This window comes from Silene latifolia, chromosome 7, assembly GCF_048544455.1.
Source record: "Silene latifolia isolate original U9 population chromosome 7, ASM4854445v1, whole genome shotgun sequence".
Taxonomy (NCBI): domain Eukaryota; kingdom Viridiplantae; phylum Streptophyta; class Magnoliopsida; order Caryophyllales; family Caryophyllaceae; genus Silene; species Silene latifolia.
Window position 1 is genome coordinate 36,489,867 of NC_133532.1, and position 72,089 is coordinate 36,561,955.

At 37.5% G+C, this 72,089-nt stretch overlaps 2 non-coding genes across 2 annotated transcripts; one reads left to right on the plus strand and one right to left on the minus strand.

Annotated features, from left to right (window-relative positions):
* Window positions 1–12,312: 12,312 nt before the first annotated feature.
* LOC141593385 (small nucleolar RNA R71) lies at window positions 12,313–12,419 on the plus strand. The gene has a single exon (XR_012521473.1). It is a non-coding gene; the product is annotated as a small nucleolar RNA R71 (small nucleolar RNA).
* Window positions 12,420–23,735: 11,316 nt separating this feature from the next.
* LOC141593631 (small nucleolar RNA R71) lies at window positions 23,736–23,842 on the minus strand. The gene has a single exon (XR_012521706.1). It is a non-coding gene; the product is annotated as a small nucleolar RNA R71 (small nucleolar RNA).
* Between the last annotated feature and the right edge of the window lie 48,247 nt (window positions 23,843–72,089).

Here is a 72,089-nt window from a genome sequence, read left to right on the forward strand (position 1 = left end):
CCCTCCAAGCTTCCCTTATACCCTCCTTACTACGATTTCAAAACAAACCCGCTTTCCCCCTAAAATAGTAAGCAGCTTGATCTACTTGCAGTTCCGCAGGACATCCTAGCAACTCAAAAAGGTTATCAAACTCCCTATGCCAATCTTCTAGTAAAGATGGTTCACCTAATCCGTCATACTTCGTCGGGTTGTGTCTGGCGATGTTAGCACTCATCTTTGATGGATCCTGAACCGACCTTTTAGCCTTCAGTGCCGCAGTCAAAGCCTCATTCGTGAATATCAAATGCCTGATCTCTTCTTGGGACATGGTAGAGGCTGTAGGTGTAGATGTCTTTGGAGGCATGGTTCTAAAAAGTAAAATAAGACAATATAAGTTTTTACCCGAGGAAAGATGGATTAACATTTTTAAATATTTTATACCTACAAAACAAGGTGTGGTCATTTTTGTCCTTTCTTACCCCTCCTTAGGTCCTCCTATCATCACTCCTACCTCATAACTATCATAGGTTTGTTAGAAATCTATATCTCATTACTTAACATATTCATATATGTTTCAATTAATTTAGTCATAAAATTAATTTACAAATCTTATGCATGCAAACTTAAATTAAAAGAGAAGAAATCACTGTCCTTACTACATGATTTCGGTTTTATGGGCACCAACAAGATCTCCTTCTTGTTAGTTCTTGAGCTCTCCATATATAAGGATGATCCTCCAAAAATCCCAAAGTAGAGATTCTCCTCTTGATTGCACCCAAGACTATCCCTTATCCCCACTAAATAATATTAGCTAGATATTAGTTTAGTAGTTTACCTTAAAATTGATTACTAACACTCATATATTACATTAATAATTTTAGTAATCTTTTATGAACAATTTGAATCAAAAACTCATGTTTTTGATGAAGATTAAAGAGAGAAGAGAGAAAATACATGAACTTTTGCATGTGATATTAGAATGAATGATAAGAGACAAAATGAGAAAACTTCTCATCATCAAAAGGAAAAGGGGAACCGTGAAAGGGAGGCAATGATGCTAAAACATGGCATCTCCTTTTACTTTTACTCTTTTCTAAATATGTAGGTGTGTAAGCTAGTTTTAGGCTACTTTTAGACTCGTCCCTTCAAGCACTCAGTTATGATCCATACACCAACCTGCTAAAACTGACTGGTCACCATAGTGGATCACTATTACAACAATACATACACACCACCTCCTCCAACCAACCACATATCTCTGACTGCCCGAAGGTCCAGTCTTGCTAGTGGGGGACCGCAACCGTTCCCACCTAAGCCCCGCTCATCAATCTGAGCGATAACCCATGTTCCTTAATGTGCACATCCCTTCTGTGGCGGGTTCCACAGAAGGCGAATCAAGGGCGTGAAGCCACTCCCGCAAGTGACTCCACTCAGCCGAGGACGCACCTCGAGAACCACAGAGAAACAATCACAACCAGTTGTACAATCAACAATCACCAATTCCTATTCCAATAAAATGTTAATCAAATGACCACAACCAACCATCCAACAAAGACACTAAACAGACTGTACAATAACAATAGACCCTCTAGACAATCAACAGTACTGAGTAGAAAAACCTACCTTTAGCAAACCGCAGCGATTCCGCATCCGACCACAAGACGACAATCAACCACCAAAACCACCTATAACAACCATCATAACGATCTATTACTACTACCATATCCATAAATGAAATCAAGGAAGACGATGATGATGATGACAACATACCTATACAAAGCAATCCGCCGTCAAGACCGCTAACCGACTCAAGCATCCCATCCCTATGGTGTAACCACTCTCAAAGGCCTCAAGGAGAGGAACTATGGTGGAGGAGGAGTGAAATGACGGCATTTAGGTTTAGGAAGAAAGGTAGAGAAATGATTTGGGTTTCACGATTTACGATTTATAAATTCCCACTGTGACCCCGTTACTTGATCGAGTAGGTCACTTACTCGATCGAGTGGCCTCTACTCGATCGAGTAGCCTCCGCTAGATCGAGTAACACGCACTCAAAGGCTTACATCGTCACAAGTCATCACTCGTAAGGTTTCCGAAGGTCAAAGTAGGTGTCTAAGGTCAGTCAACGTTGGTTAACATGACTCTTAAAGGACGGGTATTACAGTCTTCCCCCCTTAAAAAGAACTTTGTCCCCGAATTTCGACTCATCCTCCCCCACGACACAAGGTCAAATAAACCAAGGCAAACTACCACTATCCATCCAACACGGGCCAACACAACCGTTCATGTATACCACTCCGATATCAATGTTCATCAACCATCATCATCATCTACCTTAGCACACATTACACAGTACCATTTCCTATCAAATCACCAACTTCCTATTAAATCACCAAGCACACATTGTATACAAGAACAACCAACTCGACTATCACTTGCACTCATCTCATATTATTACTCAAATTTAAGCAAACACGATTACCTATCTATTCCTCCATCAACTACTTGTCAACACTCAGCTATTCATCAAACACACCAAAGCAACAGGTTATCGATCACTGACACACAACAACATATCATTCATTTACGTTAATTCCTTTAAATCATTTCTATTACCCAATCACGCAACACAAATCAATTATTTAGCAACTACCACTCAATTATATAACAACTTTGTGAATAATTACTTGGAAACGAAATACAACAACATGATAAGTTATTCAACAATTGCAAACTACCACCCAATTATACAATAACCACTACTAATCACCAAAACACCCATCTAAAATACTATAAAATTGTCATAATTACGTCATTTTCCCATGCGACATTACTCTTCCCCTCTTAAAAGGAACATCGTCCCCGAAGTTCACCATCAAAACAACGGTAACTTTTACACAAGGCAATAAATTATTTTTTTATATACCACACTGACATTACGAACAACTCATGTTATACGTTGAGACTCGCGACGACCATGATACTTCCTTGACATAACTAGATATGATTCATATATATGAAAACCATCAGAATAGTGAATCACATAATTACACATTCTGTCATCCATTATCATACCTGACATCTATAAATTTTCATGTGACCGTACAAAATATGCAACAAGAATTATAATCATTATACTATATATTACTTAAGGTAAATTGATCTAGCATGCAAAAGTGTACGAATCAAACCCATATTGTATAAAGCACATCTATATATAACTTCATAAACCATTCTTGACACACGAACATGTTGTCCCAACCCAAGCAAGGGAACACGTATCCACAAAATTCGGAAGCACGAAGGCTGAAAACAAATTTAGTTCGAAATTCACATCCTACAGGGGCACTCGATCGAGCTTGTGATGTGACTCATATTTGAGCACATTTAGTCCCCGAATTAACCTCGTTCCTATGCTTTATAGCACATATTTGGGTCATTTACTATCTTTAGTTTCCCATTTTGCATATTCTTTGAGGTTTTGTCTCCTTGGTAGGAAAGGATTGCTAACCTTGCATTTATGAGGCGAAATGGAGTTAAATGGATCGCATCTAATGACCAAGCATCAAAGAGAAGACCGACACTAGATGCCTAAGTATATAAATAAAGTGAAATGGGCAATGATGAAAATATTCTGGCATCCCCAACATGATCCTCGCGGATTGTTAAGGAGCTAAACAAGAGAAGCACTCTGCCCAAGGATCCGAGCGGCCCGAGCATGATCTCAGCGTGCCACACTGCAATGATCAGAGCGGCTGGATCCCAGGACGAGCGGACTGTGCAGTAAGGATCCTGGTGTGGGTTCAAACTCGTCGTCAAAAGCTACCAACCAAAACAATATTTATAACTTTACAAACTACTCTTAGTAAAGAGGCAAGTAAAGGCCGGATCTCAAGGGACGGGTATTGATGTAGGATTCTCAATTGCAAATGGTTGTGTCTTAGGGTGTCACAATTTGGGTTGAGGTAGGAGATACACTAAACTAATCAACAAGATGAAAGTAAAGTAATGAAAACAAGCAAGGTAATTAAAAGGGGATATAAACAATTGATTAAAGCACTAGGGTGTCATGGGTTTATAGGGGATTCATTGGTGTTGATCGTACAAACATGTTCTCAATTATATGCAAGCACTTATTGTTGTGATGGGATCGAGTTGGTGTATAAGCTTCCAATCCCTAGGAAGGTTTGGGTCCCGGAGCCGAATCGATTAGATTGTACAACACCTTCAAGTCGACTTAATCCATCCTATTCAACTATATGCATGGTCTAAAGGCTCGAGTTGGTTTATATATGCTTATAAGCCTCATTGAAAAGATAGGTGATGGATCAAAAAATGAAAGAATTCATAGGCTCGCATTTCATCAAACATAACATGTGCATAAGTTGAAATCACAACAAGCAAGCAAATAACTTGTGAAAACATATTAGATTAAGCATGAATCATTCCCCATGTTGGTTTCCCCTAATTCCCCATTAACCCTAGCTAGGAGACTACTCACTCATTATCAAGTTCAACATGCTAATAAGATTGTCAATCAAACTAACAAGGCTAAACATGATGAATAACTGAAAGTAATTAACAATAATTAAAAAAAGGGTTAAGAGAATTATACCTATGAAGATGATTCCAAATAATAATGCAAAGAATATTAGAAGTACTTGATGATTGATGGAAGGTTGTCAATCTCCAAAATAAACCCAAATAATCTTCTAATTACCCAAAATAAATGATGAACAATAGAGAAATTAAAGAAAGATTAAGATGTGATTAATATTGATAAATTGTATTACAACTAAATTAAGACTAATTTGATGAGATTAAGAATGGATTAAGATATTACTAAGAGAGCATTCAAGGATGATTCTAATCTAGTTAGTAAAAAGGGGTATTTATACCAAAGATTAGGTACAAAGATTTGGGTTACTAATGGCTTAAATGACTATTAAGACCCTATGAAAATTTGAGGAAATGCTCCTCTCGAAGGAAATGAGCATATTCTCGTGCTAGTCCTCCCACGATCCGTGCATCTTGAGGTAAGGCACAGGCTCTCTGACTTAGTATCCGCTCGAATCCTGGGGAAAGACGCTCGGATCGTGCCTAATCCGCTCGGATTGCTGGGCAGACAGCTTCTCTTCTTTTCCTTCTTAACAATCCGCAAGGATCATCTCGGGGATGCAAGGATCCTTTCATCATTGCCCAATTCACTTTATTATCGACTTAAGCCTCTAGTATTGGTCTTCTCTTTGATGCTTGGTCATTATATGCGATCAATTTAGCTCCATTTCGCCATGTAAATGCAAGATTAGCCATCCTATCCTACCAAGGAGACAAAACCTCAAAGAATATGCAAAATGGGAAACTAAAGATAGTGCATGGGAACGAGGTTAATTCGGGGACTGAATGTGCTCAAATATGAGTCACATCAAATATTCCCAAACCGAACCTTTGCTCGTCCCGAGTAAATAAGTGACTACAACTAGGACCTTTATTTAAACTAACCTACTAATATAGCCGATATGAGACAATTAGCGGGTCTCACTCCGCCCCTTCAACTCAAAACAAGACAACCATGAGGTAGGATGCCTTCTTGAAAGGCAAGGTGGGGCTTGCCAAAATGGCGATACATCCAAGGATTAAGCACACAAAAGCAAGTAATGGATGCATCTACAAAAATGAATAGCCACTTTCCTTATCTAAGTGGCGGAAATTATCTAAAAGGGAAACAATCTAAGGGTACATACTCCATTATAGATACGATTTCTTCAAGCTACTAAGCCTAAGAGGATACCAATAAATCACCTCCAAGTTGTGTCAAGCTAGGGTACCTTTGTCCTCAATTGTTAAATGCTTTCGTTAAGAGTATACTCTTTATGGTGTTAGAAACACTGGAGGATCGCGGAATTCCCCTTCTTGCCTAGACAAGAAGAAGGGTCGTCCCTTCTCCACCATGCATAAATGTGGGTTCAATGGATAAAGGGATCACTATGTATTTGAGTTTCATATGGGAGTTTGCTTTTATTTTTCTTTCCCCCCCCCCCCCCAATTTCTTGTGGCATTTGATATTTGAGAACAATTTCTTTTTGCCATTTCTTTGATGTTTGGCATTTCAATACTTGATAATTTTCAACTTTTTGCGTTTTCCTTTGAACATTTTCTAAGTCACCCCAATTAGCAACAAGGGTGCCTTTTATTTCAAGCATAGGAGTTCTTATTTTTGTACTCCTCTTTTCTTTGATGCAAATTGCAAACTTTTTCATTTCTTTTCATTGCTTGAACTCAAATTTGAACTATTTTGCGCCCATTCCCTTTTGTTGACAAAAATGTGGTAGAATATGGAAGATGGTTGCATGGCTTCAAAGGTCACCTTGGAATAAACGGTAGCCAAGGAGTTATCACACCACAAGGTACTCTTGACTAGACCTTAATCCATGGGTCAAAGGATAGTAGCATGACACATCCTAGGGTGTTTTACAAACATTCTAGTCAGCAAAGTCTCAAGAAGAAAATGTATCTGCAAGGGCTTATATACACTTGTCAAGCTTCCTAAATAGATGTTTTCACAAAAATTTTCTTATAATGCAACTATATGCCATGATGCAACTATCATTCATACAACCTAATGCATATGCTTCTACCAACTAGTATGCCATATAAGCTAAATACAATTCCTATAATCACGATGGTTTATACCGCATCAATCAAAATAAAGCCAAATACTCATTAACATAAAGAGGAGAAAGGAGATTGGAAAGATCATACCATGCGGTCTTCATAATCCTCATGTCTCGGATGTGGCGCAGTCGATCAATGTGAAAAAGGATAGACAAACAAACAAACAAATATATATAAGATATACAATTCTACACTATAAAGGAATGAACATGTTTTTGTTTTTTTGAAGTTTTTAAATTTTTATGGGTTTTTGTTTATGAAATAAAAAGACATGTTTTGGTATTTCTCAAAGTTTATCAAAGTTTTTCATTTTTGTTTTAAAAGTCAAGTTAGAATTTCCCATCCCCACACTAGTATGAGCATTGTCCTCAATGGCCAATATGATTGGAAATTATGCAAGCTAATATGAGAATGCATGATTTCTATACTAAGTGCAAATTACATGATATATAAACAAGTGAATGAATTCTAAACTATACTATATGATCCATGAATTTGTTGGTTGGAGAGCACAATTTGAATTGACTCCCAATGCTTGTGCTTGAACTTCCCCAAACCAAGTAAGACACTATTGCTAGTGTAAAAATTGGGGAATTCATGCATAAGTATGCAATGCATGAAACTAGTTTGTCATTTTGGATTTTCAAAGTGGGAACAATATAAGACACCTCAATGAAACCGAGGTGGGAGTCCTCTAGGTGTTGCTAGGACTCAATACCAATGATCAAAATTGAATTAAAATGATATAAAGACAAAGCTAAAAGAAGGTGTAAGAAACTCACAATGGATTGTGGCATCCTCCAAAAGCTTGTCGAACCTCAATTGTCGCTCATGGCGACATCCTCAGCACTATCATCGTTATCTTCATCTTCATTATCATCATCATCATCATCCACCTCCATGGACTCAGACGCTTCACCATCATCTTCATATCTTGAGCTTTCCATTTATTCCTCTTCTTCCTCATGGCAAGAGTAGCTACCTTCCCCGCTCTCAACAACAATCTCCTTCCCTTTAGTAACTTCACCATCCAAGTTGGCATCTCTAGGAGAATTCGGGAAGAACACCTCCCTATCCGCCCAACTAGGCAAAGGGCATGTAGGATCAAGGAGTCCTTGCCTAGCTAGATGAAGGGGGGGGGGGGGGGGGATATTGAGCTCGCTAGGCATTGACTCGGTCTTCATAAGCTTGCTTATGCATGTGTTGCAATAATTGAGTCAAGTAGTCTTTGCCTACCTCAACATTTGTGCCACTTGGTGTGAATTCTTGATATTTAATTGGATAAGGTGGAGTCACAATAGAGGAGGAGGAGGGCTTGGCATGCGATTCCCTATGTTGCCTCATGATCATCTCGGCTTCATCGGAGACGGGGAGTAAGTAGCTTGGACTTCGGACATTAAGGCGGCATATATTGCTTAGCAAGATGAAGGACTTGGCTTCCTTAGTGAGCCACTCAAATTTGTTGTCAAGATTATCATTCTTGACCCAATGGAACTTCTTAATCATAGTGGCCAAATTAAGAAGGTTACCACCTCTAACCGGTTTGTATGTCTTGCCTTTGTTAAAATCCGGGTTAAAGTGTTTTTCTAACGATTTTACTAAGCCTCCATTAACGATAAAGGCCGCCCATCTTTCCCATGGTCAATATCAAGCCACCGGTCAATTAGGAGTTGAAGTATGTTGTATTCCTTGGTGAACTTTTTGTTGACATTCATGGTGGATTCTAAGTAGACAAAGTCGAACTCGGTGAAGTGATTAGTACCCTTTCTTACGATCAAAGTGTTACCCACAAACTTATGCCACACTCTTATGCCCGGATGGTGGACATAAAGAACATGACACTCATTGAAGGACTCAAATTTTCTCCTGGTGATTGCTTTCCATAGAGGTGCGGGATCATATTTCAAGGGCTTCTTCTCATAATGAGAGTGTTCTTCAAGACCGAACACTTTCCCAAACTCTTCCAAGGTCAACTTTCTATCCTTATTTTCAAGGCGGAATTCAACATTTTTCTGACCCAATACCTTAGTTACCTTCAAAGAACTTATAAACTCCATGGTAAGGGAGGGGTAAGTCAATTATTGCATATCAAAGAAGGTATGCAATTTCATAGAATCGAAAAAGTTCTTGGTCTTCTCAAGAACACCCAACTTATCTAAGGCATCATAGCATATGAATTTGGTAGGCAAAATAGTTTTTCTAGCAAGAGATATAAATGCTTTCCTATGAGAATCGTTAATGAAAGTTACCTCCGGATAATCTTGTAATTGTTCAATGACCGGAATAGAAGTAGCTATCACCCAAGGAGTAGCAACTTCTTGAATCTCCACCCTTTCTTGATGCACTACCAAAGCCTTTGAGGCCAAAAGCGCTTGTTGCCTTTTGGAAATATTTGAAGTTGTAGGTGCCTTGTTTCCACCTTTAGTTCTTGCCATATCTTCTCCTTTTCGAGATTGTATCAACAAAACAAAGCTTCGCTTGAATGCTTCTAGTCTCCTCAAGCTCCAATTAATCCTAATCGATTTTGGGATTTTCGAATTTGCCTTGAAACCCTAGAAAAATCGATTCAATTTTTGATGATTTTGATGTTTGGGTGGTGTTTTGTTGATGAAGGAGTAATTTGATTGTGATTTTAGGAAGTTTGGGTTTGATTTTGGTGAATTTGGGTGAGGATTTTGAGCTTTGTTGATGAGGGGATTGAGGGTTTTGAGGGAGAAAGGGGGTGTGTTTGTGTTTGAATAAGATAGAAATGATTTGGGGAAGGGGGTGTTAATTCTCGTGTTATAGCATTCAGCAGCAGGAGACGGGCGGATTTTACTGAAGACGCTCGGATTCTTAAACAGCGAGCTCAGGAATTTCTAGCCCATGTTGAGACGCGCGGATTCTTCAGGAGACGGGCGGATTTTTGCAGGAGACGAGCGTCTTCACTTGGGGACGCTCGGATTTATAGACAGTGGGAACTCTTAGTTTTTGCACAGGCCATGACGCGCAGATTGCCCTTGAGACGAGCGGATTCAGACAGAGACGAGCGTCTTGTTCGTAATCTGCCCAGATTCTAAAACAGTCCTAAATTTTTCAATGTCAGCACACCCAAGACGAGCGTCTTGAAGCCAGGACGCTCGGATTTCTCCCATGTCCACCCGTGAGGATCTTCATTTCCCATGTCATTCTTTCTTCATTCCTTTGTCCAACATTGTGGGTGCACTATGAAGGCTCGGTTAGCCTAGGCAATCGCTATCCCCACACTAAAGTAAACACTACACATCAAAACATATTAGAATCCCTCCCTCACATTCTCTCATAATGAAAATCTTGATCAAAATATGAAATTGCAATAAATCCATAATTGAAAAAAATGCAATATAAGAAGTAAAATGCAAGTTAAGGGTTAGAATATTTACAAATGGTGGTTTAGGGAGGACTCCACCAAACTCTCACTCTTGAATGAGATGTCAAGGGGGCATAGCCAAGGTGTTGTTGATGTTGTTCAACACCTTGTAGAAGTAGTCGAAGGCTTGTTCATTGTCATTATAGAGATCTTCAATAGACCATTGCACATTGTGTTCTTCATGGTGGTGACTCGAGTCAAGATGGTCGCCAAAGCCTAAGGTCATAGCATTGCCAATGTAGGGATTGACCAATCCTTCAAATTCATCATCCCATAGACCACATACTTCACTAGCTTCCTTCCCTATGGTATTATGAGTTGATGGAAACAACTTCTTTTTCTTGTTGTCATGGCCAATGAGGCCTTCTTCTTCTCTTGTCATGGTTTGTGGTGAGCTATTCAAGCTCTCATTATTGTTAGAGTTTCCTTACTCTCCGGATAGAGCATCTTGAGGATTATCCACTTTCTTCTTCCATATGGGTGGTGATTCTTTACCCATAGCTTGATCTTTGCATTGAGATGCCAACTTCTCCCTATCACTTTCTCGTCTATAGTGGTCGATCATGAAACATGGCTCATGTAGTCGGGGAGCTCGCATTGTTTTGTCAAGGTTAAAAGTGATTGTTTCATCTCCCACTTCATGTGTGAGCCCTCCATGTTTCACATCAATCACCGCTCCCGCGGTGTGTAAGAAATGACTTCCTAAAATGATAGGGATGTTGGAATCCTCCTCCATATCGACATTGACAAAGTCTACCGGGTTGAAGAATTTGCCAATTCTCACGAGCACATCCTCCCATATCCCTAGAGGTATCTTTGTTGATCGATCCTCCATTTGAAGCGTAATGTTGGTGCATTTGAGTTCTTCCATTCCTAGCCTCTTGCATACCGAGTATGGCATGACACCTACACTTGCTCCAAGGTCACATAATGCTTTGTTGATTGTCGTGGCGCCAATGGTGCATGGAATAGAGAAGCTTCCCGGATCTTTGAGTTTTGGAGGGGAACTTCCTTGTAGAATAGCACTACTCACTTTAGTGAAAGCGATAGTCTCTAGCTTCCGGATGGATTTCTTCTTGGTAAGAATATCTTTCATATATTTCGCATAGGCCGGAACTTGATTGATCAATTCCGTGAATGGGATTGAGACTTCTAAGTTCTTCACAATCTCCATGAACTTTCCAAGTTGTTCATCAAACATAGGCTTAGCTTGACGACTTGGGAATGGAAGTCTAATCACAATAGGCTCTTTCTCCTTAGCCTTCTCTTCATTCGTCTTCTTTGAAACTTCTTGGATGGTGGGTTCTTCTTCCTTAGAGTTCTCAACTCTTTGCTTGTCACTAGCATCCACAATGTCTTCATCAATTGGCTTCTTCGGCCCTTCTTACTTTGTATTACTCCTCAAATGGATGGCACTAACCGACTCATGTCTTGGGGGATTACTTTGAGGTGGTAATTGCCTCTTTTGTCTTTGAGAGCTAGAAGATGTTAATTGAGACATTTGGGTTTCTAGCATCTTGGTGTGGGCTAGTATGTTGTTGATGGTGATGTCTTTAGCTTGGCTATCTTTTTGCATTTGAGTGAAAAATTCTTGTTGGTTCTTTTGCATTTGGAGGACCGCTTTTTGAACATTAAAGCCTTGGTCTTTTGTTTGATTGTATGAAGGTTGATTTTGGTAACTTTGGCTTTGGTTGTAAAAGGGTCTTTGAGCTTGATTTATCATTGGAGGTGGGGTGTATGTTGGTTGAGGGTTTTTAACATTTTGGCTTTTGTATGAAAGATTGGGATGGAATTTGGTATTATCATTGTAATAGTTTGAATAAGGGGTGCCATTTTTATATGTTTGGAAAACATTCACTTTTTCACTTGTTCCCCTACATTCACTTTGGTCATGTCTCAAAGTTCCACAACTCTCACATTCTCCACTTGGAATTGAGGATGATGCCACCATAGCATTAACATGTTGTTTGGGTGACTTGGAAGCTTCATCAAGCTTAGCCATGGCTTTCTCAAACTTCAAATTGATGGTCTCAATGTGAGCACTTAGTTGAGCACCCAATTGTGTGATGGAATCTACCTCATGCTTTCCTCCTCTAGTAGCCTTTCGAGGTCTACTATATTGTGAATTATGAACAACCATCTCTTTGATTTTGGCCCATGTTTGATTGTCATCAACTTCGGTAAACATCCCATTTGATCCCATGTTGGGGATATTGCGGGATTCTTCATATAGACCGTTCCAAAATTGTTACACAAGGAACCACTCGCTAAGTCCATGGTGTGGACAAGAACGACAAGTGTCCTTAAATCTCTCTCATGCCTCATACAATGATTCCTCATCTCTTTGCTTGAACCCGGTGATTTGGACTCTCAACATGTTAGTCTTCTCCGGGGGATAGAATTTCTTGTAGACAGCAAGTGCCAACTTCTTCCATGAGCCAATACCAAGAGTAGCCTTATCTGGGCTCTTTAACCATTGCTTTGCGGTACCGATCAAGGAGAAAGGAAATAATACCCATCAGATTTGGTCTTGAATAACTCCGGTTTGATAAATCGCATCACAATAGTCATAAAAAGTCTCCATATGTGAATGAGGGTCTTCACTAGGCATCCCTCCAAATTGACTTCTCTCAACTAATTGTATGAATGCGGATTTGGCAATGAAATTACCGGTTAGATGTTGTGGTGTAGGAGTACCATTTGATAGGTTTTCCTCGGTTGGTACAGAATGTGATGAAAATTTAGGCATTGTGGGTTGATTTTGTGGTGGGTTTTGTATTGGGTTGTCCTCTCCTTCTCTTGCAAAAGGGTTGGTAAACTCAATGTTATTTGGTTGAATGTCCACAATTTCACCAATACGCACAACTCTTGAAGTACCTGTAGCAACTCTTCTATTGTAGGTTAAGGTCCTTTCAATTTCAAGATCAATAGGCAATAGATTACCTTGTGATCTCCTAGTCATGCAAAATATCAAACAACTCGAAAACAATTAGAAAAACCTTGAGGAGTTTTACTTCCCCAAGGTAAAGAAAGACACAACTAAAAACAATTAATGAAAATCAAATCAAGTTAATACCGTCCCCGACAACGGCGCCCTTTTTGGTGTGGGTTCAAACTCGTCGCCAAAAGCTACCAACCAAAAAGATATTTATAACTTTACAAACTACTCTTAGTAAAGAGACAAGTAAAGGTCGGATCCTAAGGGACGGGTATTGATGTAGGATTCTCAACTGCAAATGGTTGTATCTTAGGGTGTCACAATTTGGGTTGAGGTTGGAGATACACTAAACTAATCAACAAGATGAAAGTAATGTAATGAAAACAAGCAAGGTAATTAAAAGGGGATGTAAATAATTGATTAGAAGCACTAGGGTGTCATGGGTTCATAGGGGATTCATGGGAGTTGATCATACGAACATGTTCTCAATTATATGTAAGCACTTATTGTTGTGATGGGATCGAGTTGGTGTATAAGCTTACAATCCCTAGGAAGGTTTGGGTCCCGGAGACGAATCGATTAGATTGTACAACACCTACAAGTCGACTTATTCCTTCCTATTCAACTTTATGCATGGTCTAATGAGGCTCGAGTTGGTTTATATGCTTACAAGCCTCATTGAAAAGATAGGTGATGGATCAAAAAATGCAAGGATTCATAGGCTCGCATTTTATCAAACATAACATGTGCATAAGTTGACATCACAACAAGCAAGCAAATAAATTGTGAAAACATATTAGAATAAGCATGAATCATTCCCCATGTTTGTTTCCCCTAATTCCCCATTAACCCTAGCTAGGAGACTACTCACTCATTATCAAGTTCAACATGCTAATAAGATTGTCAATTAAACTAACAAGGCTAAACATGATGAATAAATAAAAGTAATTAACAATAATTAAAACAAGGGTTAAGAGAATTATACCTATGAAGATGATTCCAAATAATAATGCAAAGAATAATAGAAGTACTTGATGATGGATGGAAGGTTGTCAATCTCCCAAATAAACCCAAATAATCTTCTAATTACCCAAAATAAATGATGAACAATAGAGAAATTAAAGAAACATTAAGATGTGATTAATACTGATAAATTGTATTACAACTAAATTAAGACTAACTTGATGAGATTAAGAATGGAGTAAGATATTACTAACAGAGCATTCAAGGATGATTCTAATCTAGGTAGTACAAAGGGGTATTTATAATAAAGATTAGGTACAAAGATTAGGTTTACTAAGGGCTTAAATGACTATTAAGACCCTAAGAAAAGTTGAGGAAATGCTCCTCTCGAAGGAAATGGGCATATTCGCGTGCTAGTCCTTCCACGATCCGTGCGTCTTGAGGTAAGGCATGGGCTCTCTGACTTAGGATCGGCTCGGATCCTGGGGGAAGACGCTCAGATTGTTCGGATTGTTGGGCAGACAGCTTTTCTTCTTTTCCTCGTTAACAATCCGCAAGGGTCATCTCAGGGATGCAAGGATCCTTTCATCATTGCCTAATTCACTTTATTATCTACTTAGGCCTCTAGTATTGGTCTTCTCTTTGATGCTTGGTCATTAGATGCGATCAATTTAGCTCCATTTCGCCATGTAAATGCAAGATTAGCCATCCTTTCCTACCAAGGAGACAAAACCTCAAAGAATATGCAAAATGAGAAACTAAAGATAGTAAATTAAATGACCCAATTATGCACTATAAAGCATGGGAACGAGGTTAATTCGGGGACTAAATGTGCTCAAATATGACTTAAAAAAATCAGATCCGAGCGTCCCCTTCCTGATCCGAGCGGATCACAAGACAGAACAACCCATGTCTCAGCACGGGACGTGCGGATCGTGGCAGTACTAGCAACAAGGATCCGCGCATTTCCCTCGGGAGTAGCATTTCCTCAAGTTTTCTTAGGGTCGTAATAGTCATTTAAGCCCTTAGTAACCCTAATCCTTGTACCTAATCTTTAGTATAAATACCTCTTTGTACTACCTAGATTATCATCCAATCTTATCATCTCTAAATCCAATTTTAATCGCTCTTAATACTCTCTCAAATTAGTCTTAATTTAGTTGTAATACATTTCTCAATATTAATCACATCTTAATCTTTCCTTAATTTCTCTGTTGTTCTTCCTTTTATTTGTTTAATTAGAAGATTATTTGGGTTTATTTGGACGATTTACAACCTTCCATCAATCATCAAGTAATTCTATTATTCTTTGCTTTATTACTTGGAATCATCTTCATAGGTATAATTCCTCTTTACCCTTGTTTAATTATTGTTAATTACATTCATTTATTCATTGTGTTTTGCTTTTTTAGTATGATTGACAACCTTATTAGCAAGCTAAACTTGATCACGAGTGAGTAGTTCTTTAGCGGGGGTTAATGGGGAATTAGGGGAAACAGACATGGGGATTGATCTATGCTTAATATAATATATTTTTCATAATTAATTTGCTTGCTTGTTGTGATTTCAACTTATGCACATGTTATGTTTGATGAAATGCGAGCCTATGAATCCTTGCATTTTTTACCCATCTCTTATCTTTCATTGAGGCTTGTAAGATATAAACCAACTCGAGCCTCATTAGACCATGCATAGAGTTGAATAGGAAAGATTAAGTCGATTTGTAGGTGTTGTATAGTCTAGACGACTCGGCTCCGGGACCGAAACCTTCTTAGAGATAGTAAGATATACACTAACTCGATCCCATCACAACAATAAGTGCTTGCATCTAGTTGAGAACATGTTTGTATGAACTACTCCCATGAATCCCCTATGAACCCATGACAACTTAGTGCCTTTAGTCAATTGTTTACAAACTCCCTTTAATTGCCTTGCTTTATTTTCATTACTTTACTTTCATTTTGATTGATTAGTTTAAATTACACATCACCTCAACCCATATTATGACACCCTAAAACATAGCTTTTTACAATTGAGAATCCTAAATCAATACCCGTCCCTTGGGATCCGACCTTTACTTACCTCTTTACTAAGAGTAGTTTGTAAAGTTATAAATATTGTTTTGGTTAGTAGCTTTTGACGACGAGTTGAATTCACACCAAAAATGGCACCGTTGCTGGGGACGGTGTTAAATTGATTTGATTTTCATTAATTGTTTTTAGTTGTGTCTTTCTTTACCTTGGGGAAGTCAATCTCCTCAAGGTTGTTCTAATTGTTTTCGAGTTGTTTGATATTTTGCATGACTAGGAGATCACAAGGTAATTAATTAATTATTGATCTTGAAATTGAAAGAACCTTAACCAACAATAGAAGAGTTGCTAGAGGTACTTCAAGAGTTGTAGGTATTGGAGAGATTGTGGACATTCAACCAAATAACATTGAGTTCACCAACCCTTTTGCAAGAGAAGGAGAGGATAACCCAATACAAAACCCACCACAATATTAACCCACACTGCCAAAATTTTCATCACATTCCGTACCAACCGAGGAGACCCTACCAAATGGTACTCCTACACCACCACATTTAACCTGTAATTTCATTGCAAAATCCGCATTCATACAATTAGTTGAGAGAAGTCAATTTTGAGGGATGCCTAGCGAAGACTCTCATTCACATATGGAGACTTTTAGTGACTATTGTGATGCGATTTCTCAAACCGGATTTACTCAAGACCAAATCCGATGGGTATTATTTCGTTTTTCTTTGATCGGTACCGCAAAGCAATGGTTGAAGAGCCTAGACAAGGCTACCCTTGGTATTGATTTATGGAAGAAGTTAGCACTTGATTTTTACCAGAAATTATACACTCCGGAGAAGACCAATATGTTGAGAGCCCAAATCACCGGGTCAAGCAAAGGGATGAAGAATCATTGTATGAAGCATGGGAGAGATTTAAGGACACTTGTCATTCTTGTCCACACCATGGGCTTAGTGAGTGATTCCTTGTGCAACAATTTTGGAACGGTCTATATGAAGATTCCCGCAATATCCTCAATATGGGAGAATTGACCTACCCTTCATTGACCATGGAGTTTGTAAGCTCCTTAAAGGTGTCTAAGGTAGAGGCTCAAAAATTTGTTTGAATTCGGCCTAGAGAACAAGAGTAGAAGAACGATTTTGAGTGAGTTTGGTGAAGTGTTTGGTCTTTTACAACATTATCATTATGAGAATAAGCCTATAAAATATGATGCCACACCCCTTTGGAAAGCGATTACCGGGCGAAAATTTGACTCTTTTCGGGAGTGCCATGTTCTACATGTCCACCATCCGGGCATAAGGGTATGGCACAAGTTTGTTGGCAACACTTTGATTGCAAGAAAAGGCACCAATCACTTTACCGATCTTGATTTTGTCTACCTTGAGACTACCATGAATATTAATGGAAAGTTCACCAAAGAATTCAACATCCTTTAACTTTTAATTGAACGGTGGCTTAAAATTGATAATGGGAAAGAAGGAGCGACTTTCATTGTGAATGGAGGCTTAGTAACATGGTTAGCCAAGCATTTCAACCCGGATTTCAACAAAGATAAAACTTACAAACCGGTTAAAGGAGGCAACCTTCTAGATATGGACACTATGATCAACAAATTCCATTGGGTCAAGAATGATAACCTTGACAATAAGTATGAGTGGCTCATTAAAGAAGCTAAGTCCTTCATCTTGCCTAGAAAAATATGTCGCATCGCCGTCCGTAGCCCAAACTACCTTATCCCCGTCTCTGAGGAAGCCGAAATGATCATCAAGCAACATAGGGAATCAAATGCCAAGCCCTCCTCCTGCTCCATTGTGACTCCACCATATCCATTTGCCTACCAAGAATTCAAACCAATTGGCTCTAATGTCATGGTAGGCAACGACTACTTGACCCAACTAATGCAACATATGCATAAGGAAGCTCATGAAGATCGGGTCGATGCTTACCGTGCTCAATATCCGCCCCTCCTACATTTAGCTAGCCAAGGACTACTTGATCCATCATGTCCTTTGCCTAGTTGGGCGGATAGGGAGGTATTCTTCCCAAGTGCCTCTAGAGATGCCCACATGGATAGTCGAGTTGCTAGGGGGAAGGAGATTGTTGTTGATGACGGGGAAGGTGTAGACACCTCGTTTCTGCACCTCCCGCCAAACACCCAGTGATGATTGGGCCGCATGTTTAGCATATGTCACGATTTTATGACGTTTCATAAATCGGTTAATAAATGGTAACTCAAACACTTTTGTCTACCTCATGGTCGTCATCTAGGTGTCATTACGGTCGTTTTGGCAGTAATTAGAGTTCATTTGGAGTCCGGGTCAAAAACCGTCTTCATTTTCTAAAACCGTCAAATCCCGAGTCAAAGCAATGTCCTTGTCTACCTAAGGTTAGGATGTCGTAAAATGTTGAGATTATATCTCGTTTTGAGTCTCATGTCACTTCATTAGGCTAAACTTTAAAGTTTACATTACAAAATGTGCATTTCATTTAGTTAAAATGACAACCCGACCTTTAGGCCCGTTTTACGAGGTGATGACGACTTTTTTGGGCCAGGCCTATTTCACAGAAAGTTATAGATCTCGTTCTAAGCTTTCCAACGCCACCAAAATCACCTTATTCCGAGTCTTGTAGAGAAAGTTATGCCTAAAATACGACAGTCTGTCAAACGCGCTTTCTTGCGCTGGAGGAACCCGCTGAGGAAAGGACGCAGCAAGTGCTGCGCCTCTTCCAAGGGATGCAGCACCTGCTTCGCCTTTTCCTCAAGGTTTTCTTTTTGTCCAAGTTTCCGTGTTTTAACCTAAGTCGGTTATTTCCGGATCTTTCCTTCCGTATCCTAGTCTTACCATATTTCCGTCGCGTGATTAGTATAAATAGAGACCTTCGGTCTCACATATTTCTCACGCGAGTGTCCGCCCTTCTCTTCTCAATTTGCATTCTAGACCACGCTCTTGCTTATTGGCGCCTACGTGCTTGAACATTCGACCACGTAAGCTCGGATCTTTCTGAGTACCAGCGTCGTTTACATGACCTACCAATTTGACCAACTCCACAACAATCAACATTAAATCAATCTTATTCGTTTTCCTCCTACGAGGGCACTTTCATATTTGCATTATAGATCGAGTCGAGTTACCACTAAAAACCGATTTAGTTAAATCTCGCGACGCTAACATGTAAGTCTGAGGGTGGAAAATCCCAATTTTATTTAATGTATTTATTTTCTGTATTATGATTAATGTAAGATTTATGTCGAAAGTATTCTTAAAACCGATTTGTAAAACCTTGTTTAAAAACCCTTTTTATGGATTATCAGAAGACAGACGTCGAGAAAGGACGCAGCAACTGCTGCGCCTCTTCGAAGGGACGCAGTACCTGCTGCGCCTCTTCGTGAGGCTGCCGCAGTTCCTGCTTCCTTTCTTCTTCCTTCGTCTTTTTGTAATTCGATTGTTTTGTTTCGTTTTCAATTGTTCATTGCTTCATTAACACGACAATTTAAGCATGATAATTTTAACCTGTAATTTATTAATAATTCATTGTTGATTAATTCATTCATCATAAATCCCGACTTAAATCCCTCATAATTCATATTTGCGGGTTTTCGTCATTAAAATCAATTCGGGTTTTAGAGGTTTGATTCATCCATATTGAATCTCTGGAATTCATCATTGATATATTCCCATCTGTTATTCATCGCATCCATCATTGATTCCTCATTAATAATCTGTTTAGTCTAATTAATTTGTCTAATTTGTTAATTAATCCTTTTAATCTTGTAATTAATTCATCCTAATCAGTTTTCATTCATGTTTATTGTTTTTATGACCCTTAATCACATGTAAATAATCTGCTAATCACTTCTATCCGTGTCAAATAATATTAATCGAGCATTAAACTCACCAACGAGCATTAGCGACTTGCAATTCCGGCTTCACAGCCAGAACTGAGCCAAGGAACGGACGCAGGAAGTGCTGCGTCTCTTCCAAGGGACGCAGCTCTGCTGCGCCTGTTCCTTGTTGATTTCTGTCCCTGAACTTCCGTGTTGCTTTGACATAGTTTATTAATTACGTATTTAATTAACTATTAACCATATTATCACTTAATAATCTGTTCGTTAATTTATTTATTCCTTCTTTTCTCAAATTATCCGTTTTAAAAGTATTTTCGACATAAATCAATTAATCCAATGTAATTATTGTACTTTTCATTGTTGTATTTATTATTGTATTTCATTTATTGTATTGCTTGTATGCCTTCACATGTAATTGAATCTAAATCCCAATTCGACATTAATTACATGTTAAATTACGTGATAACCGACGTAGTATTAATTCTCACATGTTAGGATCAAAACATTGGATGTTGCATTGCATGCATATAACCGACGATATATCAAGTATAGACGATTTTCCCTAATCATTAGTAGAGGCCGCTGTCGAGGCGGGCGGGATTAGGTGTTCGATCAAAAGAGCTTCCTAATACGTACCCTCACCCCTTACTCCAGATCTCTGTGAACATCCGTGTTCATTGGCATCCACGAGAGTCATTCTAGACATAGAATGCTAAGGGTAACGAGTTCTTAGTGTCTATGTCATTACTTTGTGTCTTGACATGACATGAGGTATTCGAACGGTTTCCAATTTTCCACAATAAATTGGTGGCGACTCCACAAATGCAAACGCTTTTTCCCAAGCTCCCCCGTGGCCCATTGTCCACAGTTTGGCGACTCCACTGGGGATAATACACTTACGTGTAGCCAAGGGTGAAACTTGAACAAGGTTAGGGAATAGTTTGTACAAGACAGTTGTCGGTTTTCATTACTCGATCTTCTTAGATCGTTTTATTCGGCCTTCTTGGGCCAACCCAACCCATTCGACCAATCGTCCCGTCTAGACGGTCCAAATTCTTATTTGGGCCTAAGGATGGATAGCGATTGACGTCAACCATACCATTGTACTTACTCTTGTTTATATCAAGGACTTTCACTACTCGAGGAAATGGACTAGGAATTGGCCTTACTCTTGTTTGGTACGAGCCTCTCCACAGACTTCGGGTTTGATTGTTCGGTATATATGGCAACCCACTCTTTATACCAAAACCCTTTAAATGCACTCAGCATCCCGTTATAATGCTTGTATATATGTTTGTATCATATGTGATCAACATTTTCTAAACAAAACCATGACGAAATTTTGCAAAATAAAATCCTTTTCAAAATGTAAACATTTTCAAAATAGCGCAAAATGAGTCAAAACTCTGTCCAAATGATGTGACCATAATTAGAGCATATTTAGTCCCCGAATTAGCCTTGTTCCCATGCTTTTTAGTGCATATTTGGGTCATTTATTGTCTTTAGTTCTTTGTTTTGCATATTCTTTGAGGTTTTGTGTCCTTGGTAGGAAAGGACTGCAAACCTTGCATTTTCATGGCAAAATGAGACTAAATTGATTGAATTCAATGACCAAGCATCAAGGAGAGACAATATTAGAAGGCCTTTGTACATACTATAGTAAATGGGCAATGATGAGAAAAGATCATTGCATCCCCGAGGAAATCCCCAAGGATTTTATGAAGAAAAAGGAAGAAAAGAAGAAGAAACAAGACTGCCCAGCAATCCGTGCGTCTTCCCCAGAAGACGCCCGTCCACCAAGCCACAATCCGTGCGTCTTCACCCCAAGACGCCCAGGCACAAACTCCAGAAGACGTGCGTCTTCACCCCAAGACGCCCGGGCAGAGACCGCCAAAACCGCCCGTCCCGTGCTAAAGACGCCCGGATTCCCAGGCAGACCCATTTCGTCTTCTTCAAGCTTCAAGGAAGGATGCACATCTTTTTCTAGAGACCGGAGTCTCCCTAGAGACCGGAGTCTTTCCAAAAAGACCGTCGTTTCCTTAAGTAGAGACTTAATCGTCATTTAAGCCCTTAGTTAACCCTAATTCATCCACCTAATCCCCACTATAAATACCCCATTAGTCTAATTAGAAGAGGATGTTCTTCTTAGCAATCTTTAGTGTAGTTAATATCAATCAAATCTCTCTTTAATTTTGTAATCAACAATTAATCAAGTTTTAATACAAGTTTTATTTCCTTAATATCTCTCTTGTTTATCCTTTATTTTGGGTAATTGAAGATTATTTGGGTTATTATTGGGAGATTGACAACCTTCTAATCAAGCATCAAGTACTTCTTTTATTCTTTGCTTTATTATTGGAATCATTAGTAGGTATAATTCTCTTAATCCCTTTTTAATTATTGTTAATCACTTTCATTTATTCATCATGTTTCACTTTGTTGGTATGATTGACAACCTTTCTAGCATGTTCAACATGATAATGAGTGAGTAGTTACTTAGCTAGGGTTAATGGGTAATTAGGGGAAACCAACATGGGGAATGATTCATGTTTAAATTAATATGCTTTCATGGTTTATTTGCTTGCTTGTTATGATCTCAACTCATGCACATGTTATGTTTGATGAAATGCGAGCCTATGAATCCGTGCATTTTTTACCCATCACCTATCTTTTCAATGAGACTTGTAAGACATAAACCAACTCGAGTCTCATTAGACCATGCATGTTGTTGAGTAGGGAAGACTAAGTCGACTTGTAGGTGTTGTACAATATAATCGATTCAGCTCTGGGACCCAAACTTTCCTAGGATTGTAAGATATAAACCAACTCAATCCATCACAACAATAATTGCTTGCTTATAATTTGAGAACATGTTTGTATGATCAATTCCCATGAATCCCCTATGACCCCATGACACCCTAGCGCCTTTTATCAATTGTTTACATCCCTTTTAATTCATCTTGCTTGTTTACTTTCATTGCTATTTAGTTTAGTGACCTTCTACATCAAACCCAAATTGTGACACCCCTTAGACACCACTAGTTGCAATAGAAATCTCATCTCAATTCCCGTCCCTTGGGATCCGACCTTTACTTGCCTCTTTACTAATTGTAGAGTTGTTGGTGAAGTTATAAATTGTGTTTTGGTCTAGGTGCTCCTAACGACAAGTAACCGAAAATATTTTATCCACGATCAAAAATGGCGCCGTTGCCGGGGACGGTGTTAACTTGATTTAGATTTTTTTATTGTTACTAGTTGTGTCTTTGTTTGCCTTGGGGAAGTAAAACTCCTCAAGGTTTGTTCTAATTGTTTTCGAGTTGTTTGATATTTTGCATGTCTAGAAGGTCACAAGGTGACTTGTTACCTTTTGATCACGAAATTGAAAGAACTTTGACAACCAATAGAAGACTTGCTAGGAGAACTTTGAGAGGTGTTAGTGAGGTTATTCAACAAAATACTATTGAGTTCATCAACCCTTTTGCAAGAGAAGGTGAGGAGAACCCAACACAAAATCCAACACAAAATCAACCCACAATGCCTAAGTTTTCATCACATTTCGTACACACCGAGGAGAACCTACCCAATGATACTCCCACACCACAACATCTAACCGGCAATTTTATTGCCAAATCCGCATTTATCCAATTAGTCGAAAGAAGCCAATTTGGGGGGATGCCTAGTGAAGACCCTCATTCTCATATGGAGGCTTTTTGCGATTATTGTGATGCGATTTCTCAAACCGGTGTAACTCAAGACCAAATTCGATGGGTCTTATTTCCTTTTTCTCTAATTGGCACCGCGAAACAATGGTTGAAAAGCCTTGATAAGGCTACTCTCGGAATTGATTCTTGGAAGAAATTGGCTCTAGCTTTCTACAAAAAGTTCTATTCACCGGAAAAGACTAACATGCTAAGAGCTCAAATCACGGGCTTTAAGCAAAGGGATGGAGAATCTTTGTATGAAGCTTGGGGGCGATTCAAGGGAATTTGTCGCTCATGTCCTCATCATGGACTTAGCGAGTGGTTCTTGGTACAACAATTTTGGAACGGTCTATATGAAGATTCAAGGAACATTCTCAACATGGGATCAAATGGAATGTTCACCGAAGTTGATGACAATCAAACTTGGGACAAAATTGAGGAAATGGCGGTCCATAACTCACAATATAGTAGACCTCGCAAGGCTACTAGAGGAGGAAAGAATGAAGTGGACTCCGTTACTCAATTGGGTGCTCAACTTAGTGCTCACATTGATACCATCAATTTGATGTTTGAAAAAGCTATGGCTAAACTTGAAGAAGCCTCAAATTCACTAAAGCATCATGTTAATGCCATGACGGCATCTTCATCAATCCCAAGTGGGATATGTGAGAATTGTGGAACTTTGGGACATGACCAAAGTGAATGTAGGGGAACAAATGAACAAGTGAATGCTTTCCAAGCATACAAGAGTGGTACCCCTTATTCAAACTATTACAATGAAAACACCAAATTCCATCCAAATCTCTCATACAAAAGCCAAAATGTTCAAAACCCTCAAACAACATACACCCCACCTCCCATGAGAAACCAAAATCAAAGACCCTTTTACAACCAAAACCAAGGTTACCAAAATCAAACTCCATACAATCAACAAAATGACCAAGGTTTTGATGTCCAAAAAGCGGTCCTTCAAATGCAAAAGAATCAACAAGAGTTTTTCACTCAAATGCAAAAGGATAGTCAAGCAAAGGAAATCACCATCAACAACATTCTAGCTCACACCAAAATGTTGGAAACCCAATTGACTCAACTAGTATCTTCAAGCTCACAAAGACAAAAGGGGCAATTACCACCTCAAAGTAATCCCCCAAGACATGAAACGGTTAGTGCCATTCACTTGAGAAGTGGTACAAGGTATGAAGCACCGAAGAAGCAAGTTGAGGATGAAGTTGTGGAAGCTAGTGACAAAGAAGAAATTGTGCAAAACTCCAAGGATGGAGAACCATCAAAAGAAGAAATTTCAAAGAAAAATGAAGACAAGGTCAAGGAGAAGGAGCCCATTGTGATTAGACTTCCTTTTCCGAGTCGTCAAGCCAAGCCCAAATTTGATGACCAACTTGGAAAATTTATGGAAATCGTGAAAATTTTGGAAGTCTCGATTCCTTTCACGGAATTAATCAATCACGTGCCGGCCTATGCGAAATACATGAAAGACATCCTCACAAAGAAGAAGTCGATCCGGAAGCTTGAGACTATCGCCTTCACTAAGGTGAGTAGTGCAATACTTCAAGGGAGTTCACCTCCAAAACTCAAAGATCCGGGAAGCTTCTCAATACCGTGTACCATTGGCGACACCACGATCAACAAAGCCTTATGTGATCTAGGGGCTAGTGTGAGTGTTATGCCGTACTCGGTGAGTAAAAGGTTGGGGATGGGAGAGATTAAATGCACCAATATCACACTCCAAATGGCCGATAGATCGACGAAGACACCATTAGGGATATGGGAAGATGTTCCCGTAAGAGTTGGGAAATTTTTCATCCCAGTGGACTTTGTCATTGTTGACATGGAAGAAGACTCCAACATTCAAATCATTCTAGGAAGACCTTTCTTACACACCGCGGGTGCAGTGATTGATGTGAAGCATGGAGAGCTCACTCTAGAAGTGGGAGATGAGAACATAACTATCAATCTTGACAAGACCATGAGAGCTCCCCGTTTGCATGAACCATGTTTTATGATTGATCATTATAGCCGGAAGGATGATAGGAAGAAGTCGGAATTCCAATGGAAGAAGAAAATTGAAGATGCTCCATTCAAAGAGCAAGTGAATTGTAACAAAGAGAGCTTGCAAAGCTCACCAAAGTCAAGCAATGAAGAGGATGGCCTCATTGGCCAAGATAAGAAATTGGGAGAGTTGTCTCTATCAACTCGAGAGATCTTTAGTGATCAAGTAGATAAAGTTTGCGGTCTTTGGGACGATGAGTTTGAAGGGATCTTCAATCCCTATATTGGTAATGCTATCGATCAAGACCGACAACAAGGGCAAAGATCTATTGAAGATCTTTATCATGATAATGAACAAGCTTTTGATTACTTCTTCAAGGTGTTGAGCAACATCAACAACACCTTGGCCATGCCCCCATGACATCTCACTTAGGATGAGAGTTTGGTGGAGTCCTCCCTAAACCACCATTTGTAAATATTTCTAACTCGCATTTTAATTCTTATATTGCATTTTTGTCACTCTTGGATTTTTATGCCTTGATCAAGATAATTATCATTTTTGAGAGAAGTGAGGGAGGGACTAATGATTTAATTGATGTGTAGTGCTTTAGCTTAGTGTGGGGATAGCAATTGCCTAGGCTATTCATGCCTTAGTAGTGCCCCTACAATGAAGAACACGGGATTTGAAGAGTGGAAAATGACACGGGATATGCTAGTACACGGATGGAACTGAATCCGGGTAAAAGGGGCTAAATCCGAGCGTATTCTTGGGAATCCGCCCGTCTTCAGGCAATCCGGGCATATTTGTCAGAATCCGCCCGTCCTTCTGAGCTGAGAATTTTGAAATTTTGGGACTGTTGACAAATCCGAGCGTCCTGCAAGAGAAACCGCCCGTCTTCGAAAAGACGCCCGTCCTGAAAGGAAAGACGCCCGTCTTTTTGGCTAGGAAAAACAAGAAAATTCACTGGAAGAGAATCCGCCCGTCTTCAGCAGAAGACTCCCGTCCCGCAATTGACAAATCTGAGCGTCTTTGCTAGAAGACGCCCGTCTTTAGGCGAGAATTCTGAAGCCAAGACAGACAGAATCCGAGCGTCCCGAAGGAAAGACGCCCGTCTCCCCCTGTTATTTCAAATTTTTTGGGTATTTTAAATACCCCATTCCTCATTCATTTCTTCATTCCATCATTCAAAACACTACCCATAAACCCCAAAACTCAAAACCCTCATCCTCTCCATCACCAAAACAAGATTTCCTCAACCACATTTATCAAAATCAAATCAAAAATTCCTTTTAACAACAATCAATCACTCCTCTTCCAACAAAAATCAAACCAAGCACCAAAATCTTCAACCTTTGAGTCGATTTTTTAAATTATAAAGGCAAAGCCTTTCACCTTAAAATCGATTTTGGGTATAATTTGAAATTGAAGATTTTCACTGTTTTTTTGGTTTAATCATCAATGGCAAGGACAAAAGGAGCAACAAAGGCACCTAAGGCAAAGGCACTCTCAACAAGACAAAAGAGTCTTCAAGCAAAGAAAGCCTCATTGGCTATGGTGGTAGCTAGTTCAAACTTGGAAGTGCAACAACAACAACCTCCCTTGGAAGCAACAACATCAACAACTCCGGAAATTGCTCAAATTTCGAACTATCCGGAGGTAATTTTCATTTCTAACTCCCATAGGGAAACATTTGCCAAGTATGCTAGAAAATCCTTTCTATCCACCAAGTTTATTTGTGAAGATGCCTTGAATAAGTTGGGTGTCCTTGAGCAAACTAAAGCCTTCTTTGAAGCCGTGGGGTTGGAAAAATTGTTTGCTACAAAAGAATTGACATACCCCTCCCTTACCTTAGAATTCTTGAGTTCTTTGAAAGTTACTAAGCTAGATACAAGAGAAAACATCGAGTTCCGCCTTGCTAATGTTAGTAGGCGCGTCACCTTTGAGGAATTGGGTAATGTATTGGGTCTTAGTGATTCACCTAGTTATTTCAAGAATTTCGGCAAGTATGACCCCGCTCCTCTTTGGGAGGCGATTTCCGGAAGGAAATTTGAGAACTATCATGCTAGTCGCGCTCTATTAGTCCACCATCCGGGCATTAGAGTGTGGCACAAGGTCATCGGAAATACCATCATTGCAAGAAAAGACACCAACCACTTTACCAAGCTCGATTGTATTCTTCTTGAGTCGGCCTTCAATATTGGAAGGGAATTCACCAAGCCGTACAATTCTCTAAGGCTTTTGGTGGATAGATGGCTAAATGTTGATTGTGGAAAGCAAGGCACCACCGTTATTGTGAATGGAGGTCTAGTCACTCTTTTGCCTAAATTCTTTGATCCAAATTTCAACAAGGATGGCAAGTATGTGGCGAAGAAAGGTGGTCATCTCATTGACATGGATGCTATGATCAACAAGTACAAGTGGGTTACCCATAATCCTCTTGACACCAAGTTTGGGTGGCTCACCAATGAGGCTAGATCTTTTACTTTGCCTTCCAAGATATGCCGTTTGAGTGTTCATAGGACCAACTACCTTCTTCCCCTCTCAAAAGAAGCCGAATACATCATCCGACAACAAAGGGGTGAAATTGAAATGCCCTCCTCTTCCATTGTCACACCACCCTATCCTTTCAAGTACCAAGAGTTCAAACCCGAAGGTGTTGAAGCAAGCAAAGATTATGTGACTCTACTTATGCAAGAGATGCACAAGAAAGCTTTTAAGGATCGGGAAGATGCTTACTTAGCCCAATATCCACCCCTCCTTCATTTAGCTAGGCAAGGACTACTTGATCCTTCATGTCCTTTGCCTAGTTGGGCGGATAGGGAAGTCTTCTTTCCAAGTGCATCTAGGGGTGAGATTCCGGGTGACGATGAGGTTGTCAGTGATGAGGTTGTTGATGAGAACATTGAAGAAGAGGCCAATGAAGAAGAAGAAGAGGATGATGAAGGAAGTGAACAAGAAAGTGAAGAGGGAAGTGGTGATGAGTCCACTTCTATTGAGGAAGATGATGATAATGATGATATGGTGGAAGACTAGCAAGCTTTGGAGGCTCCTACCCTCTTGAGGTTTGTCTACTTCTTTCTTTGTTTTATTTACTTTATCTTGATCATGGTTGGAGTAGTCCTAGCAACATAGAGGACTAACACCTCGGCCCCATTGAGGTGTTCTTATTTTATTGTTCCCATTTTTGAAAATCCAAAATGACAAATTTAGTTTCATGCATTGCATTTGTGTGCATGAACTACCCCAACTTTAGGACATTAGAAATAATGTCTAACTCGATTTGGGGAAGTACATGCATACGCAACGGGAGATAATCTAAATTACGCTTTCCGTCATAAACAAAAACCCATGCATAATGTAGTATAGATTAGTGTAGCTTGCATTTAGTGTAGAATTCATACATCATGTTTGCATAATTTCCCATCATTTTGGCCATTGAGGACAATGCCCATATTAGTGTGGGGATGGCGAATTCTAACTTAACTTTTATTCAAAAATCCAAAAAAATTGAAAATTTTCAAAAAACCATAAAATTTTAAAAAATTGAAAAACCAAAAACAAGTTCATTTCCTTTGTAGTGTAGTCATGTATATATTGTTGTATATATTGTGTTTGTTCTATCCTTGTTCACATTGATCGACTACGCCACATCCGAGACATGAGGATATTGAAGACCGCATGGTATGATCTTTCCAACCTCCTTTTTCCTCTTTATGTTAATGACCATGTGGCTTTATTTTGATTGATGTGGTATAACAATGTGAACTTAGGACTTGCATTTAGTTTATATGTCATATTAGTTGGTAGAATAATTTGCATTAGGATGTTTATATGCTAGTTGCATCATGGCATGTAGTTGCATGTTAGAAAAATTTTGCGAAACCGTTTACTTGGGAAGCTTGACAAGTGTATATAGGCCCTAGTAGATGCTTTTTCTTCTTAAGACTTTGCTTGTTAGAATACTTGTAAAACATCCTAGGATGTGTCATGCTAGTATCCTTTAACCCATGGATTAAGGCCTAGTCAAGAGTACCTTGTGGTGTGATAACTCCTTGGCTACCGTTTATTCCAAGGTGACCCTTGAAACCATGCATGCATCCATCATCCATGTTCTACCACATTTTTGTCATCAAAGGGAATGGGCACAAAAAGACAAAAGAAATGCAAAGAAAAGTTGAAAGTTGTCAAGTATTGAAATGCCAAAAATGAATAAAGAAATGGCAAGAAAGTGTTCTCAAATGTTATATGCCACAAGAAATTGGGGGGAAAAACAAAAACAAAAGCAAACTCCCAAAGTGAAACTCAAATTGTTGGGAAATGTGTCCTCAACAATAGTGCGATCACATGATTTAAATATCATTATTAAATCTCATTTTAAGAATACAATTGGGAAGTAATATTGTTACTGTCAACTGGTCAACATATATCGGTAATGATTGGTGACTAGAGTTTGACATTCGTCGTGTGACGGTGGTGATCGTTGACCCCTAGGTCATACCTAAAGGGCAATACTCTTAATTGATTATTTAATTAATCGTATAACGTTACGAGTTAATTAAATTACTTGAAAATTGACGGACGATTTTGGAAGTAAAATTTACGTATCAAATTGAAATGTGATTAAATGAGATACGGTCTGAGTAATTAAATTGTATAGTTACTCGGATGAAATAAATTGTTTAATGTAACAATTAAATTCGAATGAATTGATATAAATACAATCTGTTGTGATTTATAAATGGAAAAATATTTTGGCACAAGTAATTATGAAATTACTAAGTCGATTTTGTATATGACGTATTTTTATTAATACGTTGATTTTTAATATGATAAAAATACATAAACAAATATATGTGACATGTGACATGTAACATATAGATAATTGACGAAAATAATATGGACACCATATTATCAATAAGTGCCGAAATATTGGAGGTGCACTAGCTAAAATATTGTGTTTATATTTTGTATAGAAAACATAATGATGATAAAGCTAGGTAGCCATGCAAACCTATTCTCCTTGTGAAGACCAAAATAGGCATGCATTGGCTCCCCTAAAAGCACCCCACCCACCGGTTTTCCCATAGATAAAAAGGCAAAGTTTTTGTCTTATTTTTCTAATATACACTACCTTGTTTTAGTGTGATAATTCATTCATTCCTTAATCAAATTTTTAGAGTTTTAGAGAGACAAAATTCTCTCTTCTTCTTCCTCCCATAAAACCGAAATAATATAAGTGTTTTATAATTTTTGGTTCAATTTTCTACTAAGATTAATATTATACTAGTACTTATAATATTAATCAAATTAAGAGAAGCCTTGGGTATAATACATAGGGAGAGATCTTATACTTAGATCTTTGTTCTTCCATAAGGATAAGCTCAAGAACAAGAAGAGAAAGGTGATCTCTCTTGTGCCCTAATAGCCGAAATCTACAATGTAAGGACATGATTTCTCCTCTATTTATATTGATGTTTGCATGCATAAAATCCGTTTTAATTTTATGACAAATTTTAGACATATATGAGTATGTTAGTATGTATATGAATCTACATTTCCTTCAATCGGTATCATGAGCCACGGTTGTTTGCATGCAAATTGGTTAAAAGTTTTTCCGAGTTATAAGAATAACAAATAAAACTTGTAAAATTTGTGTTATTATGATATATCACGAAATTATTACATGCATGTTAATATTTCTGGTCCTAAAATGTTTTAGGATATTTTGGTTAATTTTACGGATTTTTATTGTTCATATTTCATTATAATGACATTTAAATGTGATTTTATGAGTAAAAATGTCATTTTTGGACGAACATTAGCTATACTTCGAATTTTAAGTTGCTTTTTGGATATGTTGTTACATATATTATTTTGAGATAACCTGTAAATTTTCATAATTTTTGGACTTGTTATGCTCGAAAAATGAATTTTTCATCATTAAATTCGGATTTAAGAGAAAAATAGGTTAATATGAGTTAAATTTCGAATCTGGTCATAGAAAATTTATATGTTGTCACATGCAATTTTACATGATGTGTGTAAAATAATTGGCTATAAAGAAGTCTTTTAGCATGATTTATGAATTTTTGAAGAAAAATGGCATAAATAGTGACATTATTAAGTGAAAATTAATAAAATATAATCTATGACTTAGGAAAAACGTCTAATGTTGCATTTTATTATCTTTTTCAGATCTAAAATTGAAAAGTTAGTGAAAATAATTTTTCCATGTTTTTATGATTATTTTATTATAAATCGATAAACCGCAACATTGTCTTTCCGGTAAATTTTCGAAATTTTTTAACCTAAGATTTTGAACATTATGAGTGTCATGGAATTTTTCCAGAATGTTCATGAGTTTAAATTTCAAATTTTGAATTTATTTGAAATTTTTGGTTTATTTGAAGTTTAATAGCTTATTTTGGTAATTTTTGGTCCATTTATGAACAATTTAGTATATAAAGGTTAATTATGGTCAAATTATTAGTGAAGACTATATTTTGAGTCCTAAGAGGTTAGGGTAATTAACTTATGCATAAATATGAGTTTATGTATTCTTGTGATTATAAAATGTTGAAATCACGCAAATCCGTAAAAACCGAGTAATATACGATATTGGCTATTTAAGGCAATTTAGCATAAAAATTGAGCATGTTCATACATATTATAATGCTGCATTTTTCTTTATGATTGTCATAATTTTAATTTATGTAATTTTGAATTATGTAATTTTACTTAGTATGGCCTTAGATTTTAATTGGTATTTCCCGAAATGTATGGGAATATCGATTCCGTTGTAATTTTTATTGTGATCTCGTATCACCGTTTTGTAATTTAATAGATTTATTTTATTTTAGTTACAAATGTATAATAGGAAATTATGTAATTTATTATGTAATTTTATTCATTCCGGAGTTCCTAAAGACGGATTTCTTCAAGAATGGCGATACATAAAGACGGTGTTACCTCGAGATGCGTGCCTCAACCAAAGTTCAAGGGACCAATGGAGTTGGTTTCCGAATATGTAATAGATTAATAGTTTTTCTATTTTAGGAAGGCCATACTAGGATTTATTTATTTTTATGCTTGCATTTTATTTTATGTCACATGCATCGCTAAATCGCCATAACTAAAACATGCATCTTCTTTTATCGAGTTTTTCGACCGTGTCAATTATAATTATCGTAGTTCACCGCTTTAGTTCACTTAAAACGTGATAGATAATAAATTGACATGACCTTTCGCTAAAACAAACAATTGAGACATAGCCTTACCAAATAGTAGAAACCATGAAAACCTATTTCGCGAGGGAGTGCACTCGGCCCTACCGGGGTACAAACCTTGTTACGTAGGGGAAGTGGGTGATGAATGTTAATCCACCGAATTCATGTTGATAAGGGATGAATCGGCCCTACCGTGCCCAAGTTGATGTGGATTTGGATCATGGACACATTTATTCGAAATTTGGATTGAACTCAACAAAAGTTTTTCGATAAGGGATGTATCGGCCCTACCGTGCCCTTGTCGGATGTGTTTTGGGCTATAGATAATTTTTAATGTAATATTATCGACCAAGAGTTCTAAAAGTAGAATCGATTAAAGAGTTAATCCACCGAGTTATATTGATAAGGGATGAATCGGCCCTACCGTGCCCAAGTTAATATGAATTTGGATCTTGGAATCATTTATCATAGTTGGGTAGAGGTCACTATGTAAATGTTTTACTTGTTATCTACAAGTATTATTAATAAAACGATAAATGTTAAGTTTTCCACTATTCCGTTATCATATTGTTCTATTTCTTTACCACAATTATATACGATATCATTTCGATTTTTGATTCAAATCTCCATTAAAACATCGTAACTAAAGACAAATATGAATTTGCTTCTAAAACCTCATATGAACCATTGCTAAGGATCTCTTGTAAAGAGTATAGATTAAAGTTATTCATTATCAAACAGGTTTTTGATTCTTGACTAACACATCTACTTACAATGGATTATTTTTCATGTACTTAAATGAATTGAGTACCTTGAAGCGATAGAGTGTTTTGGTAATTAGTTTTGTCAGAATTCGTAATTGACCAAAATAACGCAACCACTTCAATGAAAGTTTTAAGACTAAAACGAACAAATGAAGAGTAATCTTCATGAATTCATTTTTGCTTCTCAAAGCAAAGACTCATTGAAATGAGTGGGAGCATTCTCTTAAACCGTTAAGATGAGGACGAGGTTCAAGAAGTAATGGAATTGATACAAGGTAATGTTAAAGGTAAAGTTGTTGAGAATGACGATACTAAACCTATCAATCCCGACCGATAAAGTTTCCACTGTCTTAAATGTTAGACACGAGAAAGGAAACTACCCCAAATTACTGAAGAATCAACAAATTAGTTGTGGGACATCTAATGGGACCTTCTTCGTTAAATGTTTATTTGATTAAACATAAATTTTGCTAGTATTACTTCGTCAATATTAGAAACCGGTGGAGGTTTTCATCATTATGTTTGATACATAGGATGATTAGAATATGACGACTAGCAACAATGAAGTCAAGAGATAGAGTCATTGTGCACTAAATCTAGTTTTCGGGTTTAGAGTTGTACTTAATTGTGACTATTAAGTACATAAACTCTAAATAAGAATACAATTTGTTAAAGATACAAAAGAGGTTTCACTTTTGTGACCCTATACACCACGATTTGATGAATGGCTAGCCCATCATCAAGGTGAGTATATTCTAAACCAAACTAGAATGATATATCATGAAGATGATGCAAGACTCAAATTGGTAACCCAAGATTAAACCTTAAATTTTGGAATAATGAACGCAAAGAGTTATCGAGTACTCTTGAAACCATTAGATTGTTAATGGTATATGCGTATCTTGTATTCAAAGCAAGATGTCTCGTGCCTTTTGGTTGAAAAGGAGATCGAGGTTATAAATCATCGATCCAAAATAGGTTAATCATCATCTTTTACCAACGATTTAAGTTGACATAAATGTGTTCACTTAATAAGGTAAATAGAGAAATCTTTGAAGAAGTTCAAGAGTTCAAGGAATCACGATTTAGTCGTGATGGGATTATCAAAGTGAAGACTTTGATATAAGCCAAATGAAATGTGATATAGTATCACAAGTTAATCTCTCTTAGCACACATTATGAAATAATGTGTGGTTGGATAAGAAATCAAACGCTATTCGATATGGTTTGGACTTCAATCAAGTTACTTTGAGTTACTTGATTCTTTTTGGGGATTTTATCATTTTTGTCTAGATTATTTTTCCACTAAATCGAGTCATATGAGATATGAAATGGTAAGGGTACCATGTTTGTAAGTTTTCACAAGAAACAAATGCTCGTTTTTCCCTTTCAATTATCACGAGTACGACGAGTTTGCGGCTCGTGAAACTGTCTTTCTATAAGTACAAGTTTATTTCTAGAAGACAGAGTGGGAGAAATTATTCAAGAGCCACAAGAAATGTTATGTCACAAGAAACTGGTCTTTCTTGGCTACATGCACAAAGAATGTTATGTCGCAAGAAACTGGTCTTTCTTGGCTACATGAGACGTTTTGTGTAAGACGTTGTTTCTTCAAAACCTAGGAGGTTAAATTCGTCACTTGTTAAAAATGATGAATTCATGCTACTTTTAAGAAAGTAAAGAGCTTATAACTTACAAAAGAAATTGTTTGATTCAAGTTGATTACTTCTAGAAAGTAATGAACATATGACTTACATAAGAGTGTTCAAGTCACAACTCAATACAAGGCTTAGAGCCATGATAATCCGAAATAAAAGGCTTGATTAGTGACAAAGGTTTTTTGCACTAATAAAGAGATATTTCAAAGCAAAATTGGTTGCAAAGGGTTTTGCACTGGTTGAAATGCTTAAGTCTATTTGGATCTTCTTAGGGATTGTGTTTCATTATTATGAAATACATAGCGAGTGAATCTAAAACCAACTTCTTCAATTAGAAGGAATGTATTCAATACATGTCTTGAGTTTAGTAGATTCTTGCAATCCTAAGATAATGTGAAACTTAAGAGAGGGTCTTAAGTAGGACATCATTGAGTTAGAATCAACATTTTGATCATGTGATAAAACATTTCTCGATAAGTCGAGAAGTTGTGTTTATACATGGAGTTTAGTGGGAGTTACGGAATTTTTAATTAGTCCGATATGTGGATGACATATTGATCATTGAGAATGATTTAAGACTTTTTGGAGTATTATAATACATCTTGAATATCCGTATTTATGAAGATAAATCCACATGATATTAGAGTCAGTAAGAAGTCTTATGTTGATAAGATTCATGACTAGTTCAATTAAATTGAACATATTTGATTGATTTCATTTGCTTCCGCTGCCGAATCAATTAAAGAGAAATGATGTATAACACTTCATATGCTTTGAGTATGATGAATTGTTTTCAAAATCGAATTTAAGTAATCTTTACCAAGTGAGCTATAAAGATTACCCTTAAGTGCTTGCAGAAGCATTGAGGAAGTAAAGCAAAGTGTTTATGATGCAATATTGTGTAAGGGTGTTACACAAGTGACAATTGACAATTGAGATTGCGCATGGTTTCCGACAAAACCATAATCAAAACACACTAGGATGGTTAAGATACCATTGTGGCAATGTTAATCAAGAAGTAGATTTTCTAGAATCGTTCTAGGCAATAAAGAACAATAAGAGATATTTATAACGGAAATTGAGTACACTTGCGATCATGAGATGTGCAAGAGGGATGGGTCCCGCACACTGTGAAAACAGTGGGAGCTATTCTTAGGCTAGAGGGCCTATGTCTTGATTGGATCTTGACACGTACTCAGAAAGTTTTGTAATGCAAATGTATACATTACAAAGGAAAACGAGTATGTAGTAAGGTTGAGTAAGGTACAAGAAATTGATAAAACCTACTAACAAAGCCTTCTCAAAGGCTAAACATGATGAGTCATGTCATTTCAATTGAATTGAAATGAACAACTACGTACAAGATCAAATTAGATTATAGAACATGAAATAGTAATCGAGCATTGACTATTCATGTGTGATAATCGCATTTGTCGTTCGAGTTTTATTTTAAAACTCTTTTATTATACTTTGTTACATCCAAACGGGTTGTGGAGACAATTGAACCCCGTTAAAGTGAACACGGATTAGCATTGTATTCGCCCATAGTCACTTGTATGAGGTGACGTCTCGAAGTGACTAGAGTGTGATGCGATTGATGGCAAGTTCAAGTGCCATACAGTCATGTGAGATGACTAGTCGATCACATAGGCAGACTGTTATGAACACTTTGTTGGGCCTTATGACCGCTTATAGAGTTCTGGCAAATTTATATAGCCTGGTCGTGGCGAGAGCTGCTATAGTATTCTAATGAGTCGATTCTTTTGACTAAAGACTATTCACCTAAGATGGCACAGTTTCAGATTAACTTTGATTTGTGTTACTACGACCTTCGTAAATGGGGTCAAATGGGCATATTTTGGGTTATGATGGCTGTGGCTAGTCGAAGGGAATGAGTGCGATAGGAATTGTCCATCCCCTTGTCAGGGTTAAAACAATATCTCGGGGCCACTCGAGGAGTAATGAATCGAAATGCGTGGCCACGCTCGGAAGGTATCCGAGTGGATAAATCCGGTCAATCGTTATTCTCCGGATCGAGGAAACCACTCTCGATATGATCACTTGCAAGTACGACCTGAAAGACACCTTGCATTGAGTGGGAGATAGTAATAGGACAAGAGAATTGGTGACGCACACTTGTCGAGGACAAGTGGGAGATTGTTGGGAAATGTGTCCTCAACAATAGTGTGATCACATGATTTAAATATCATTATTAAATCTCATTTTAAGAATACAATTGGGAAGTAATATTGTTACTGTCAACTGGTCAACATATATCGGTAATGATTGGCTGACTAGAGTTTGACATTACTGTCGTGTGACGGTGGTGATCAGTTGACCCCCTAGGTCATACCTAAAGGGCAATACTCTTAATTGATTATTTAATTAATCGTATAACGTTACGAGTTAATTAAATTACTTGAAAATTGACGGACGATTTTGGAAGTAAAATTTACGTATCAAATTGAAATGTGATTAAATGAGATACGGTCTGAGTAATTAAATTGTATAGTTACTCGGATGAAATAAATTGTTTAATGTAACAATTAAATTCGAATGAATTGATATAAATACAATCTGTTGTGATTTATAAATGGAAAAATATTTTGGCACAAGTAATTATGAAATTACTAAGTCGATTTTGTATATGACGTATTTTTATTAATACGTTGATTTTTAATATGATAAAAATACATAAACAAATATATGTGACATGTGACATGTAACATATAGATAATTGATGAAAATAATATGGACACCATATTATCAATAAGTGCCGAAATATTGGAGGTGCACTAGCTAAAATATTGTGTTTATATTTTGTATAGAAAACATAATGATGATAAAGCTAGGTAGCCATGCAAACCTATTCTCCTTGTGAAGACCAAAATAGGCATGCATTGGCTCCCCTAAAAGCACCCCACCCACCGGTTTTCCCATAGATAAAAAGGCAAAGTTTTTGTCTTATTTTTCTAATATACACTACCTTGTTTTAGTGTGATAATTCATTCATTCCTTAATCAAATTTTTAGAGTTTTAGAGAGACAAAATTCTCTCTTCTTCTTCCTCCCATAAAACCGAAATAATATAAGTGTTTTATAATTTTTGGTTCAATTTTCTACTAAGATTAATATTATACTAGTACTTATAATATTAATCAAATTAAGAGAAGCCTTGGGTATAATACATAGGGAGAGATCTTATACTTAGATCTTTGTTCTTCCATAAGGATAAGCTCAAGAACAAGAAGAGAAAGGTGATCTCTCTTGTGCCCTAATAGCCGAAATCTACAATGTAAGGACATGATTTCTCCTCTATTTATATTGATGTTTGCATGCATAAAATCCGTTTTAATTTTATGACAAATTTTAGACATATATGAGTATGTTAGTATGTATATGAATCTACATTTCCTTCACAAATATCTATCGATCCCTTTATCCATCGTATCCATTTTTGTGCATGGTAGAGAGGGGACGACCCTTCTTCTTGTCTAGGCAAGAGGGGGAATTACGCGATCCTCCAGTGTTTCTAACACCATAGGGAGTCTATTCTTGACAAAAGCATTTAACGATTGAGGACAAAGGTACCCTAGCTTGACACAACTTGGAGGTGATTTATTGGTATCCTTCTAGGCTTAGTAGTTTGAACAAATTGTATCTATGAAGGAGTGTGTACCCTTGAATTGCTTCCCTTGTAGATAATTTCCGCCACTTAGATGTGGAAAGTGGCTATTCTTTTGTAGATGCATCCATTATTTGATTTTTTGTGCTTAATGTTTGGATGTGTCGCCATTTTGGCAAGACCCACCTTTCCTTGCAAGAAGGCATCCTACCTCATGGTTGTCTTGTTGTGAGTTGAAGGGGCGGAGTGAGACCAGCTAATTGTCTCATATCGGCTATGTTATTAGGTTAGTTTAAATAATGGTCCTAATTTTTATCACCTCTTTACTCGGGACGAGCAAAGGTTCGGTTTGGGGATATTTGATGTGACCATAATTAGAGCACATTTAGTCCCCGAATTAGCCTTGTTCCCATGCTTTTTAGTGCATATTTGGGTCATTTATTGTCTTTAGTTCTTTGTTTTGCATATTCTTTGAGGTTTTGTGTCCTTGGTAGGAAAGGAGTGCAAACCTTGCATTTTCATGGCAAAATGAGACTAATTTGATTGAATTCAATGACCAAGCATCAAGGAGAGACAAGATTAGAAGGCCTTTGTACATACTATAGTAAATGGGTAATGATGAGAAAAGATCCTTGCATCCCCGAGGAAATCCCCAAGGATTTTATAAAGAAAAAGGAAGAAAAGAAGAAGAAACAAGACTGCCCAGCAATCCGTGCGTCTTCCCCAGAAGACGCCCGTCCACCATGCCACAATCCGTGCGTCTTCACCCCAAGACGCCTGGGCACAAACTCCAGAAAACGTGCGTCTTCACCCCAAGATGCTCGGGCAGAGACCGCCAAAACCGCCCGTCCCGTGCTAAAGACGCCCGGATTCCCAGGCAGAGCCATTTCGTCTTCTTCAAGCTTCAAGGAAGGATGCACATCTTTTTCTAGAGACCGGAGTCTCCCTAGAGACCGGAGTCTTTCCAAAAAGACCGGCGTTTCCTTAAGTAGGGACTTAATTGTCCTTTAAGCCCTTAGTTAACCCTAATTCATCCACCTAATCCCCACTATAAATACCCCATTAGTCTAATTAGAAGAGGATGTTCTTCTTAGCAATATTTAGTATAGTTAATATCAATCAAATCTCTCTTTAATTTTGTAATCAACAATTAATCAAGTTTTAATACAAGTTTTATTTCCTTAATCTCTCTCTTGTTCATCCTTTATTTTGGGTAATTGAAGATTATTTTGGTTATTATTGGGAGATTGACAACCTTTCAATCAAGCATCAAGTACTTCTTTTATTCTTTGCTTTATTATTGGAATCATTAGTAGGTATAATTCTCTTAATCCCTTTTTAATTATTGTTAATCACTTTCATTTATTCATCATGTTTCACTTTGTTGGTATGATTGACAACCTTTCTAGCATGTTCAACATGATAATGAGTGAGTAGTTACTTAGCTAGGGTTAATGGGTAATTAGGGGAAACCAACATGGGGAATGATTCATGCTTAAATTAATATGCTTTCATGGTTTATTTGCTTGCTTGTTATGATCTCAACTCATACACATGTTATGTTTGATGAAATCCGAGCCTATGAATCCTTGCATTTTTTACCCATCACCTATCTTTTCAATGAGACTTGTTCACAACAATAATTGCTTGCTTATAATTTGAGAACATGTTTGTATGATCAATTCCCATGAATCCCCTATGACCCCATGACACCCTAGTGCCTTTTATCAATTGTTTACATCCCTTTTAATTCATCTTGCTTGTTTACTTTCATTGCTATTTAGGTTAGTGACCTTCTACATCAAACCCAAATTGTGACACCCCTTAGACACCACTAGTTGCAATAGAAATCTCATCTCAATTCCCGTCCCTTGGGATCCGACCTTTACTCGCCTCTTTACTAATTGTAGAGTTGGTGAAGTTATAAATTGTGTTTTGGTCTAGGTGCTCCTAACGACAAGTAACCGAAAAGATTTTATCCACGACCACCAAATATCGAGTCAAACTTCGGACCTAAAACCCATTTCAAAACCAAATACAAAACAAAAAAAAAAAGTCCAAAAAAAAGAGTCCAAAAAAAAAAACGAAAAAAGTCATAAAAAAAAAGAGTCCAAAAAAAAAATAAAAGAGTCCAAAAAAAAAACGAAAAAAAAAAAACAAAAAAAGGTCCGAAAAAAAAGGAAAAAGAAAAAAAAAAACCAAAAATGTTTTAATCAAAAGATTTTCAAACCGTGTAAATGTGAATATGTAAATTCAATTGGGCTAAGTTAGAATCAAAATTCAAACCGACTACGTCCTAGTCGGAATTCCGTCGAGTCATGAACCCGTCTTCCGTTACATTTTGGGTCTTTTCAAATTCAAGTCAAATCCTCAGGCATCACGCCGTCATTTCGGACCCACTACCCCAATTCCGTTAGGATCTAAACATTTCCACACCTCGACTCACACACTCGAGGCTAACACATCGAGTCATTCCCATGTCCGTTTCTTGAATTCTCCTAGTACACGTTTGGGACACACATATCCGAACCTCGAGTCAAGTCTGTCTTAAACAACACACGTCTTAGAATCAACACGTGTCATCAATCCCGTCAATAAAGTCAATCATATGAAGGTCACTCCGTCAAAGTCAACACTCGAGTCTAAAATTAAAAGTCAAGCACCGTGAATTCAAACACGAGAAGTCGCTTACGACATTTCATGAATTCACAAGTCAAGTCTAGATTTGTCATCTTATCCCTTCCTTTGTTTGTTGCCTTAGTATGCATGATCCCATGTCGAATCGAGTGTAATACGCATCATTTCTGTCGAGTAGAAATCCAGCAAGTTCCGTTAGTCAGCAAAGTCACGAAGCAGATCAAGCCACCATCACCGTGTCTCTCCAAGATGTTTATGCCATGGTCCTAGGAGTTCAAGCTACAGTGGAAAATTTGAGCATTCGCGTCCTCACCCTCGAGAATGGAATGGTGGACAAAAACACACCACCTAGAGAAACCTCTAGTCTAGGTCGTCCAAAGCTTACCTCTTGCAATAACCATCGTCCTAGAAAGCCGAAAATAGCTGTAAGGAAACCTGGGAGGCATCAAAGGGTGCTTTCTGATTTAGGCATGTCTTACGCCGATGCTTTGAAGAGACTCTCTGCCCAAAGTAAGCTACATTCAATAGGGCCAACTCCGGATCCACCTTTAAAGAAACAGGTGAACCTCTGGAAGGGCAACAAATACTGCTTATATCACCAAGGTAGAGGCCATGATATTGAAGAGTGTTTTCTCTTGAAACACACCATCCAAGATATGATCGAAGAGGGCAAGCTTCCTAAGCCACCTTCTGTCGGGAAATCCAAGAAAATCGACCCTCTTGGGTCTAATATCATTAAACATGACGAAGAATCATCTCTAGATTGTTCTCATCTCCTCGATCCTCATGACGACAGAGAGATCAACGTGCTCGAAGACGACGATATCCAAAGTGGAATGCTCATGCTTTCCATTGTCTTCAACAACAAATTTTCCCAAATAGAGGGAGCTATTGATAGCCTAAACTCTCGGCTTTCCAACATAGAAAACCAGTTTGCTGAAATGGGTAAGAAGCTTGATGCCCAACCTCTCAAGATGGAAAGTGTCCAGACAAATCCTCAACATGACAGTCCTAAAGCAACAAATGTGCAACGTATCTGTAGTTCTTCTCATCCAAGAATCAAAATCAACAAAGGCAACCTCATGGAGCCTTCGTCAAAGAAACCTAACAACTCTCCAAGAGCACTCACAAAGGCTTTCGACAAGAAGGATACACCCCCTAGGAATTTTACCAACATTGGTATTACGTACACGGATGCCCTTCATAGACTCATGGAGTGACGAATATTGAAGCCTACCGGTCCTACACCAGATCCAGAAAAGAAGTCTAGGTTCTGGGATGAGAATGCTTATTGCCAATATCACAGGGGAAGGGGACACGATACTGAGATGTGCTATAAGCTCAAGCATGTGATTCAGGATATGATCGAAAGCGGGAAGTTGTCCCTCTCAACTTTTAACCCACAAGGTAGCTTAGGCAATCTTCATGGATATACCACTTATCAAGAAACTCTTCTTGACTATTATCCTTCCAATATTCCCAATGATGAGGACGTAGTGCTCAAATGGATGAATGCTCAAAGTCAGATGCCGAAGCCAGTTACTGGAAGAGTAAATGTTCAAGCATGGGCCGATGATTACGAGTCTGGATCTAAGATCGCGTCAAAGCCCGAGTCCGAGTCCGAGTCTTAAGCTTTCTATCTCATATTTGTTCTAGTATCTTTCTTTGTGTCCATTTCCATTTCTAGTGACAACCTGGGGGCTGTCCCACGAGTCACATGTCTTTTCGAGTCTATGTTAAGTACATTCAATATCCATTTCAATAAAAATACAATTTTCACTCCACATATTCTATCATATCTCTTCCTTTACCCCTTTTCCTGTGACAACAAGAATTGGTTTGAGATATTTTTTAAAACAAATAACGAACAACAACCACACGTTCCAAGTCGATGTGAGTACACTTAAATGATGTTCCATTCCAAGTTGACCTGAAACTCCGTGTTCTTTCCTGACCTATTCCATGTCTGGCAATAGAAACCGCAATATAACCCTAGTTTAGCACGAGCCTATCTCTAGAGATTCTAGGACAAATCCAGACCATCTCCCTTGTTAACGATCCATGACGGAAGGCAAGCCCATTCCCCACAATAAACAACCCTATTACTAAAGACCAACCCGTTTCACACCAAAGCTGCTAGTCTGACCCAAATCCGTGGTAGCAAGCAAATCCAAGACAATACGAGCCATGATCAAAGACAAAAGGCTCAATCAAGAGAAATACCCAAAATCAAATCCAAAGCCGTAGTTATGCCCATAATCCAACACAAAATAGTCAAAAGAAGAGGTTCAATCAAACAAGTCAATATCCAAAGTTAAAGTCATCCTCAAAAACCGAATCAAGAATCTGAGCAAAAATCCGAGATATGTTGCGAACCAAGAACATGAGTCTGAATCAAGAACAATATTGAGCGAAATACTGCTGAAGTCTATAAAGAATCAAGACACTGATGAAGATGGTTAGCTAACACCCTCACTTAGCCTTTCACACATCACACACCCTAAGTCCTTCTCGAGACCATTATAGGGAGATAGTTAGGAATTTTAAGAATCCGCTCAAGCTCGTCAAGCATACCCATCCTTTACGGCCAAGACATAGAAACTTGATCCCACGTCATTTTAACCTACCTTTATGTGCTCAGGCTACATCAAGCCAAGAGACTCCATTTCCAAGCCATATTACAAGCCATAGCCTCATAAAGCCTTAACTCCACAAAATCAAGCTCCAGAGATTTGTTCATCAAAGCCTCTTATTACCGAGCTCCACATTCCAAATATCCAATCCAGTTTCACCTTGACCCAAATACGGAGTCTTCAAATACTTTGCTACCCAGAATAGGACATACCCAATTCATCCTTAGGGTCCGCTTCTAGTGTGCTCACGCGACAAGGAAATTTTTACAAACTAAATTATACCTCTTTGGTCTATGATCAGAGGGAGTTATCTCAAATCAATTCCTCGAGTCACCAAAGGAAAATACTCTCCTGACCTATCCACTTTAAGGTCCTAAAAACATAGCTTAGGCACACACCTGAACTACGACCATGGTTTGATTTCACCTACTCAGGTGGATACGTAGGCAGTCTTTTCTTACACAAGAAGGATACAACCACAACACCCAAATAAAATTAACCAAACCTCAGAACTACGATCTGGTTTGATTTCACTTCACGTGAATACGTAGGCAGTCCTCAAGGACACAACCATCTCAACCATCACAATTTTCAACCTTCCAACCTCAATTAACATCCCTTCCACAACCAACACCTCTATACTGGGGGCTCCTTATTGTCGCCCAGCCTCTTTTTTATCAAAGTCCAGAGTCATCTTCTCATCCTGGGGGCTTCTCTTCCAAGATGCCACCCTTCCTTTATTCCTCTAAGTCAAGCTAGAACTCAGTCCGGATAATGACAAGATCTTAGATCAATTCTTTAAGTTATCGTGCCTCAAGAGGGCTCTCTTTTACAGCAAACGGTGGTGAACGAAGTCCTAGTAGACAGATGATCCATGGCTCATGCCTTGCCTTTATATGCCTTCATCATTCTTGCAATTCTTATACCTTTGGAACTGATACGCATTGTCACCCACACTTGGCTAGGGGTTGCGCATACAAAGTCTGTCAAAGTCATATCCCTGTGTCGCGTAAAATCTAAGTTAGTGTCGCGTCAGTCCAACCTAAGTCTACATTTCGCGTCACGTCCATATAAGGTCTGTGTCATGTCAAGTCCTATGTCTAAAGCCCATTGAATATGCATAACCCATTACAAACGACAAACTTCTTTGAACAAGTTTTAAACGACTTTTATAAAGAAACAACTTTTGCAAAACCTATATGTTTCCTCATTCGAGATCCATGTGATAATCACTTACGTGCATATATTAGATTGCATTCTTGTGCGGCTACTAACCATGCAGGTAAGTATCAGAAGCAGTACTTTATCAAGACCTCGCTTGCCACAACGAGCGAATATTCTTTGACAGGTGTTTCGACACACCTCTATTCTGTTCCCCCAGCGAGAGTACATGGATAGACATTCCCTCTCGAGACATGGAGATCAGTTCCCGATTATGTTCCCCCAACGAGAGTACACGGACAGACAATCATTCTTCTCAAGACATGGAGATCAACATCAACCCCAAGACTTATCGAAGTTTGTTTGAAGACGACCCAAGCAGATTCCCCAGCAGTTCCCGCCTATGTCCTGCTACCCTTGACGTTTTTGTTTCCGCGCGGAGTTCGACAGAGGTGTCATTCTGCAGAAGTTCCCAAACCAACGCCTCCTTCCTTAGGTTCGTAAACCCAAAGTTAGGATTCATACCCCTAGATTCTTAGATCCCAAAATGTCTTCCTTTAGGTCCATAAACCTTTAAGCTCCCACCCCAACATCCTTAGGTTCATAAACCCATAAATCCTTTCGGAGTTCTCATACCTCAGAAAGCTTAAGTGCACGCGTTTAAAACAAGAATTAGTAACCCAGTAAGTTCCTAAACTTAACCCTATGATCCCAATTCCTTTTAGGTTCACAAGCCTTTAAGTTCCCATACCAGTCGTCCTTTTAGGTTCATATACCCAGGTTCATACACCTAGCTCTTTAGGTTCCCAAACTCCCTAGATTTCATATACTTATACCCTTTAGGATCATATTCCTTTAGGATCACCTTTTCCCCTTAGGATCATATTCCTTTAGGATCACCTTTTCCCTTTAGGATCATAATCTTTTAGGATCACACTCCCTTAGAGTTCCTACACCCAAACCTTGGTTACCCCTTAAGTTGAACTTATATTTGGCCTCCATCCCGTCGATGTTTTCCTTTAGGGTCCCACACCCTAGCATAATCCTTATATATCTTTTAGGTCTTAACCTTAGGTCCTACGCTTAACTTTAGCTCCTATGCACCTCCGGAAACATCTCGAGAAAGAAGTCTCAGGTATGGTCTCTTCTTATGGCTGGCGAACTTCCTTATGTAGTCTAATGGACTTTAAACGACCCTCCCCGATAGTCGACAGACTCTAAAATGTTCCCGACGACAGGTCCTTGGTTCAGACCCCTTGAACCGCCTCGCGTCGCCATAGTTGTCAGGTTGTAATCTTCGATTGACCTGAGGGCTATACTTTGACTTTCGCCTTGTCCAAGCCTCAGTCAAAGTGGGGGCTCTGTAGACACCTCGTTTCTGCACCTCCCGCCAAACACCCAGTGATGATTGGGCCGCATGTTTAGCATATGTCGCGATTTTATGACGTTTCATAAATCGGTTAATAAACGGTAACTCAAACACTAGTGTCTACCTCATGGCCGTCATCTAGGTGTCATTACGGTCGTTTTGGCAGTAATTAGAGTTCATTTGTAGTCCGGGTCAAAAACCGTCTTCATTTCCTAAAACCGTCAAATCCCGAGTCAAAGCAATGTCCTTGTCTACCTAAGGTTAGGATGTCATAAAATGTTGAGATTATATCTCGTTTTGAGTCTCATGTCACTTCATTAGGCTAAACTTTAAACTTTACATTACAAAATGTGCATTTCATTTAGTTAAAATGACAACCCGACCTTTAGGCTCGTTTTATGAGGTGATGACGACTTTTTTGGGCCAGGCGTATTTCACAGAAAGTTATAGATCTCTTTCTTAGCTTTCCAACGCCACCGAAATCACCTTATTCCGAGTCTTGTAGAGAAAGTTATGCCTAAAATACGACATACTGTCAAACGCGCTTTCTTGCGCAGGAGGAACCCGCTGAAGAAAGGACGCAGCAAGTGCTGCGCCTCTTCCAAGGGATGCAGCACCTGCTGCGCCTTTTCCTCAAGGTTTTCTTTTTGTCCAAGTTTCCGTGTTTTAACCTAAGTCGGTTATTTCCGGATCTTTCCTTCCGTATCCTAGTCTTACCATATTTCCGTCGCGTGATTAGTATAAATAGAGACCTTCGGTCTCACGTATTTCTCACGCGAGTGTCCGCCCTTCTCTTTTCCATTTGCATTCTAGATCACGCTCTTGCTTATTGGCGCCTACGTGCTTGAACATTCGACCACGTACGCTCGGATCTTTCTGAGTACCAGCCTCGTTTGCATGACCTACCAATTTGACCAACTCCACAACTATCAACATTAAATCAATCTTATTCGTTTTCCTCCTACGAGGGCACTTTCATATTTGCATTATAGATCGAGTCGAGTTACCACTAAAAACCGATTTAGTTAAATCTCGCGACGCTAACATGTAAGTCTGAGGGTGTAAAATCCCAATTTTATTTAATGTATTTATTTTCTGTATTATAATTAATGTAAGATTTATATCGAAAGTATTCTTAAAACCGATTTGTAAAACCTTGTTTAAAAACCCTTTTTACGGATTATCAGAAGACAGACGTCGAGAAAGGACGCAGCAACTGTTGCGCCTCTTCGAAGGGACGCAGTACCTGCTGCGCCTCTTCGTGAGGCTGCCGCAGTTCCTGCTTCCTTTCTTCTTCCTTCGTCTTTTGGTAATTCGATTGTTTTGTTTCGTTTTCAATTGTTCATTGCTTCATTAACACGACAATTTAAACATGATAATTTTAACCTGTAATTTATTAATAATTCATTGTTGATTAATTCATTCATCATAAATCCCGACTTAAATCCCTTATAATTCATATTTGCGGGTTTTCGTCATTAAAATCAATTCGGGTTTTAGAGGTTCGATTCATCCATATTGAATCTCTGGAATTCATCATTGATATATACCCATCTGTTATTCATCGCATCCATCATTGATTCGTCATTAATAATCTGTTTAGTCTAATTAATTTGTCTAATTTGTTAATTAACCCTTTTAATCTTCTAATTAATTAATCCTAATCAGTTTTCATTCATGTTTATTGTTTTTATGACCCTTAATCACATGTAAATGATCTGCTAATCACTTCTATCCGAGTCAAATATTATAAATCGAGCATTAAACTCACCAACGAGCATTAACGACTTGCAATTCCGGCTTCAGAGCCAGAACTGAGCCAAGGAACGGACGCAGCAAGTGTTGCGCCTCTTCCAAGGGACGCAGCTCTGCTGCGCCTGTTCCTGGTTGATTTCTGTCCATGAACTTCCGTGTTGGTTTGACCTAGTTTATTAATTACGTATTTAATTAACTATTAATCGTATTATCACTTAATAATCTGTTCGTTAATTTATTTATTCATTCTTTTCTCAAATTATCCGTTTTAAAAGTATTTTCGACATAAATCAATTAATCCAATGTAATTATTGTAATTTTCATTGTTGTATTTATTATTGTATTTCATTTATTGTATTGCTTGTATGCCTTCACATATAATTGAATCTAAATCCCAATTCGACATTAATTACATGTTAAATTGCGTGATAACCGACTTAGTATTAATTCTCACATGTTAGGATCAAAACATTGGATGTTGCATTGCATGCATATAACCGACGATATATCAAGTATAGACGATTTTCCCTAATCATTAGTAGAGGCCGCTGTCGAGGCGGGCGGGATTAGGTGTTCGATCAAAAGAGCTTCCTAATACGTACCCTCACCCCTTACTCCAGATCTCTGTGAACATCCGTGTTCATTGGCATCCACGAGAGTCATTCTAAACATAGAATGCTAAGGGTAACGAGTTCTTAGTGTCTATGTTATTACTTTGTGTCTTGACATGACATGAGGTATTCGAACGGTTTCCAATTTTCCACAATAAATTGGTGGCGACTCCACAAATGCAAACGCTTGTTCCCAAGCGCCCCCGTGGCCCATTGTCCACATAAGGTAGTGACTCTTGTCAAGAAGAAGAAGAAGAGGAAGAAGGACAAAGTTCAAGTGATGATGAAGATGGTGAAGCCTCCGGGTCAATGGAGGTAGATGATGAGGATAGTGAAGAAGAGGTTGATGATAGTGATGAGGATGTCGCAATGAGCGACAATTGAGGATTGACAAGCTTTTGGAGGATACCACAATTGTGGGGTTGATTACTTAACTTCAACCTATTCTATTGTGAGTTTCCTACACCTCCTCTAGCTTTGTTTATATTCCTTGTTTTCAAATTTTTATTCTTGATCATTGGTTTTGAGTCCTAGCAACACTCAAAGGACTCCCACCTCGGTTTTATTGAGGTGTCTCATTTTGTTCCCACTTTTGAAAATCCAAAATGACAATTACTTTCAAGCATTGCATACTTGTGCATGAACTTCCCTACTCTTACACTAGAAATAGTGTCTTACTCGGTTTGGGGAAGTTCAAACACAAGGAATGGGAGTTAATCCAAATTAGCTCTCCAACCAATAAAATCATGCATCATATAGAGTCGAATAGATTACATCATTTGTATATATGTCATTATATCTTGCATATTAGTGTAGAAATCATGCATTCTCATTTAGCTTGCATAATTTCCTATCGTATTGACCAATGAGGACAATGCCCATACTAGTGTGGGGATGGGAAATTCTAACTTATCTTCTAAAATCAAAAATTATAAAAATTAAAAAATTTTGAAAAATACAAAAATATGTTCTCTCATTTCATAAAAACAAAAACCATAAAAATTTGAAAATTTGAAAAAAACCCAAAAACATGTTCATTTCCTTTGTAGTGTAGAATTGTATATTTTGTAAATACTTGTGTTTGTTTGTTTGACCTCCTATTACATTGGATCGACTACGCCACATTCGAGGCATGAGGATTATGAAGACCGCATGGTATGATCTTTCCAATCTCCTTTTTCCTCTCTATGTTAATGACTATGTGGCTTTATTTTGATTGATGCGGTACAAACCAATGTGATTGTAGGAGTTGCATTTAGTTTATATGGCATACTAATTGATAGAAGCATTTGCATTAGGTTTTATAAATGTTAGTTGCATCATGGCATGTAGTTGCATTTCAGAAAATTTTTGTGAAAACATCTATTTGGGAAACTTGACAAGTGTATATAAGGCCCTTGTAGATACTTTTTTTTCTTAAGACTTTGCTCATTAGAATGCTTCTAAAACACCCTAGGATGTGTCATGCTAGTATCCTTTGACCCATGGATTAAGGCCTAGTCAAGAGTACCTTGTGGTGTGATAACTCCTTGGCTACCGTTTATTCCAAGGTGACCTTTGAAGCCATGCAACCATCTTCCACATCTATCACATTTTATCAACAAAAAGGGAATGGGCACAAAAATTTATCAATTTGAGTTCAAGCATTGAGTTGAAAATCAAAATTGCAAAATGCATCAAAGAAAAGAATAGCAAAAATAGACTCCTATGCGTACGTGCTACCTATTGCTTTGTTTTCTACACTAACGATGCAGGAACAAATGCGAAGCAAAGGGGAATCAGCCGCTGACCGTGCCTCTCCGAAACACAACACAAAAAAGGCAAACACAAATAAACCACAAACCAAAAACACATATATACAAACCGCCTTACGCAAAATGTAAATATGTACAAACAAACGTCCAAGACACAGGCAAACAACTACAACTACATAGCGCCTCCCGTCGGACCAGTCCGAGTCTCACGAGGATTCGCGGGCAAAGAAGACACCACCTTCTGCTCAGGCCCCCTCTCCGGAGAACTCTCCAATGTCTCGTACTCAATCGTGACGCGAAACTCCTCCGCCACAGCCAACTGAGCCCTGAGAGAGGCAATCTCCGCATCTCGGCTCCGCAACCCGTCCTCACGACGCCTCAGCTCCTGGTCCCGACTGATGATCCCCAGCTCCTATGCCTGGATCGTCGACCTCGCTGCGTCGAACTCAGCACGGACCCGAGCAAGCTCCGCCGGATCCGCAGTACCCTGCAAAACACAATACAGGTCATTAAGATTTAAACGTGAAAGGCAACACAAAAACACACAAAATAACCAACAAAAGCACCTGCGCAAGCCGAGACTCCCTTGCAGCTAGGTCACCAGCAAGTGCCCTCCACCGGTTAGCCATCCGCCACAAATCCTCATGACTAGCGGTCCACACCTACGACTAGAAAAGTCCTTCAACACAATAAAAATGCAAGGCAAAATACAAACGAGGAGGAGTATTCAAATCAAAAACTCACCCTTAGAACTGTCAACCTCCACTCCATGCCAGCGTCGGTCACCACAGCGGCCGCATGCTCTGGCAGACGCAGCTGTAGCTTCTCACCACCCGGCCCCTAAAAGGTGGTCTGTGTCGGGAAAACTGGGGGCTGGGTCCTCATCAACGCGTTAACACCCTACTATATGGATCCACATCAAAAGTAACAAACCCTTCTTTCAAAAAGAGGGAATGAAAACAAAGAACAGAGGAAAACATACCTCAATCGGGTACCAGGCAAGCCTCGACAAGCGGAAGGTGTCGTAGTCGGCCTCCCGTAACAACAACTTCTCACCTCCGCGACCGTGAAGGTGCTCCTCAACCTCATCAGGTGTCGACTCCTGGAACAACACCATAGGCGGATCGACTGGCACCACAAAGGTCTCATTAAAACACCGACGAGCTAGACGCTCGCCCAGGTACCAAACTGGCTCGATCGCCGTCTCGAGGTACAGACTCTGGGAACTGCGAGGTCGAACACGCTCCCTGACAGCAGCCGGTACGCTTGTGTAGTGCTCCCAAGGCCGCCCGACAAACTACACTTAAGGCAAAGCTAATCAACTAACTGGGGGCTCTCTAGGCTACCTAGTCATCCTATCTCTATCCGTTTCTATAAAACAAAAGAGATAAGAAGCAATGACTTACGTCACCAACTCGGAGAGCGTTCACCCGAAGCCTACAGTCCTCATAAGTCGACTTCTTCCGAGCCACCGTCAAAGCCCTCACAATAGGGTAAGCCGAAGGAACGTCACCAGTCGTCCTCGGGCGCATGGGGACGAAGTAAGCATACAACCAAGACTGTAACAAAACACAGCGACCACAAATTAGCCATTTTTTTCAAAATTGCCAAAACTCAAAATCAATCTAAAAATCAAACACAAAACAAAATCAAAACTAAATTCAAATTCAACAAAAAAAACAAATGCTCGTACCTCCAAGATGAGGCCGGGACCAACCAAAGCGGGAGAACTCCCATCCCCTATCACCTCCGAATGAACTGCAGCATGCAGGTAACGGGTGAAACTCGCCAAAGCCGGCGTCACCCAGTCAATCTGCCTAAGGCGTCCTGGTCAGCAAGCAAAAGAAGTACCTTAGTCGACAAGCGCTCACCCTTGTCACCAAAGTACGTGGTACCCAAGAAGTACCACAACCACAACCGCGCCTCCTGCACATCAGCCTCAACCTCAGCCTCCGGACTCGCCAATGGCACCGGAACAAAGGTCGCCACTCGCCCCCTGAAGTGGTACCTCACATATGAGTTCGTGATCAAGAAAGGAGTAATGTCAGTCGGCGCAGGCAAAACCTTGCCGATTAAACCCGTAACCACGACGGAAGACACTCTGTCCGGTGTATCCGGGATCTTAACAGGCGTCTCGCCACAAGGAAGGCCCGATATCATGGTAAAGTCCTCCAAGGTGACACCGACCTCCCAAAACTTAATGTGGAACGACGACGTCGTGTCCCAGTAACGGTCCAACATGGCACGGATCAGACACAGGTTTGACCTAATCGAAGCTCTGTGAATGTCACGCGAAGCAGCCACCAACGGCCCCATAGCCGACCTCTCTATCAACGCCCTCGTACTGGCCCGGAGAACGTCGTAGAAACCCAGACAAGTCAAGTAGCCTGAGAAGGTCCTCATGGTAGCAATCTCCTGAAATTGGGAAACAAACAACATCAGAATACCTATTCAGGTCTGAAAGAACAAAAACAGCAAACTCACCAAGCCCTCGTGTGCACGGTAGGAGATGTGAGTGTCTAGCCACAACAACAGCTGGCTACCGTCAAAATCCTCAGCCCTAGCAGGCGCCGCCCGCAGGTTCAACCCTCGTGGAGCCGTAACCCGTCTAACATCCCAGCCTGCGACGAAAGCGTCATCCGCATCCGTCTCTACTCTCCGCCTCTTCTGCCCGCGAGACTCCACGCGACGGGGAGGAGGCCTCTCCACGACCCTAGCGACACTTCTGAAGCTCCCGTCTAGTGGGCCGAGGACCCGTCCTCCTAGTGGTACTAACCCTCCGCCCAGAAGTACCGGCCTCAGACCTTGTCTGAGCCCTCCTAGCACCAACAGCCTCAACCGCAGGCTCCTCCCGAGCCCCCTGTGGCTCCCTCAGCACAAACGGCCCCAACAACATGTTAGAATTATTAATCTCATTAATTTAACATATTCATATATGTGACATTTAATTTGGTCATAAAATTAAATCTAGATCTTATGCATGCAAACATAAATAAGATAAGAGAACAAATCATCAATCTTACTATATGATTTCGGATTAATGGGCACCAACAAATTCACCTATTTGTTAGTTCTTGAGCTTTCCTTAAAATGGATGAACAAAAGGTCCAAATTAGAACCTCTCCCAAAAGTGAATACCCAAGGAAACCTCTTAATAACCAATATTATTTTGTACTAGAAATAATACAAGTCTTACTATAAAATTGACACAAAAATATTTTGTATTTCCTCTTGAATAATTTCGGCCAAGAGGAGAGATTTGTGAGTTTATTTCTCTAAGTTTTCACAAAATGGTAGAGAGAAAATTTTTCTTACACTAGAAAAATGAGTTGAAGTGGTGAATAAAAATTATAGAGGAAAAACTCTATATTTCCTCTTGGAAAACCGGTTGGAGGGGGAAGGAGAGACCAATGCATGGTCTTGTGTTCTTCTCAAGACAAGACTAGTTTTGCATGGCTAGTCATTAGGCTATAATCATCATGTTTTCAACTTAAATAAAAAACACAATATATATTCCTTAAACTCCCTCCATTTTCGGCACATATAAATAAAATGGGTAGTCCATTTTATTTTGTCATTTGTCAATTGTGACATATGTGACATGTAACTTGACATGTGAAATTGTAATGTATTTTTAACATATTAAAAATCAACATACTCACAAAATATGTCATATACAAAATCGACTAGTAATTTGTAATTACTTGTACCAAATCGGTTTATCAATTATAAATCACGTCGTCTTGTATTTATAATAAATTATTCATTCAATTTCAATTTCAATTTCAATTTCAATTGTTTCGTAAACAATAATTTTATCTAAGTAATAAAACAATTCGATTACTTAGACCGTATCTAATTTAATCGAATTAAAATAAGACACGTTAATCTTACTCACAAATCATCCGTCAATTTTAAGTAATTTAATTAACTCGTATCGGCATGCGATTAATTAAATAATCAATTAAGAGTATTTCCCTATAGGTATGACCTAAGGGGATCAACTGATCACCACCGTCGCATGACAGTAATGTCAAACTCTAGTCAGCCAATCATTACCGATATGTGTGGACCAGTTGACTGTAAAATATTACATCCCACATGTATTCTTAAAATGAGATTTAAACATGTGATCATCATGATCAACTGTTGTGATCGCATTATTGTCGGAGGACACATATTCCAACAATCTCCCACTTGTCCTCGACAAGTGTGCGTCACCAATTCTCTTGTCCTATTACTATCTCCCACTCAATGCAAGGTGTCTTTCAGGTCGTACTTGCAAGTGATCATATCGAGAGTGGTTTCCTCGATCTGGAGAATAACTGATTGACCGGAATTATCTACCATAGATACCTTCCGAGCGTGGCCACGCATTTCCAGTTCATTACTCCTCGAGTGGCCCTGAGATATTGTTTTAACCCTGACAAGGGGTGGACAATTCCTATCGCACTTATTCCCTTCGACTAGCCACAGCCATCATAACCCAAAATATGCCCATTTGACCCCATTTACGAAGGTCGTAGTAACACAAATCAAAGTTAATCTGAAACTGTGCCACGTTAGGCGAACAGTCTTTAGTCAAAAGAATCGACTCATTAGAATACTATTGTAGCTCTCGCCACGACCATGCTATATAAATTTGCCAGAACTCTATAAGCGGTCATAAGGCCCGACAAAGTGTTCCTAACAGTCTGCCTATGTGATCGACTAGTCATCTCACATGACTCTATGGCACTTGAACTTGCCATCAATCGCATCACACTCTAGTCACTTCGAGACGTCACCTTATACAAGTGACTATGGGCGAATACCATGTTAATTCGGGATCACTTTAACGGGGTTCAATATTGTCTCTACAACCCGTTTGGATGTAACAAAGTATATAAAAGGAGTTTTCAGATTTAAAAACTCGAACGACAAATGTGATTATCACATATGAATAGTCAATACCTGATTACTACTTCATATTTTTATAATCCATTTTTATCTCATATGTAGTTGTTCATCTCAATGCAATTGAAATGACATATGACATGACTCATCATGTTAAGCCCATGAGAAGGCTTGGTTAGTAGGTTTTATCAACTTCTTGTACCTTACTCAACCTTACTACATACTCGTTTTCCTTTGTAATGTATACATTTACATTACAAAACTTTCTGAGTACGTGTCTAGATCCAATCTAGACATAGGCCCTCTAGCCTTAAAATAGCTCCTACTGTTTTCACAGTGTGCGGGACTCATCCTTCTTGCACATCTCATGATTGCAAGTGTACTCAATTTCCGTTGTAAATATCTCTCATTGTTCTTTATTGCCTAGAACGATTCTAGCAAATCTATTTCTTAAATAACATAGCCACAATGGTTCCTTAACCATCTTCACGTGTTTTGAATACGGTTTTTGTCCGAAACCTTACGCAATCTTCATTGTCATTCGTGTAACACCCTTACACAAATTAGTTAATTGCATCAAAAACACTTAACTTGTCATCCTTAATGCTTCCTCAAGCACTTAAGAATAATCTATATGGCTACTTGGTAACTATTACTTAAATTCGATTTTTAACCAATTCATCATACTCAAAGTATATAAAGTGTTATACATCATTACTTATTTAATTGATCCGGCAGCGGAAGCAAATGGAATCAATCAAATATGTTCAACTTGATTGAACTAGTCATGATTCTTATCAACATAAGACTTCTTATTTGACGCTAATATCATGTGGATTTATCTACATAAATCTGGATATTAAAGATGTATTATATTACTCCAAGTCTTAAATCATTCCCAATGATCAATATGTCATCCATATATTAGACTAATTAAAATTTCCGTAACTCCCACTAAACTCCATGTATAAACACAACTTCTCGACTTATCGAGAAAAGTTTTATAACATGATCAAAACATTGATTCCAACTCATTGATGTCCTACTTAAGACCCTCTCTTAAGTTTCACATTATCATAGGATTGCAAGAATCTACAAAACTCAAGACATGTATTGAATACATTCCTTCTAATTGAAGAAGTGGGTTTTAGATTCACTCGTTATATGTATATCATCATAATGAAACACAATCCCTAAGAAGATCCGAATAGTGCAAAACACTTTGCAACTAATCAAGCTTTGATATCTTTCTTAGATATCCAACAATTCCATTTGGAATTTATTTCGGATTTTCATGGCTCTAAGCCTTGTATTGAGTTGTGACTTAAACACTCTCATGTAAGTCATATATTCATTACTTTCCTGAAGTAATTTGAATCAAACAATTTCTTTGTAAGTTGTAAGCTCTTTACTTTCTTAAAAGTAACATGAATTCATTATCTTCAACAAGTGATGAATTTAATCTCCTAGTTTTCGAAGAAACAACGTTTTACACAGAACGTCTCATGTAGCCAAGAAAAACCAGTTTCTTGCGACATACAATTTTTGACACAATTCTGACACAATTCTCTTGTGGCTCTTGAATATTTTCTCCCACTCTGTCTTCTAGGAATAAACTTGTATTATAGAAAGACAGCTTCACGAGCCACACACCCGTTGTACTCGTGATTATAGTAAGGAAAAATTGAGCATTTCTTTCTTGTGAGAACTTACAAGCATGATACCCTACCATTTCATATCTCATATGATTCGTTTTAGATTTAGTGGAAAAATAATTTAGACAAAATGATAAAATCCCCAAAAGGATCAAGTAACTCAAAGTAACTTGATTGAAGTCCAAACCGTATCAAATAGCGTTTAATTTCTTTATCCAACCACACATTATCCCATAATGCGTGCTAAGAGAGATTAATTTGTGATACTATATCACATTTCCTTTGGCTTATATCAAAGTCTTCACTTTGATAATCACATCACGACTAAATCGTGATTCTTTGAACTCTTTGAACTTCTTCAAAGATTTCTCTATTTACCTTATTAAGTGAACACATTAGCGTCAACTTAAATCGTTGGTAAAAGAAAATGATCAACCTATTTTGGATCAATGATTTACAACCTCGATCTCTTTTTTAACCAAAAGGCACGAGACATCTTGCTTTGAATACAAGATACACATATACCATAAGATTAACAATCTAATGGTTCTAAGAGTACTCGATAACTCTTTGCGTTCATCATTCCAGAATTTAAGGTTTAATCTTTGGTTACCAATTTGAGTCATGTATCATCTACATGATATGTCATTCTAGTTTGGTTTAGAATATAATCACCTTGATAATGGGCTAGCCATACATCAAATCATGGTGTATAGGGTCACAAAAGTGAAACCTCTTTTGTATCTTAACAAGTTTATATTCTTATTTAGAGTTTATGCACTTAATAGTCATAATTAAGTACAACTATAAACCCTAAACTAGATTGATTACACAATGACTCTATCTCTCGACATTATTTGATGCTAGTCGTCATATTATAATCATCTTATGTATCTAATACAATGATGAAAACCTCCACTGGTTTCTAATATTGACGAAGTAATACTAGCAAAATTTATGTTAATCAAATAAACATTTAAAGAAGAAGGTCCCATTAGATGTCCCACAACTAACTTGTTGATTCTTCAATAATTTGGGGTAGTTTCCGTTCTAGCGTCCAACAATTAAGACAATGGAAACTTTATCGGTCGGGATTGATAGGTTTAGTATCGTTATTCTCAATAACTTTACTTTTAACATTACCTTGTATCAATTCCATTCTAATTTTACTTCTTTAAAACCTTATTCTTTTCTTAACGGTTTAAGAGAATGCTCCCACTCATTTCAATGAGTCTTTGCTAAGAGAAGCAAAATTGAAATTCATGAAGACTATTTTTCATTCGTTTGTTTAGTCTTAAAACTTTCATTGAAGTGGTTGCGGTATTTTGGTCAATTTTGATTTCAAACAAATCTAGTTACCAAAATGATGTAACGTTTCAAAGTACTTAACTCAATTAAGCATATGAGAAACAATTCATTGTAAGTAGATATGTTAGTCAAGAATCAAAAACCCTTTTGATCACGAATAACTTTTATCTATACTCTTCACAAGAGATCCTTACAATGGATAATACGAGGTGTTTAGAAGAAAAATTCAAATTTTGTCTTTAGTTACGATGTTTTTATGGAGATTTGAACTAAAATCGAAATGATATTGTATATAAATTGAGGCAAAGAAATAGAACAATATGATAACGGAATAGTGGAAAACTTAACATTTATCGTTTAATTAATACTTGTAAATAACAAGTAAAGCATTTCCATAGTGACCTCTACCCAACTATGATAAATGATTCCAAGATCCAAATTCATATTAACTTGGGCATCGGTAAAGCCGAATACTGTTGGAATATGTGTCCTCTGACAATAATGCGATCACAACTGTTGATCATGATGATCACATGTTTAAATCTCATTTTAAGAATACATGTGGGATGTAATATTTTACAGTCAATGGTCCACACATATCGGTAATGATTGGGACTAAAGTTTGACATTCTTGTAGATGCGACGGTGGTGATCAGTTGATCCCCTTAGGTCATACCTAAAGGGTAACACTCTTAATTGAATATTTAATTGATCGTATGACGATACGAGTTAATTAAATTACTTAAAATTGACGGACGATTTTGGAAGTAATATTGACGTGTCTCATTGTAATTTGATTAAATAAGATACGGTCTAAGTGATCGAATAGTTTTATTACTTAGATGAAATTATTTTTTACGGAAACAATTGAAACTGAATGAATAATTTATTATAAATACAAGATGTTGTGATTTATAATTGGTAAACCATTTTGGTACAAGTAATTATGAATTACTAAAACAATTTTGTACATGACGTATTTTTATTAATACGTTGATTTTTAATATGTTAAAAATGCATGACAATTTTACATGACTAGTGACATGTGACAATTGATAAATTGACAAAGATAAAATGGAACCCATTTTATCTTATATGGACCGAAATAATGGAGGGAGTATGAGGATTAATATTGTGTTTTTATTTTAAATAGGAACATGATTATTACCTCTAGGGACTAGCCTTGCATGCCTATATTCTTGGTTAGAGAATCCAGCCAATGCATAGGGCACCCTTCCCACACCCACCGGTTTTTCCCTCTAAGAGAATAAAATGGGTTCATTCATTATGTATTCATACAATTCTATTTTTTCTAGTGTAAGAAATAGAATTTTCTCTCAACATCTTATGAAAAACTAGAGAAATAAAATCTCCAAAATCCTTCTCTCTTGGTCGATTTTATTCAAGAGAACATACAAATTTTTGGGTCAATTTTAGTAAGATTAATATTGTTCTAGTTCAAATAATATTAGTCTTTTAAGAGGTTATCTTGGGTATTCAATATTTGGGAGGGATTCTAAGCTTGAATCTTTGTTCATCCATATAAGGAAAGCTCAAGAACAAGTAAGAAGGAGATCTTACTTGTGCCCTTTAATCCGAAATTTCATAGTAAGGAAAATCATTTTTTCTCTATTCTTATTTATGTTTGCATGCATAAGATATAAATTTAATTTTATGACTAAATTAAATGTAACATATATGAATATGTTAAATAATGAGATTAATAATTACTAACAAGCGGTATCATGAGCCTTAGGTTATTTGCATGCAAATCGGTTATTGTTTTTCCGAGTTATACGATTAACAAACAAAACTTATAAATTTGTGTTTATTATGAAATATCACGAAATTTGTTTGAATGTTAAAGTTTCTGGTCCTAAAATGTATTTAGGATATTTTGGTTCATTTATGGATTTTATTGTTCATTTTATATAACAATGACATTAAAATGTGATTTTTATGATAAAAATGTCATTTTTCGACTAAAAATAGCTAAACTTCAATTTTTCCAGTGGTTTTTGGATATGTTTTCACATATATTATCTACTGATGGCCTGTAATGTTTCATAATAAAATGAGTTGTTATACTCGAAATATGGATTTTTCAAGTTAAAATCGTAATTAAATGGTTAAATAGGTTAATATGAGTTATATTTCGAATCTGATCATGGAAATTTAGTATGTTGTCACATGCAATTTTACAAGATGTGTGTAAAATATTTGGCTATAATTAAGTCTTTATCCATGATTTATGAATTTTTGATGAAAAATCACATAAATAGTGACCTTAATTAGTAAAAATTGCTAAAACATACTTCATGACTAAGGAAAAACGTCACATGTTGCATTTTATCATATATTTTAGATCTAAAAGTGAAAATTTAAAAAGAATAATTTTTCTCATATTTTTATGGTTATAATTGATAAATCCGATAAAGCGCAACATTGTTTTTCTCGATAAATTTTCAAAATTTTTAACCTATGTTTTGAGCATTATGAGTGTCATGGTATTTTTCCAGAATGTTCATGAGTTTAAATTAAAAATTTTGAAATTATTTGAAATTTTTATGATTTAATTTGAAGTTTATGGCAAAATTTTGTATTTTGAGTCCATTTATGAACAATATTAAGAAATATAAGTTAATTATTGTCAATATGTTAGTGGAGACTAATTTTGAGTCCTAAGTTGGTTAGGGTAATTAACTTGTATATAAATATGATTTTATGTAATTATTGTGATTATAAAAGGGTTAAATCACGCAAATCCGTAAAAACCGATAAATATACGATATTGGCCCCTTAAAGGCGATTTAGCATAAAATTAGGCATGTTCATACATATTATAATGCTGCATTATATTTATGATTGTCATATTTTAATTTTATGTAATTTTTGAATTATGTAATTTTACTTAGTGTGGCCTTAGTTTTAATTGGTATTACCCGAAATGTATGGGAATATCGATTCGGTTGTAATTTATTGTGATCTCGTATCACCGTTTTGTAATTTAATAGTTTTATTTTTAATTACAAATGTATAATAGGAAATTATGTAATTTTTATGTAATTTATTTATTTATTCCGGAGTTCCTTGAAGACGGTGCCACTCGAGAAGGCGATCCATTAAAGAAAGTATTGCCTTGGAATGCGTGCCAAGACCGAAGTTCAAGGGACCAAAGGAGTTGGTTTCCGAATTTGTAATAGTTTATTAGATTTACTATTTTAGGAAGGCCATACTAGGATTTAATTTATGCTTTGCATTTTATTTATATGTTGCATGCATCGCTAAATCACCGTAACTAAACATGCATTTTAAATCGAGTTTATCGACCGTGTCAATTACAATTATAGTAGTTCACCACTTTAGTTCACTTAAAACGTGATAGATAATAAATTGAAATGATCTCTCGCTAAAAATAAACTATTGAGACTTAGCCTTACCAAAAAGTAGAAACCATGAAAACCTATTTCGTGAGGGAGTGCACTCGGCTTTACCGGGGTACAAACCTTGTTACGTAGGGGAAGTGGGTGATAAATGTCTACCCACCGAATTAATAAAGATGAGGGTTGTATTCGGCTTTACCGATGCCCAAGTTGATGTAAATTTGGATCATGGACACATTTATTCGAAATTTGGGTTGAACTCAACGAAAGTATTCTCGATTTTGCGGATGTGTTTCGGGCTAAAGATAAATATTAATGTAATTTTATCGACCAAGAGTTCTAAAAGTAGAATCGATTAAAGATTTAATCCACCGAGTTATATTGATAAGGGTTGTATTCGGCTTTACCGATGCCTAAGTTAATATGAATTTGGGTCTTGGAATCATTTATAATAGTTGGGTAGAGGTCACTATATAAATGTTCATATCTTGTTAAATTTATTTACATGTATGATATTAAAAAGACAAATGTTAATATTTCCTTTTCCTCCATACTTGTAGTTCATTACAATGAATCCATGAAACGCTACTACACCGATAACTATTGAGTCTTGCCACAATGTTTTTGACGACGTTTGCTTCAAAAATGATTTCGACACTACTAGAGAACTTCATTTTGGGATAGGTTCGGATGGAAACCTAAACTTCATCACTTCTTCAAAACCTCCTACTACTACTACAAGATCTCTTGTGAGTCGGTCTCAGGAAGACCGCCTCATAAAATATATAGGATCTTTGTCTTTGGCAGAGAAAGATGCCAAAACTAGTGGGAGCTCAAGCAATCAAGTTCTTGCTTCCAAGGGCAAAAAGTTTAAGAAGAAGGGAAAGAAAGGGAAAAACTTCAACCAAGTTGAAGATGAGTGTCATTATTGCTATGGCATGGGACATTGGCTTAGGAATTGTCCCGTATATTTGCGAAATATAAGGGAAAGAATCATCGATCCAAAAGGTAAAATTCCTAAGGAAATTTATGTTATTGATGTAAATTATACTTCTACTACGACATGGGTACTGGATACCGGTTGTGGTTCTCACCTTTGTAATCATTTACAGGGGTTAAGAGACGTGAAGAGGCTTAGCAAAGGAGATGTGGATCTACGCCTTGGAAATGGAGCTCGAGTAGCGGCCGAATCCAAGGGAACTTATGTATTAGCTTTGCCTAATGGATTTGAGTTGTATTTACATAATTGTTTTTATGTGCCTACACTTTCTAAAAACATTATTTCAATCGCTATGTTGGACATGGACGGTTTTTGTTTTGTCATTAAGAACAATCGTTGTACTATTTCAAGGAACGACTTGGTTATAGGCCAAGCTCCTTCAATTAATGGCATTTACATTTTAGAAACCTCGAATCCAACTAATGTCATCTACAACATTCAATCAAAGAAACTCAAATCAAGTGATCCAAATGAATCGTTCATTTGGCATTGTCGATTAGGTCACATAAACGAGAATCGCATCAAAAGATTAATTTCAACTAATGTAATTACACCATTTGATTATCAATCATATGGAACATGCGAATATTGCCTTCTTGGCAAAATGACTCGTAATCCTTTTAGCGGTAAAGGAACTCGAGCAAGTGAACTATTGGGACTCATACATACCGATGTGTGTGGACCAATGAGTATCACCGCTCGAGGAAATTATGACTACTTCATAACCTTCACCGATGACTTAAGTAGATATGGGTATATCTATTTAATGAAGCATAAGAGTGAAGCTTTTGAGAAATTCAAGGAATTTCAAAATGAAGTAGAGAACCAATTAAACAAAAGGATAAAAGCACTACGATCCGATCGTGGTGGAGAATATCTTAGCCTTGAATTCGATTCACACTTGAAAGGTTGTGGTATTATATCACAAATTTCTCCACCCGGAACACCACAACTCAATGGTGTTTCCGAAAGGAGAAATCGAACCCTACTTGATATGGTTCGATCCATGATGAGTCAAACCGAGTTACCAAACTCGTTTTGGGGATTTGCGATTCAAACCGCAATAAGATCTTTGAACAATTGTCCCACCAAAGCCACCGAGAAAACTCCATTTGAGATATGGAAAGGAAGAGTTCCTAATCTATCCTACATGAAAATTTGGGGATGTAATGCTTATGTCAAAACCAAAAATGACAATAAGCTAGCCCCACGATCTGAAAAATGCACCTTTGTAGGCTATTCTAACACCCGAGGTTATTACTTCTATAAACCTCAAGAAAACAAAGTGTTTGTGTCTTGTGAGGCTGTCTTCTTAGAAAGGGACTTTATTTCTAAGAGACAGAGTGGGAGAAATTTTGAACTTGATGAAATTCAAGAGCCACAAACCGAAGTAGAGACGCAAGAAGATGTTCCTTCGTCGTCTAGCGCGGTTGTCCCTCCTCCTCTTAGAATAACGGGCCGAGTTATTCGCCATCCCGATCGATATGTGGGACTTATCGAAGAAGATGGAACACTCGATGTGTTGCTTTTAGAAAGTGACGAGCCTGCCACCTACAAAACCGCAATCTCTAGTCCAAATTCCTCCATATGGCTTGAAGCCATGAGGTCCGAGATGGATTCTATGCATGAAAACCAAGTTTGGAACTTGGTGGATTTTCCTAAAGGGGCAAGACCTCTTCAATGCAAATGGATTTTCAATGTCAAGAATGGCATAGAAGGACATGATGATGTCTACAAAGCTAGGCTAGTGGCAAAAGGATTTACCCAAGTCCAAGGTCTTCATTATGAAGAAACCTTCGCTCCCGTAGCCATGCTAAGATCCATACGGATTTTGTTAGCGATTGCCGCATTTCATGATTATGAAATATGGCAAATGGATGTCAAAACCGCTTTTCTAAATGGGCATTTAGAAGAGGAGGTGTACATGATACAACCCGAAGGTTTTGTCGATCCTAAAAATCCTAACAAAGTGTGCAAACTTAAGAGATCCATTTATGGTCTTAAGCAAGCATCTAGAAGTTGGAATCATCGATTCGATCATGTGATAAAAGAGAATGGTTTCACTCGAAGTGTTGAGGAACCATGTTTATACATGAAATTTAGTGGGAGCAATGTTGTGTTCCTAATCTTGTATGTCGATGACATACTACTCATTGGAAATGATATTCCGATGTTGTCTTCCATTAAGAAGTGGTTAGGTAACCACTTCCAAATGAAGGATTTAGGAGAGGCACAACGCATATTAGGTATCCGGATCTATAGAGATAGATCCAAGAGGATATTGGCACTAAGTCAAGAGTCATATATTGATAAGATTCTTCGACGTTTCAGCATGGACAAATCAAAAAGGGGATTGGTACCTATGGTAACTGGGACGATATTGAGCAAGTCTCAATCGCCATCCGAACTCCATGATGTTGAACGCATGAAGTTGATCCCTTATGCTTCCGCTGTTGGATCAATCATGTATGCCATGATATGCAAACGTCCTGATGTCTTGTATGCCTTGAGCATGACGAGTAGATATCAAGGAAATCCAAGTGAGAGTCACTGGATAGCCGTCAAGAACATCCTTAAGTACTTGAGGAGAACTAAGGATTCTATTTTAGTGTTTGGAGGAGACACCGAGCTCCGTGTTAATGGTTACACGGACTCAAGTTTCCAAACGGATAGAGATGACATGAAATCACAAGCTGGTTTCGTTTTCATGCTCAATGGTGGTGTGTTATGGAGAAGCTTCAAGGAAGTGTGGATCATGATTCAACAACGGAGGCTGAGTACATTGCAGCATCAGAAGCTGCTAAGGAAGTTGTTTGGATCAGGCAATTCACGGAAGGTCTAAGAGTATTACCTACTGACAATGATCCCATCACTCTCTATTGTGATAATAGTGGGACGATCTTCCAAGCTAAAGAGCCAAAGTCTAGTAATAGATCTAGACATGTACTTAGAAAATATTATGTAATAAGAGATTTCATTGAAAGAAAGGAAATTGCGATATGTAAGGTTGGGACGGATGATAATATAGCTGATCCGCTCACCAAGCCTTTATCGCAGGCTAAGCATGATGGACATGTTGCGTTCATGGGACTTAAACGCATGCCAGTTTTTGGTTAGATTTTGATATGAAATAAAAGAGTTGTTTTATTTGCTCATATGCATAATCACATTTGTCTTTTATTTTTCATTACTTTGTCATATTCAAATGGGTTATGGAGACAAGATTGAACCCCATTAAAGTGAACTAAATTGACATAGTAATCGCCCATAGTCACTTGTATGAGGTGACGTCTCGAAGTGACTAGAGTGTGATGCGATTGATGGCAAGTTCAAGTGCCATAGAGTTATATAAGAATGATTAGTCGATCACATAGGCAGACTGTTAGGAACACTTTGTCGGGCTAATGACCGCTTATAGAGTTCTGGCAAATTTATATAGCCTGGTCGTGGCGAGAGCTACTATAGTATTCTAATGAGTCGATTCTTTTGACTAAAGACTATTCGCCTAAGGTGGTACCGTTACAGATTAACTTTGATTTATGTTACTACGACCTTCGTAAATGGGGTCAATGGGCATATTTTGGGTTATGATAGCTGTGGCTAGTCGAAGGGAATAAGTGCGATGGGAATTGTCCACCCCTTGTCAGGGTTATAACAATATCTCAGGGCCACTCGAGGAGTAATGAACTGGAAATGCGTGGCCACGCTCGGAAGGTATCTATGGTAGATAATTCCGGTCAATCAGTTATTCTCCAGATCGAGGAAACCACTCTCGATATGATCACTTGCAAGTACGACCTGAAAGACACCTTGCATTGAGTGGGAGATAGTAATAGGACAAGAGAATTGGTGACGCACACTTGTCGAGGACAAGTGGGAGATTGTTGGAATATGTGTTCTCCGACAATAATGCGATCACAACTGTTGATCATGATGATCACATGTTTAAATCTCATTTTAAGAATACATGTGGGATGTAATATTTTACAGTCAACTGGTCCACACATATCGGTAATGATTGGCTGACTAGAGTTTGACATTCTTGTCGTCGTGCGATGTGGTGATCGATTGATCCCCTTAGGTCATACCTAAAGGGTAACACTCTTAATTGAATATTTAAATGATCGTATGACGATACGAGTTAATTAAATTACTTAAAATTGACGGACGATTTTGGAAGTAATATTTACGTGTCTCATTGTAATTTGATTAAATAAGATACGGTCTAAGTGATCGAATTGTTTTATTACTTAGATGAAATTATTGTTTACGAAAACAATTGAAACTGAATGAATAATTTATTATAAATACAAGATGTTGTGATTTATAATTGGTAAACCGTTTTGGTACAAGTAATTATGAATTACTAAGTCGATTTTGTACATGACGTATTTTTATTAATACGTTTATTTTTAATATGTTAAAAATGCATGACAATTTTACATGACTAGTGACATGTGACAATTGATAAATTGACAAAGATAAAATGGAACCCATTTCATCTTATATGGACCGAAATAATGGAGGGAGTATGAGGATTAATATTGTGTTTTTATTTTAAATAGGAACATGATTATTATCTCTAGGGACTAGCCTTGCATGCCTATATTCTTGGTTAGAGAATCAAGCCCATGCATAGGGCACCCTACCCACACCCACCGGTTTTTCCCTCTAAGAGAATAAAATGGGTTCATTCATTATGTATTCATACAATTCTATTTTTTCTAGTGTAAGAAATAGAATTTTCTCTCAACATCTTATGAAAAACTAGAGAAATAAAATCTCCAAAATCCTTCTCTCTTGGCCGATTTTATTCAAGAGAACATACAAATTTTTGGGTCAATTTTAGTAAGATTAATATTGTTCTAGTTCAAATAATATTAGTCTTTTAAGAGGTTATCTTGGGTATTCATCTTTGGGAGGGATTCTAAGCTTGAATCTTTGTTCATCCATATAAGGAAAGCTCAAAAACAAGTAAGAAGGAGATCTTACTTGTGCCCTTTAATCCGAAATTTCATAGTAAGGAAAACGATTTCTTCTCTATTCTTATTCATGTTTGCATCCATAAGATCTAAATTTAATTTTATGACTAAATTAAATGTAACATATATGAATATGTTAAATAATGAGATTAATAATTACTAACAAATACAACCCTCATCAATATAACTCGCTGGATTAACTCTTTAATCGATTCTACTTTTAGAACTCTTGGTCGATAAAATTACATGAATATTTATCTTTAGCCCGAAACACATCCGGCAACCCGTCGAGAATACTTTCGTTGAGTTCAACCCAAATTTCGAATAACTGTGTCCATGATCCAAATTTACATCAACTTGGGCATCGGTAAAGCCGAATACAACCCTTATCTTTATAAATTCGGTGGGTAGACATTTATCACCCACTTCCCCTACGTAGCAAGGTTTGTACCCCGGTAAGGCCGAGCGCACTCCCTCACGAAATAGGTTTTCATGGTTTCTAATTTTTGGTAAGGCTAAGTCTCAATTGTTTTTTTTAGCGAGAGGTCATGTCAATTTATTATCTATCACGTTTTAAGTGAACTAAATCGGTGAACTACGATAATTGTAATTGACACGGTCGATAAACTCGATATAAAATGCATGTTTAGTTATGGCGATTTAGCGATGCATGCAACATATAAATAAAATGCAAAGCATAAAAATAAAATCCTAGTATGGCCTTCCTAAAATAGTAAATCTAATAAACTATTACAAATTTGGAAACCAACTCATTTGGTCCCTTGAACTTCGGTCTTGGCACGCATTTCAAGGCAACAATTTTTTTGATGGATCGCCTTCTCGAGTGGCACCGTCTTCAAGGTACTCCAGAATAAATAAATTACAAAATGAATTACATAATTTCCTATTATACATTTGTAATTAAAATTAAAATAAATCTATTAAATTACAAAACGGTGATACGAGATCACAATAATTACAACCGAATCGATATTCCCATACATTTCGGGTAATATCAATTAAAACTAGGCCATACTAAGTAAAATTACATAATTCAAAAATTACATAAAATTAAAATATGACAATCATAAATAAAATGCAGCATTATAATATGTATGAGCATGCCAAATTTTATGCTAAATCGCCTTTAAGAGCCAATATCGTATATTAATCGGTTTTTACGGATTTGCGTGATTTAACTTATTAAAATCACAATAATTACATAAATTCATATTTATGTACAAGTTAATTACCCTAACCATCTTAGGACTCAAATTAGTCTCCACTAACATTTGACAATAATTAAACTTGATTTCTTAATATTGTTCATAAATGGACCCAAAAATACAAAATTTATGCTATAAACCTCAAATTAAATCATAAAAATTTCAAATAATTTCAAAATTTGAAATTTAAACTCATGAACATTCTGAAAAAATACCATGACACTCATAATGTTCAAAACTTAGTTTAAAAATTTCGAAAATTTATCGAGAAAAACAATGTTGCGGTTTATCGGTTTTAACAATTATGACCATAAAAATATGAGAAAAATTATTTTTATCAACTTTTCACTTTTAGATATGAAATATATGATAAAATGCAACATGTGACGTTTTTCGTTAGTCATGAAGTATGTTTTAGCATTATTACTAATTATAGTCACTATTTATGTGATTTTTATTCAAAAATTCATAAATCATGCATAAAGACTTCATTATAGCCAAATATTTTACACACATCTTGTAAAATTGTATGTGACAACATACTAAATTTCCATAACCAGACTCGAAATATAACTCATGTTAACCTATTTACTCATTTAAATACGATTTTAACTTGAAAAATCCATATTTCGAGCAATACAACACATTTTATCTTGAAAATTTATTGTCCATCAGTAGATAATATATTTAAAAACATATCCAAAAACCATTGAAAAATTCGAAGTTTCTCTATTTTTCGTCCAACAATGACATTTTTATCATAAAAATCACATTTTAATGCCAATATTATATAAAATGAACAATAAAATCCATAAATAAACCAAAATGTCCTAAAAATCACTTAGGACCAGAAACTTTTAACATGCAAAGTTATTTTAAGGTTTATCTTCATAAATCCAAATTAATTAGTTTTGTATGTTAATCATATAACTCGGAAAAACTATAAACCGATTTGCGTGCAAACAACCTAAGGCTTATGATACCGCTTGTTAGAATTATTAATCTCATTAATTTAACATATTCATATATGTGACATTTAATTTAGTCATAAAATTAAATCTAGATCTTATGCATGCAAACATAAATAAGATAAGAGAAGAAATCATCAATCTTACTATATGATTTCGGATTAATGGGCACCAACAAATTCACCTATTTGTTAGTTCTTGAGCTTTCCTTAAAATGGATTAACAAAAGGTCCAAATTAGAACCTCTCCCAAAAGTGAATACCCAAGGAAACCTCTTAATAACCAATATTATTTTGTACTAGAAATAATACAAGTCTTACTATAAAACTGACACAAAAATATTTTGTATTTCCTCTTGAATAATTTCGGCCAAGAGGAGAGATTTGTGAGTTTTTTTCTCTAAGTTTTCACAAAATGGTAGAGAGAACATTTTTCTTACACTAGAAAAATGAGTTGAAGTGGTGAATAAAAATTATAGAGGAAAAACTCTATATTTCCTCTTGGAAAACCGGTTGGAGGGGGAAGGAGAGACCAATGCATGGTCTTGTGTTCTTCTCAAGACAAGACTAGGTTTGCATGGCTAGTCATTAGGCTATAATCATCATGTTTTCCACTTAAATAAAAAACACAATATCTATTCCTTAAACTCCCTCCATTTTCGGCACATATAAATAAAATGGGTAGTCCATTTTATTTTGTCATTTGTCAATTGTGACATATGTGACATGTAACTTGACATGTGAAATTGTAATGTATTTTTAACATATTAAAAATCAACATACTCATAAAATATGTCATATACAAAATCGACTAGTAATTTGTAATTACTTATACCAAATCGGTTTATCAATTATAAATCACAACGTCTTGTATTTATAATAAATCACTCATTCAATTTCAATTTCAATTGTTTCGTAAACAATAATTTTATCTAAGTAATAAAACAATTCGATTACTTAGACCGTATCTAATTTAATCGAATTAAAATAAGACACGTTAATCTTACTCACAAATCATCCGTCCATTTTAAGTAATTTAATTAACTCGTATCGGCATGCGATCAATTAAATAATCAATTAAGAGTATTTCCCTATAGGTATGACCTAAGGGGATCAACTGATCACCACCGTCGCACGACAGTAATGTCAAACTCTAGTCAGCCAATCATTACCGATATGTGTGGACCAGGTTGGATCGTAAAATATTACATCCCACATGTATTCTTAAAATGAGATTTAAACATGTGATCATCATGATCAACAGTTGTGATCGCATTATTGTCGGAGGACACATATTCCAACACAACAGGCTCCTCACGAGCCTCTGTGGCTCCCTCGGCTCTAACGGCCTCCTCAGTAGGTCCCTCCTCCTCAGAAACATCCTCTACTACCGCCTCAGGCACACTCGCCGGAGTACTAGCCGGCCCGGTCCCAAACAAGACCTCTAAGGTCTCAGCAACGGACCCAGTGGGCCCATAACACCCCCTGCAATCCGGACAAAACAGAAAACGTCAGCCGAAATCTCGGCACTACGACGACACAAAATGGACAAATCCAAAAAAAAAAAAACACACACCTGCAAATGCAAAACAAAAACATGGGCAAGCCCGCCCAAACCCAACCAACAAAAACACTTCACAAAAACCGCACAAAAAAACGACTCGCCCTTCTTTTCAAGCAAAAGACGAGTCAAAACAACAACAAAAATTTTCAAAAACCACCCAACACCTCAAGGCCCGCAAAACAACAACAAAAATTCCCGACACAACTGGGTATTTTTCACAGCTCAAAAAGGCAATTTTACGCAAGTTCGGGCACAAACAGATCAAAAATTCAAAATACGACCACAACAAAGCAACGTGATTTAATCACGTCTCAAAGTGACCTAAACTACCGTTAAGGTCCATTTCAAGACAAACTGACTCAATTTGAGCTCAAGCAG